Source organism: Triticum urartu, chromosome 5, assembly GCF_003073215.2.
Source record: "Triticum urartu cultivar G1812 chromosome 5, Tu2.1, whole genome shotgun sequence".
NCBI lineage: Eukaryota > Viridiplantae > Streptophyta > Magnoliopsida > Poales > Poaceae > Triticum > Triticum urartu.
Genome location: NC_053026.1, coordinates 575,735,123 through 575,807,211, shown reverse-complemented (window position 1 = coordinate 575,807,211; position 72,089 = coordinate 575,735,123). Strand labels below are relative to the sequence as shown.

Genomic DNA, 72,089 nt, shown 5'->3' with positions numbered 1-72,089 from the left:
CCACAATCATCCTTGTTGTACACACCTTTTGAGAGAGCCATACATGAATTAAAATTTGATAGAATACTCTATATGCTTCACTTATATCTTTTGAGCTAAGTAGTTTTGCTCTATGTGCTTCACTTATATCTTTTGAGCTAAGTAGTTTTGCTCTATGTGCTTCACTTATATCTTTTGAGCTATGTAGTTTTGCTATATGTGCTTCACTTATATCTTTTGAGCATTATAATTCTGCTCTATGAGCTTCACTTAGATCTTTTAGAGCACGGTGGTGGATTTGTTTTAAAGAAACTATTGATCTCTCATGCTTCACTTAAATAATTTTGAGAGTCTTAATAGCATGGTAATTTGCTTAATAATAATATGCTTGGTATTCAAGATTTGTGAAACTTTCTTTTGAGTGTGTTGAATACTAAGAAAAGATTGAAGCATGATAATTGTTTTGAGATATGGAGGTGATAATATTAAAGTCATGCTAGTTGAGTAGTTGTCAATTTAAAGAATACTTGTGTTAAAGTTTGCAATTCCCGTAGCATGCACATATGGTGAACCGTTATGTGATGAAGTCGGAGCATGATTTATTTATTGATTGTCTTCCTTATGAGTGGCGGTCGGGAACGAGCGATGGTCTTTTCATACCAATCTATCCCCCTAGGAGCATGCGCGTAATACTTTGCTTTGATAACTTCTAGATTTTTGCAATAAGTATATGAGTTCTTTATGACTAATGTTGAGTCCATGGATCATACGCACTCTCACCCTTCCACCTTTGCTAGCCTCTCTAATACCGCGCACCTTTCGCCGGTATCATACACCTACCATATACCTTCCTCAAAACAACTACCATACCTACCTATTATGGCATTTTCATAGCCATTCCGAGATATATTGTCATGCAACTTTCCACCATCTAGTTTATCATGACACATTCATCATTGTCATATTGCTTAGCATGATCATGTAGTTGACATAGTATTTGTGGCAAAGCCACCGTTCATAATTTCTTCATACTTGTCACTCTTGATTCATTGCATATCCCGGTATACCGCCGGAGGCATCCATATAGAGTCATACTTTGTTTTAGAATTGAGTTGTAATCATTGAGTTGTAAATAAATAAAAGTGTGATGATCATCATTTAATAGAGCATTGTCCCAATAAAAAAAGAAAGAAAGAAAAAAGAGGAAAGGCCAAAAAAAGAAGGCCCAAAAAAAGAAAATAAATAAAAAGGGGCAATGCTACTATCCTTTTACCACACTTGTCCTTCAAAGTAGCACCATGATCTTCATAGTAGAGAGTCTCTCATGTTATCACTTTCATATACTAGTGGGAATTTTACATTATAGAACTTGGCTTGTATATTCCAATGATGGGCTTCCTCAAATTTCCCTAGGTCTTCGTGAGCAAGCAAGTTGGATGCACACCCACTTAGTTTCTTTTTGAGCTTTCATACATTTATAGCTCTAGTGCATCCGTTGCATGGCAATCCCTACTCACTCACATTGATATCTATTGATGGGCATCTCCATAGCCCGTTGATACGCCTAGTTGATGTGAGACTATCTTCCCCTCCTTTTTGTCTTCTCCACAACCACCATTCTATTCCACCTATAGTGCTATATCCATGGCTCACGCTCATGTATTGTGTGAAGATTGAAAAAGTTTTGAAAAAGTTAGAGTATGAAACAATTGCTTGGCTTTTCATCGGGGTTGTGCATGATTTAAATACTTTGTGTGGTGAAGATGGAGCATAGCCAGACTATATGATTTTGTAGGGATAACTTTCTTTGGCCATGTTATTTTGAGAAGACATAATTGCTTTGTTAGTATGCTTGAAGTATTATTATTTTTATGTCAATATAAACTTTTGTCTTGAATCTTTCTAATCTGAATATTCATACCACAATTAAGAAGATTTGCATTGAAATTATGCCAAGTAGCACTCCGCATCAAAAATTCTCTTTTTATCATTTACCTACTCGAGGACGAGCAGGAATTAAACTTGGGGATGCCTGATACGTCTCCAACGTATCTATAATTTTTTATTGCTCCATGCCATATTATCTACTGTTTTGGACTATATTGGGCTTTATTTTCCACTTTTATATTATTTTTGGGACTAACCTATTAATCGGAGGCCCAGCCCAGAATTGTTGTTTCTTGCCTATTTCAGTGTTTCGGAGAAACAGAATATCAAACGGAGTCCAAACAGAATAAAACCTTCGGGGACGTGATTTTCTCACCGAACGTGATCCAGGAGACTTGTTTCCTACTCCAAGGAGTCAAAGAGGAGGTCACGAGGGTGGGGGGCACCGCCCCTAGGGCGCGCCCCCTGCCTCGTGGGCCCCTCGGTGCTCCACCGACGTACTCCTTCCTCCTATATATACCTACGTACCCCCAAACGATCAGAACAGGAGCCAAAAACCTAATTCCACCGCCGCAACTTTCTGTATCCACGAGATCCCATCTTGGGGCCTGTTCCCGAGCTTCGCCGGAAGAGGGCCGTCATCACGGAGGGCTTCTACATCATCCTAGTCCGTCCGATGAAGTGTGAGTAGTTTACCTCAGACCTTCGGGTCCATAGTTAGTAGCTAGATGGCTTCTTCTCTCTTTTTGGATCTCAATACAAAGTTCTCCCCCTCTCTTGTGGAGATCTATTCGATGTAATCTTCTTTTTGCGGTGTGTTTATTGAGACCGATGAATTGTGGGTTTATGATCAAGTCTATCTATAAATAATATTTGAATCTTCTCTGAATTCTTTTATGTATGATTGGTTATCTTTGCAAGTCTCTTCGAATTATTCGTCTGGTTTAGCCAACTAGATTGGTAGTTCTTGCCATGGGAGAAGTGCTTAGCTTTGGGTTCGATCTTACGGTGTCCTTTCCCAGTGACAGAAGGGGCAGCAAGGCACGTATTGTATCGTTGCCATCGAGGATAACAAGGTGGGGTTTATTTCATATTGCATGAATTTATCTCTCTACATCATGTCATCTTGCTTAAGGTGTTACTCTGTTTTTAACTTAATACTCTAGATGCATGCTGGATAGCGGTCGATGAGTGGAGTAATAGTAGTAGATGCAGAATTGTTTCGATCTACTTGTCACGGAGGTGATGCCTATATACATGATCATGCCTAGATATTCTCATAACTATGCTCAATTCTATCAATTGCTCAATAGTAATTTGTTCACCCACCATAGAATACTTATGCTCTTGAGAGAAGCCACTAGTGAAACCTATGGCCCCCGGGTCTATTCTCATCATATCAATCTCCATCACTTTAATCTTGCGTTGCTTTTTACTTTGCCTTTAATTTTTTACTTTGCATCTTTATACCAAAAATACCAAAAATATTATATCTATCAGATCTCACTCTCGTAAGTCACCATGAAGGGATTGACAACCCCTAATCGCGTTGGTTGCGAGTAGCTATCGTTTTGTGCAGGTACGAGGGACTTGAGCGTGGCCTCCTACTGGATTGATACCTTGGTTCTCAAAAACTGAGGGAAATACTTACGCTACTCTACTGCATCATCCCTTCCTCTTCGGGGAAAACCAATGCAAGCTCAGGACGTAGCAATAGCCAGGCTGCTTACAACGCCAGCGCTGCTCTCCGGGCCAATGTCCAGGTAAGTAAACTTCCGACTGGCCTTGTTCTATTAGGATATGCTACCCGAAATATTTTCTTCCATACAATCTCTTATTGTTTGCGTCAAATCTGTACACCCACTGGGTGTTTTGTTGTCTTTGGTATTTGCGCTCTTCCACTCGGTCTGGGCAAGTAGGATCTGAACCGGTGGGGGCACTCTAAGTGCACCCACTGGGCGTAGTCCCCGAGACGGCAGTCGACTGCGGGCAGTCGACTAGGGTCTGAGTTCTTTTTCCTTTTATTTCTTCCACTCGACCCGGGCAGACCGGTCGAATGAGATCTGAACCAGTGGGGGCATGTCAAGTGCACCCACTGGGTGTAGTCCCCGAGACCGCGGTCGACTGCTGGCAGTTGGCCGGTGTCTGAATAGTTTTTCTCTTCTTCTTTTTTTACTTGACCCGGGCGGACGGGTCGAGTTGGGTCTGAATCAATGGGGGCACGCCAAGTGCACCCGCTAGGTGTAGTCCCCGAGACCGCAGTCGACTGCGGGCAGTCGGCTGGGGTCTAAGTGAACTTTTAAGTTTTATTCACTCGAAAGTAAATAACCTTTGATCTTGCCGATTGACACATCTTTTACCTCCTGCAGAAATCTTGTTCTCTCATTTCTATGTTTGTTCACTCCTTCGGGCTTGATGCTCGAATATTTTTGATTTGTTGCTTGGAACTTTAGGATTTATCCGAACTGCTTTTGAGTATACTTGCGATTGCTTTTGGGATCTGCGCCGTTGTATTTGTGGCGTAGCTCGGAGGAGAAGGTTGCAGTCTACCTGCGCCTCACCGTCCTTGCGGATAAGGATGCAGCGCACGTTGTATTTGTGGCGTAGCTCAGAGGAAAGGGTTGCAGTCGACTTGCGCCTCATCGTCCTTGCGAACAAGGATGGAGCGTGCGTTGTATTTGTGGTGCAGCTCTTAGGGAAAGGATTTTACAAACTTAGGCGAGTACTGGACTGCAGCTAAGCCCCCGAGTGGGAGGGTTGCTCACCACTCGGTAGGATTTTACAAACTTAGGCGAGTACTGGACTACAGCTAAGCCCCCGAGTGGGAGGATTGCTCACCACTCGGTAGGATTTTACAAACTTAGGCGAGTACTGGACTGCAGCTAAGCCCCCGAGTGAGAGGATAGCTCACCACTCGGTAGGATTTTACAAACTTAGGCGAATACTGGACTGCAGCTAAGCCCTCGAGTGGGAGGATTGCTCACCACTCAGTAGGATTTTACAAACTTAGGCGAGTACTGGATTGCAGCTAAGCCACTGAGTGAGAGGATTGCTCACCACTTGGTAGGATTTTACAAACTTAGGCGAGTACTGGATTGCAGCTAAGCCCCCGAGTGGGAGGCTGGCTCACCACTCGGTAGGATTTTACAAACTTAGGTGAGTACCGGACTGCAGCTATGCCCCTGAGTAAGAGGATTGCTCACCACTCGGTAGGATTTTACAAACTTAGGCGAGTACTGGACTGCAACTAAGCCCCCAAGTGGGAGGATTGCTCACCACTCGGTAAGATTTTACAAACTTAGGCGAGTACTGGACTGCAGCTAAGCCCCCAAGTGAGAGGATTGCTTACCACTCGGTAGGATTTTACAAACTTAGGCTAGTACTGGACTGCAGCTAAGCCCCCGAGTGGGAGGCTAGCTCACCACTTGGTAGGATTTTACAAACTTAGGCGAGTACTGGACTGCAGCTAAGCCCCCGTGTGGGAGGCTGGCTCACCACTCGGTAGGATTTTGAAAACTTAGGCAAAACGGGTTCGTAGCAAAGCCCCCGAGTGGGAGGCTGGCTCACCACTCGGTAGGTTCTTTGAAAACTTAGGCGAAACGGATTCACAGCTAAGCCACCCACTGGGAGTTTTCAGACATAAACAAAAGCAACAACAATCGTGCTAGAGGACTGTGAAGATCTTGTCTTTGATAAACAAATTACAAAGGTACTTCTTATTACACTTTATTCGAACGAGTACTTAAGTATAAAAGGGGCGGAGCAGCTCCGCATTCCAAGCTCGTGGCTCGTCTTTCTGATGCTCGACACTGTAAACATGGTATGCTCCATTGTGGAGAACTCTGGTGATGATGAAGGGGCCTTCCCAAGCAGGGCCGAGCTTGTGTGGCTTCTGTTGATCCACTCGAAGAACCAAGTCTCCCTCTTGAAAGGCTCAACCCCTCACATTTCTGGCATGGAATCAACGCAAGTCTTGCTGATAAATGGTCGACCGGATCAAGGCCATCTCTCTTTCCTCCTCTAAGAGATCGACTGAATCTTGTCGGGCCTGTTCTGCTTCTTCTTCAGAGAAAAGCTCGACTCGGGGTGCGTTGTGGAGCAGGTCACTTGGTAGAACAGCTTCGGCTCCATAGACCAAAAAGAAAGGAGTTCGTCCAGTCGACCGATTAGGAGTTGTCCTCAAACCCCAAAGAACTGATGAAAGTTCATCGGCCCAAGCGCCTGCTGCGTGTTTGAGATCACGCATTAGTCGGGGTTTCAGTCCTTTGAGAATTAGGCCATTTGCTCTTTCTGCTTGTCCATTCGACTGCGGGTGAGCGACCGAAGCATAGTCGACTCGTGTGCCTTGAGAAGTGCAGAAAGCTCTAAACTCATCAGAATCAAAGTTCGACCCGTTGTCAGTGATGATGCTGTGTGGAACTCCATATCTGAATGTCAATTCCCTGATAAAACTGACAGCGGTGCTGGCTTCAAGATTCTTGATAGGTTTAGCTTCAATCCATTTGGTAAACTTGTCGACTACTACGAGCACATGAGTGAAGCCGCTCCTACCAGTTCTCAGTGGTCCAACCATATCTAATCCCCAAACAGCAAAGGGCCAGACGAGGGGAATGGTCTTCAGGGCTGACGCTGGCTTGTGAGACATGTCAGAGTAAAACTGGCAGCCTTCACATCTGTCGACTATATCTTTCGCCATTTCATTTGCTCGTGGCCAATAAAATCTGGCTCGGTATGCTTTAGCCACGATGGCCCGAGAGGACGCATGGTGACCACAGGTCTCCGAGTGGATGTCGTTGAGGATCATTCGACCTTCTTCGGGCGTTATGCATTTCTGACTTGCTCCAGTCACGCTTTCCCTGAACAATTGTCATGTTATCACAGTAAAGGCCTTAGATCGACGGACGATCTATCGAGCCTCTTCTTCGTCCTCTGGGAGTTCCTTCCTAAGGATGTACGCAATGTATGGCATTGTCCAGTCGGGAGTAATGACCAGGACCTCCATGATTAGATCGACCACGGCTGGGACCTCGACTTCAGTCGGATCTGTGGCGCTCTTAGGCTGCGGGGGCTCTTCCGTGAAAGGATCTTCCTGAACTGTCGGTGTGTGAATATGTTCCAAAAACACATTGCTGGGAATGGCTTCTCTCTTGGAACCTATCTTTGCCAAATCATCGGCTGCTTGATTTTTTAGACGGGGTATATGATGGAGCTCTAACCCCTCAAACTTCTTTTCCAACTTCCTCACCACATTGCAGTAACCAGTCATAGCTGAGCTTCTAACGTCCCATTCTTTCATCACTTGATTGACCACCAAATCTGAGTCGCCGTAAACCATGAGGCGACGGACGCCGAGTGAAATGGCCATACGTAATCCATACAGGAGTGCTTCATATTCTGCTTCGTTATTGGAGGAATCAAAGTGAATCTGGAGGACGTATCTGAGCTTGTCTCCTCGGGGGGATACCAGTACCACCCCAGCACCGGAACCATTCAGCATCTTGGAACCATCAAAGAACATGGTCCAGTGCTCCGAGTGAACTTGAGTCGGCAGTTGCTATTCAATCCATTCGGCAAGGAAATCTGCTATTGCCTAGGACTTAATAGCTTTCTTTGCCTCAAACTTGATATCTAAGGGAAGAAGTTCAATCGCCCATTTTGCCACTCGACCAGTTGCATCTCTATTGTTCAGAGTCTCTGATAATGGGGTGTCGCTGACGACTGTAATGGAGTTGTCAGAGAAGTAATGTGCAACCTTCTTCGTGGTCATATAAATCCCATAAACAAGCTTCTGATAATGTGGATATCTTTGCTTTGATGGAGTCAAAACTTCAGAGACATAGTATACTGGGCGCTGAACTTTGTAAGCTTTTCCTTCTTCTTCCCGTTCGACCGTAAGTACTGTACTGATGACTTGTCCAGTGGCTGCAATGTAAAGCAGTAAAGGCTCTTTGCTGATTGGAGCAGCAAGCACCGGCTGGGTGGAAAGCAGGGCTTTAAGCTCTCTGCGAATGCTGCATCAGCTTCAGGAGTCCACTCGAACTTATATGACTTCTTCATCAGTCGGTAAAGAGGCAGTGCCTTTTCACCGAGGCGAGAAATGAATCGACTTAGGGCGGCCAAGCAACTAGTAAGCTTCTGGACATCGTGCACACGCACAGGGAGTTTCATCCGGAATATGGCACCCACTTTCTCTGGGTTGGCGTCGATCCCTCATTCAGAAACGAGAAAACCGAGTAATTTTCCGCCTAGAACTCCAAACGTGCACTTTGATGGATTAAGCTTGATATCATACCTTCTGAGGTTGGCAAAGGTTTCAGCAAGGTCAGCCAGTAGGTCGGAACCTTTACGTGACTTAACCACAATGTCATCCATGTATGCTTCCACATTCCGACTGATCTGAGTGAGCAAGCACTTCTGAATCATCCGCATGAATGTGGCTCCAGCGTTCTTCAAACCGAATGGCATAGTGATATAACAGAAGCACCCAAATGGGGTGATGAAAGCTGTTTTTATGTCGTCAGGTCCATACAAACGGATCTGGTGGTACCCGGAATAAGCGTCCAAAAAGGACAAACGCTCGCACCCCGCAGTCGAACTGACTATTTGGTCGATGTGAGGGAGAGGAAAGTGATCCTTCGGGCAGGCCCGATTGATATGTTTGAAGTCGATGCACATGCGAAGTGAGTCGTCCTTCTTTGGGACCATGACAACATTAGCTAACCACTCGGAGTGGTAAATCTCACGGATAAACTCAGCTGCCAGAAGCCGAGCCACCTCTTCACCGATTGCCTTCTTCTTCTGTACGGCGGACTATCGAAGATGTTCTTTGACTGGTTTCACTTTTGGGTCGACTCGCAAACGATGCTCAGCCAGTCCCTTGGGAACACCTGGCATGTCCGAAGGTTTCCATGCAAAGATGTCCCAGTTCTCACGGAGGAACTGGATGAGCGCTTCTTCCTATTTGGAGTCGAGTGTTGTTGAAATGTGAGTCGAAGCAGCATTGGGATCCGTCGGGTGAATGTGGATCAACTTTGTTTCGCCAGACGACTGGAATGCTGAATCCATGGCAGGCTTCTTGGCTCGCAACAAATCACTCGGATCTGCATTTTTTTGATATTCTTGCAATTCCACTACGGCCATCTGTGCATCGGCGATCTTTGAGTCCTTCTGGAAGCACTCTTCCGCCTTCTTCCGACTACCAGTGATAGTGATCACCCCTTTGGGACCAAGCATCTTCAATTTGAGGTACACGTAACATGGTCAAGCCATAAAACGTGCATAAGCTGGCCTGCCCAGAATAGCATGATAGGCACTCTGGAAATCCACAACTTCAAATGTCAACTTTTCTTTGTGGTAATTCTTGGAGTCACCGAACACCACATTGAGAGTGATCTGACCGAGTGATGCAGCCTTCTTGCCGGGAATGACTCCATGGAAACTCATATTTCTTTCACTAAGTCTGGACATCGGAATGCCCATTCCTTTCAACGTCTCTGCATAGAGTATATTCAGGCCACTGCCACCATACATCAGAACCTTAGTCAGTCGGGTGCCTTCTACTACTGGGTCGACCACCAACTCTTGCCTCCCAGGGGTGGCTATGTGCGCTGGGTGATCGGACTGGTCGAATGTAATGGCAGTCTGAGACCACTTCAAATAACTGGGTGTCACCGGAGCGACCATGTTCACTTCTCTGTTGATGACTTTCAATCGACTTTTACTCTCAACGTCAGCGAAAATCATCAGAGTGGAATTCACGTGGGGATAACCATCATCGTCCTCTTCCTCGTCCTCAACCTTGGCTGCTTCTTTCTCCTTTTCCTTGGTTTGTTTCTCTCGGAATTGCTGGATTAGGAGTCGACACTGTCGAGTGGTATGCTTCGGGTAAATGAAAGTACCCTCTTCATCTTTTTTGGTGTGAATGTGGCATGGTAAATCCAGCACATCATTTCCATCTTGATCTTTTACTTTCTTGGGGTTCCACGGCTCTTTGGGCTTCCCCTTGAACTTTCCTTGAGTCACGGCTAAGGCTTCACCAGGAGCGGCTGGCTCGGCTTTGCGCTTCTGCTTCCGACTGGAGTTTCCTCCTCCAGTTTCGTGGGCGACTGTTTTGTGCTTGCCACTCCGGAGTCGGTCTTCTTCTTCACCATTGGCATACTTGGCGGCAATTTCCATCATCCGAGTCAGAGTCATATCTCCTGTCCGACCGAATTTCAGATTCAACTCCCGATATTTGATGCCTTCTTTAAAGGAACAAATTGCCTGATGATCAGACACATTCTCCACCGTGTGGTGCAATGTGATCCATCTCTGGATATAATCTCTCAAAGTTTCATTCGGTTTCTGAACGCAACATTGTAATTCTGTCAGCCCTGCCGGCCGTTTGCAAGTACCTTCAAATGTTCCGACAAATACTCGGGTAAGATCTTTCCAAGTATAAATGCTACCAGGTGCTAACTGATCCAGCCACGCTCTGGCTGAGCCCTCCAACATCAAAGGAAGGTGTTTCATGGCCACCTCATCATTGCCACCACCGATCTGAACAGCCATTCGGTAATCTTCAAGCCAAGTATCAGGCTTGGACTCTCCAGTGAACTTACTGACTCCAGTCGCCAACCTGAAGTTGGGAGGAATCACCGCAGCCCTGATGGCTCTGCTGAAGCACTCTGGACCTGAGACATGCACCCTGTTGCTGGTTGGAAAATCTCTGTCGGGAACTTCTCTGTGAGCTCTGTTTCTGTCGACTAGACCCTGAACGAGAATAGATCTCGCGTCAAAGCCCGGTTCCCTGGGGTCGACTGGAATCCTTCGCCCACCACTGTGAGGGCGTCTGTCATCCTGTCGCCGAGGCACGTACGATCCACTCCTTGGGGGAGGCGTGGGCACTCGACGACGATCGTCGTGATCGAGTCGGTGATCATACTGCTCGCGGCTTCTGTACTGATCTCGTCGATCTCCATGTCCCTCATGCCTCGGGGGTGATCTTGGGCTGTGAGCCGACTGGACTGTGTCTGCAACCACGGATCTGCTATGAATCCTATTCCGCGACTGAGATACTACTGTGTTCTTCTCACCCGCGGCTCAAAGCAAGGCCCGGATCTGCACCAAACCTCGACCAGCTTCTGACTGCGAAGGTTGAATTGACTCCGCTATTCGGGCCGCAGCTGCGAGATTCTGGATTGGAGTTCGGTATACCTGAGTCGGAGGTGGAAAAAGTTGACGTCGACTGGATTTGGGAGCCCGCTGCCGAGCACGCTCGTCGAGTGCGCGCTGGAGATTCTCCAGTCGAGTGCGCTCAGCCAAGTTGGCCAGGCGCGCCTCCTCCAAGGCCTGGGCCTCAGGGGTTTCTCCAACGATGGGAGTATGAAGTGCATCCATGTTCCGGCAGCGAAGTTCTTCTCTCCGTTGCGAAGAGAGGGTTCGGGGCGGTACTCTTCATGAACACGCGACGGATCGCCGCCCCCATCGCCTCCGTCTTCACGGGTGAAGCCAGGAGGACTGCGTGGTCCATTGACCATCAAAACTTCCGCCGCAGGGTCACTACTGTCGCACTCGGATGTAGTCTCTACGGAGCCAGCCGACAGATCGAACAGACCATAGAGAGTTTCGTCGGGCTCGATTACCGCGACCTGGGGGGTGGCCGACTGGCGAGCCACCGCATGCCTCACCCACCGCTGAAGCCTCGATCGACCGGAATGTTTGCTCCGGCAGGCTGTAGGGAGGGGGAGGCTACAGGAGCCGATCGATATTGGGTCGACGGCTGCCGCAGGAGGACGCCACGGACGCACGCGCGAAAGTGCGTTGCCCCGTGGACAGGGAGTGCATCGACGTCGAGTGGAGCCTCCTAAAGCCAAGCGGAGTCGTCGGCGACAAACACGAGCGCGCCGAGACGGATCTCGCAGCCCTCAGCCAAACCTCCGCCTGAAACCATGATGAAGGGGATCGGAAAAATTGCAACTTCTCCAAAAATTCGCTAAGACACCTGCCCCACGGTGGGCGCCAACTGTCGTGGTTCTAAGTCTGACAGTAGAATGGGGAGTAGGAATGTAGAGGCAAGATCCTAGCTATGGAGGAGTTGTTCACACGAGTTTTACGAGTTCAGGCCCTTCTCAGAGGAAGTAACAGCCCTACGTCTCGGAGCCCGGAGGCGGTCGACTGGATTATATGCGTGTGTGTTACAGGGGGTGCGAACCCTTGTCCCTGAGGAGGAGGGTGGCTTATATAGAGTTCGCCAGACCCCTCCCGCCCTCGGTTACAAAGGGTTTAAGGTACATAAAGATGGAGATGTTGCTGGTAACACCTGTAATAAAAGTACATAATGACCATTAAGGCTATGACTTAAATCCTGACCGTTGCAGAGTGGAGTGGCTCTAGATCCTCTGGTAGTCAAGTGGTTGTCCGTACGGTCGAGTGTCTTCAAGACCGTCGAGTGGAACATGGCTTCATGGCCGAGTGGATGATGATTTTTCTTCGACTGCTTCTGGTTCTGCTGCAGGGAGGGGGAGGGTATCTTGGACAGATCCATGACCCTACCCTAGGTACATGGCTTCATCATTCCGCATGTGCAAAACTGGCTTGCACCCGTTGTATGTGAACGTAGAGCTTATCACACCCGATCATGACGTGGTGTCTCGGCACGACGAACTGTAGCAACGGTGCATACTCAGAAAGAACACTTATACCTTGAAATTTAGTGAGAGATCATCTTATAATGCTACCACCTAACTAAGCAAAATAAGATGCATAAAGGATAAACAACACATGCAATCAATATAAGTGATATGATATGGCCATCATCATCTTGTGCCTTTAATCTCCATCTTCAAAGCACCGTCATGATCACCATCGTCACCGGCTTGACACCTTGATCTCCACCGTAGCATCATTGTCGTCTCGCCAACTATTGCTTCTACGACTATCCCTACCGCTTAGTGATAAAGTAAAGCAATTACATGGCGATTGCATTTCATACAATAAAGCGACAACCATATGGCTTCTGCCAGTTGCCGATAACTGTGTTACAAAACATGATCATCTCATACAACAATGTATATAATCATGTCTTGACCATATCACATCACAACATGCCCTGCAAAAACAAGTTAGACGTCCTCTACTTTGTTGTTGCAAGTTTTACATGGCTACTACGAGCTTAGCAAGAACCGTTCTTACCTACGCATCAAAAACCACAACGCGGTATAGTGCTTGCGTTTTGATCTTTAGAAAGAACCATGTTCATTGAATCTGATTCAACTAAAGTTGGAGAAACAGACACCCACTAGCCACCTGTGTGCGAAGCACGTCGATAGAACCAGTCTCGCGTAAGCGTACGCGTAATGTCGGTCTGAGCCACTTCATCCAACAATACCGCTGAATCAAGAATCAACTAGTCACGACAAGCAATATGTATATACCCACGCCCACAACTCCTTTGTGCTCTACTCATGCATATAACATCTACGCATAGACCTGGCTCGGATGCCACTGTTGGGGAACGCAGTAATTTCAAAAAAAAATCCTACGCACACGCAAGATCCATCTAGGTGATGCATAGCAACGAGAGGGGAAGAGTGTTGTCCACGTACCCTCGTACACCGTAAGCGGAAGCATTATGACAACGCGATTGATGTAGTCGCACGTCTTCACGATCCGACCAATCCTAGCACCGAAGGTATGGCACCTCCGCGATCTGCACACGTTCAGCTCGGTGACGTCCCGCGAACTCTAGATCCAGCTAAGTGTCTAGGGAGAGTTTCGTCAGCACGATGGCGTGATGATGGTGATGATGAAGCTACCGGCGTAGGGCTTCGCCTAAGCACTGCAACGATATGACGGAGGTGGAAATCTGTGGAGGGGGGCACCGCACACGGCTAAACAATCAACTTGTATGTCTATGGGGTGACCCCCTCCCCCGTAAATAAAGGAGTGGAGGAGGAGAGGGCCGGCCCTCTCTATGGCGCTCCCTAGGGGGAGTCCTACTCCCACCGGGAGTAGGATTCACTTCTTTCCCTAGTAGGAGTACAAGAGAATGAAGGGGGGAGAGAAGGAAGGAAGGGGGGCCGGCCCCCCACCCAATTCGGATTGGGATACGGGGGCGCACCCTCCTCCTTGGCCTTCCTCTCTTCTATTCCACTAAGGCCCAATAAGGCCCATATACTCCCCGGGGGATTTCGGTAACACCCCGGTACTCCGGTAAATGCCCGAACAAACCTGGAACCATTCCGATGTCCAAACATAGGCTTCCAATATATCGATCTTTATGTCTCGACCATTCCGAGACTCCTTGTCATGTCCGTGATCATATCCAGGACTCCGAACTACCTTCAGTACATCAAAACACATAAACTCATAATACCGATCATCGTCGAACGTTAAGCGTGCGAACCCTACCGGTTCGAGAACTATGTAGACATGACCGAGACTCATCTCCGATCAATAACCAATAGTGGAACCTGGATGCTCATATTGGTTCCTACATATTCTACGATGATCTTTATCGGTCAAACCGCATAACAACATACGTTGTTCCCTTTGTCATCGGTATGTTACTTGACCGAGATTCGATCGTCGGTATCTCAATACCTAGTTCAATCTCGTTATCGGCAAGTCTCTTTACTCGTTCCGTAATGCAACATCTCATAACTAACTCATTAGTCACATTGCTTGCAAGGCTTATAGTGATGTGCATTACCGAGAGGGCCCGGTGATACCTCTCCGATACACGGAGTGACAAATCCTAATCTCGATCTATGCCAACTTAACAAACACCATCGGAGATACCTATAGAGCATCTTTATAGTCACCCAGTTACATTGTGACGTTTTATAGCACACTAAGTGTTCCTCCGGTATTCGGGAGTTGCATAATCTCATAGTCATAGGAACATGTATAAGTTATGGAGAAAGCAATAGCAGTAAACTAAACGATCAAAGTGCTAAACTAACGGATGGGTCAAGTCAATCACATCATTCTCTAATGATGTGATCCCATTTATCAAATGGCAACTCTTTGTCCATGGCTAGGAAACTTAACCATCTTTGATTAACGAGCTAGTCAAGTAGAGGCATACTAGTGACACTCTGTTTGTCTATATATTCACACATGTACTAAGTTTCCGGTTAATATAATTCTAGCATGAATATAAACATTTATCATGATATAAAGAAATATAAATAACAACTTTATTATTGCCTCTAGGGCATATTTCCTTCATTAAGTGCTAATTGTTGCCTAAATTGACCGGACAGAGGTGGTCGATTTCTTTACCATACTCTACTCCATCTCTCTACATGTCCTATTCAAGCTAGCTCGCCAGCTAGAAACGCCAAAACTAATGGCGTTTGGGCCTGGGCAGCAACGCCAGGCATCTTGGCGTTTCTATGTGGAACAAAAACGCGAGCTATCTTGGCATTTGAATGTGGAACTGAAACGCGAGCTATCTTGGCGTTTCTATATGGAGAAGAAATGCCACTGACTGTAGCGTTACTAAAAGAGTCAGATCGTGAAATACTTTCATGTCGAACTCACTTTGTGACAAAGAGAAAAGGTCAGAACAGTGATTTTGGCCACATGACCATGTTTCGCCTGGGTTCGCCCATGTGTTCATCGTTGTGTCGCTCGTTCCGAACCAAAGCAGGCCGCAGACTGAAAGAAGTTTGCCAAACAGTTACCTAGGCAGGAGAACGTGCGTGGAGGGGCGTACCAGCCTTGTGCGGCCTATGCAGGGGTTTTGAGGCATTTTTTCTTTTTCTTTTCTTGTTTTCTTTTTTTCGTTTCTTTTCGGGGTTTTCCTTTATATTTGTCTTTTTCGCTATCTTTTCCTTGATGTATTTTATTTGAAATGATGTAATTTTCTACTACCAAGAAACAGACCGGTCAGAAACAGGAACATGTGCCGATATTGTTTGTCAATGAAGATGGAGCCCTTTGCTAAATCCATCAAACTCGAATGTATTACCGTTCACACACGGACAGGCACAAAATCCATGTATAAGCAGAATGGAGAGAACAAATTAATTAGAATGGATAGAACCAATTAATACTTTGATAGACAACAAAAGAAGTTGTGATAGAAGTACCGTTCACACACATATATAGTACTCCTTCTGTCTCAAAATAAGTGTCTCAACTTTGTACAGGAGACGGAGGGAGTACGAAATTGTGTGCTTCTCACTTATTATATGCACCTAGCTTGTGGTGTATTCGATGCTACTCTATGAGGTGGAGTTGCTCCTAATTAAATAAGCTTTCCAATTAATGTGTGATGCGCAAAACCCGTATCACAGCCAGAAAGTGCATATCGTCCTTCTGTGATAATTGTATTACCGCTTTCTGGCTGTGTACATGAACAGGCACAAAATCCATATCACAGACGGACGGTATGCACTTTCTCTGATGCATTGTTCACTAACATGTCATGTATTCCACACCATTATCCTGCGTGAAATGAATATGAAACAATTACAGTAAGTGTGCGTTCGTAACACAATGGTTTTATTTTACTGATGAATTTGAAGCTTTCACATTAGGCGATTGGTTGAATGATGAGATTGCTGTAGTCATGTTCCTCGGCATGCTGGTGGACCAACTTTCAGGTTCATGTTGATCATTACTGCATAAATAGTAATCATCCATTACTCAGGATTAAAATACAGCGGTGCACAAATTATCATGCTTAATTTTTTGAGAGAATTCTTTATTTAATACCATGTCTAAATTTTATGCACTATTTGACATCGACAAATAATTTTTTTTCCCTATCTAACAAGGAGTCTAAATTTTACGTCTTTTATAACACTTATTATGTCCATTTTAAGTCTAAATGACACATAAAAAGACCCTTTTGCCCTCATGTGGTATGTTTGTATGCGTGCCTGTGTGATGTTGCGTGTGTGTGTGCACGCGCGCGTGCGTGTGCTACTGTTATGTGTGTACGCGCGTGTGTGTGCTGCTGAGTGTGTGTGTGCTACTGCGTATGTACGTGTGTGTGTGCGCACTGCAGTGTGCCCGTGTGCAGCATGCGTGCGTGCTGTTGTGTGTGTGTGCTGCTACTGCGTGCGTGTGTGCTGCTGTTGCATGTGTGTGTGCTGCTGTGTGTGCGCGTGCGTGTGTATGTGCTGTTCTGCCCTTGCACTGATGTTGTGTTTGTGTTCTACTACACCACACACACATATATCACATAAGGGGCAAAACGGTCTTTTCAGGTATCATTTAGGCTTAAAATGAATGAAAATGTCATAAAAGGCACAAAAATTGACTCGTTGTTAGATAGGGAAGAAATAATTTTTCAGTGTCAAATAAGAAAACAAAATTTAAGATAATGTTAAATAAGGAATGTTTCTAAACTTTTTTTGCTTTTGATACCTTTGTACTGTATCGTTTCTCTAAGAAATTATGTTTTCAGGTTGGAAAGATGGAAGTTCAACTGAAGATTGTCCATTTTTTGATAGTCTTGATGGCTCTGCCAACTCAGTGTCTATTTACGTTGATATATTTTGTTGTGGAGAAACATGGTTGTTTCTTCACTTTACATCCGTTTATTTTGTTAAATATAGAGAAGGCACTTCTACAGTATCAGCTCACCGAATACTACAGTTTCAGTTTTCAAACCTGTGATATTCTGTTATTTCTCCTCTTGCTTATGTTTCAGTGTTGCAATCCAATTATATAGATCAGTCCTGCCCATTCTTACACGCCTACACTATCAGCTTTGCTAGCAGCCAACAATGCCAATTTTTAAATATATTTCAGTTTACCTTGTGCTCCGTGGTTAAGAAACGAAATGACTTGTAATTAGCCTAATAATGGCGTAGTTACAAACAGAAATAGAAAAGCACATATATAAAATATGGACCATCGAAGGGATTGCAGCCATTTTTTTTTATGTTTCCTAACTATTCTTATTCCTGGCTTCTTTTGTTTTCTGGTGCAAAATATGATACCCTCCCAGCATGCATCGGTGCAAAATATGAAAACATCTTTCGAATAAGTCACAGGCGCGGTATGCGCCGCGCGTCTTCGGCGCTAGTGTTTACTACGTGTGCAGGGGTCTGCGTGCCTTGGCCGACCTATGTGAGAGTTTGAGGCTTTCCTTATTCTTTATGCCTTTATTGTTCTTTTTCCATTTTATTTTTTGTTCACTTTTCTTTTATGGTTTTTGAACATATCTTTTTATTTTTCACTTTTTCTCGATGTATAGTTTTGGAAATATTCTATTTTTCTTAATACCTAGAAACTCACCGGTGACCAAAGTTTTAAATAGTTGGATATAGCCCGCTGTAGCAGTTTGAGCATGCTACCGCTAACTGGATTTATGTAAAATTGTTTAATAAAATTATGAAATAGCCGCTATGGCTGATTTGAAGAGCCGGACACTATTTTGCATGGTTCAGTATTTAAAACTACTAGTAGAATGCCCGTGCGTTGCTACAGGCTAGAATGCATATAAATAAATCGAATAATTGCTTAGGTCATCTCTAAGGTCAAAACCCATTTCTTCCTCATACGTCTGGCATGTTCGGACATCAAATGGTCCTCAAGTGAGGTCCGTCTGGGCAGTTTGGGGGATAAACATGGTTTGTCCAGACTATTCGACATGTTATCTCCAACATGCGGTTCCCTAAAAACCTAAGCCCACAATGCACCCTTCCCTTTTCCTAGTGGACCCTTCCCTTCCCACTAGCGGGACGTTTCTTGCTGGAGCCATTTCCTTTTAAATCAACACCTTCACCATGGTGCCCTCTCCCTTTCACATCAGACTTTCCCACGGACCGCCAAAGAGGAGTCCCCCGTCAACCTACCCGCTCTCTGCCTTGATCCCCTTACCCAATGTTCGTGTCGATCCACCACCGCCATAAGGAAGACGAGACATGCGCTGCCCGTGACGCTCCCAAGCCAAGAAGGCAGATCTGATGTCGCCTGAGCCATTATCATGGTGCAACATCAATAGTTGAATGTCGTGCATTATCACGAAACAAAATATGTTGTCCTTTAATGGGTATGCAACTGATATGCCACTGTGTCCAATATTCAATCTTGAACGAACCGGTCAATGCATTTACCGTTCTATCCTAACTAAAAAATTGTACGACTTGATGCAAAAATAGAAGAGCTCGCTCATGCAATTTGCTGCAAAGCCATCTCTATTGAAATTCAATTTACCACATTTTTTAAAGTAGGGAAATTGTTCTGCCAGACAGCGTAACTGAACATACCAATCCCAACCCCATCCCGCTCACTATCAACCCTCATTCTTTGGAGCAATTTTGCTAACTCATGTTTTAAGTGAGCCAGTGATCGACCCCACCGTGGCAGGCAGCAGCAAGGGACAAGGGCGGCAACCACATTCTTATCTTAGTGCTAACGAACGAAACGAACTACGGACTCCCCTTTAATGGTAGAGATAATATCATGAAGTACCAAATACATCATATTGCTATTTAAATTATAATGCATGACGTTTTACCTAAAAAATTACTTGTCTTTGTGCAGAAACATATTGGACTACAAACTGGACAAAATTATTTTCAATCATATCAGAGATATCTGTCGGGAAATGAATTAATTAAGAGTCAATAAATAAAATGTGTGCTAGCATCATCCAGCATGGCATGCACCTTACTACCCCGATCCTTTTGATCACCATTAGCCTTTTATGCATAGTAGACACATCCAAACCCCATCGTCAGGCTTCCCAATCAACTGGTCGCGCGACGGGCTACAGATGTCTTGGGCTGCATCAGGGCATGTGCGCATGCAGTGGGAAGCAGACGAGGAAGTCGGTGGCCGTGCTGCTGCTTCCACTCATCACGACTCTTTGTAAATATAAATATCCTTTGTCAGCAATGCCAAAACATGGTCAGGTTTCCCCATATCGTGATAGATAGCAGGGCAGGTTGCACAGTTCATACACTTATGAAATCATGACACTAAATAAATATTTATTTCGTTTAATTCTTTTGTTTTCTTGATGCAATAAAAAATATAGTAGGGTCATGCCTTACTGTTTTTAGGGTAAAAAGAACATAAAGTCAATCTATTAATCAGCGTAATCAGTCTTGGAACTAATACTACATAGGTTCTCACTCCGGCTTATTTAGTATTTGCGCTTTCTCATTTTCTAACCCGACAATAAGTCTCCGATTTATGGATGGTGTAAAACATGGGAAATAATAATTTAATAACACCATGTCGGCCCTTTTTATTTAGCATTAAAACATTGCACTGTAGAATGAACACTACAAACATCCCTTGAATACAAGAAGTTCCTTACCTTTTTTACCTAGTTCCACTCTCAGCTCAATCCAATTCTCATAGGCCTGTTGACATATTCCATTAGCGGCATACGATTCATCATTTCATTTTACCTGAAATGCTTTCTCATCCTCACAAGACTTTTAAATCATTCATCTGTTCTCATCAAGGGATTCTAGATTTTTGAAAAGTAAATCGGCTTCCATCTTGAAAATCTAGAAAATAGAAGATGGATCAGTATGAAACTTGATGAAATTCAAACAGAAAATAACAAGATGTCACTTTAAAATAACACTGTGATCGTCAATGTGACCCTTTTCATGGAATGCTTCGCTGGTTTCAGCCATTGTGCCCATATTGGAACACACTTGCTTCCTTTGGGCTTTCATTCTCTTCAATGAAAAAGGCTCCATTTCATTCAAAAACATGGTCTCATGTTCCATGTTCCATAGTATTATCTTCCCCCGCGAGTCATGATCTAAAACATCGGGATAGTTTTAAGATAAGATGGCAGATAAAAAACCATAATAATAATGTAACACGAGAAAGGGAATACAGTCACCTGCGCAAAATTATTACAAACTTCTCAATTTCTTCAACTGAATTTGCTTGATTCAACTACAAAATCATTGAGCATCCACTGTCTAGACCATTCCTCTTATGAGCCTACAATAATTAATCAAAAAGTAAGAAACATGCTAATGAAGGAAAGGGAGATATGAACATTTGGAAGTTTGTTTCTTTTTTCTTGCAGTAATTGCTTCTCTTTATTGAGTCAAATGATTCAGATGAATTAGCATCTTGTGACCTTGCCCGGACGTCATCACCCACAAGTTCTGGAACCTCTATTATGAAGTACTTATGTGGACTAATGAACCTATATATGAACCATGAAGAACCTATATATACTAATGAACTACCAGCCATGCTCTAGAATATACTCCCTCCGTCCCATAATATAAGAGCATTTTTAACATTGGTGTAGTGTCAAAAACGCTCTTATATTATGGGACGGAGGGAGTATGAATCACCGATGCCGATGTGGCGCGCCACCTCAAATACCAGCATCTTGATGTTCCCTGTTTTACAAAGATGAAAATCATATGGAGACAAAGAAAAAATTCAAAACATGCTAGAGAAAGAAGTAGTTTCACGTGTAGCAATACTAAAAAAGCCTTTTGCGGTTCCTCTAACAAAACAAAGAACTGAGCTTTGATTGTAGCTTCATTTAAGATACATGATAGTCCACAATCTACATTTTACCTTTGATTGTAGCAATACTAAAGAAGCCTTTTGAGGTCTTTTGCTCCTTTTTCTCTCCAACAGTATGGATTATTTGTTACCACTACTCATAGCTAGTTACACCTCATGATCTTGCATTCCATCCCGGCCAGGATCACTTTACCTTTATATTGGATTTTCTGGTGCTAGTACACCATACCAACACACATAATATATACATCTTCGTATGTGGCCCAAAATTGGCACATGGAAATAAAATATGAATATTTTGAGAGACAAATAACTCAATTTGATAACAAAGAAAGTGCCAGATTTATTATGAACTAACAACACAAGCACTTTAGCATACCATGGCGACTTTCTGCCTCCTCAAGCTCAAAGGTAAGTTAATTTTGTCATGTGGAAACGTAGCAAACACGACTATTTCATTCAAGTTTCAACAGAAGTTTAGTGGATACTGGAAAGAGCTAACTTTGGCAGCAAAAGGAAATTCCGCATTAGGTTAGTAGGTGCTAAGAAATCTGTTGGCCCAGTCCACGCCGTCGAGTACTTTCCGACGACTGGAGACGACTGACGACGAATAAAGCTCGCTGACGAACTCGATGATTTACTTTACGCCGAGATGCACCGTAGTACAAAGCTAATCTCTTAGCAATCAATCTATCTGGACGTGTATGTAGTACTAATACGTACGAGAACCTCTAGCCGGACTCTTAACTTAATCTAGCTAGCTCACGTAGATAGCACAACACACAAGAATCGATTGTTTGATGGCCGCAGGCTCCTGTCGAGCCTGTTGACTTTGTATTGATTTTCTCACGGTGTTGTTTACAGGGGGTTACATGGGTATAAATATCAGCTAGGCTGCCGTAGTTCCTAGACCGAATCAGCCAAGAATACTAATCCTACAAGGATACTAATTGGTGCACTAGTTGAACACGTACACACACATGTAGTCGGACTGGACGTTGGGTTTACTTCCAACAATCACCCCCTAAACATGACGTCGTCACGTTACAGCTCCGACGCCAATCCTTTCTTACATCTCTAAGAATTTCTCTCGGTCCAAAGACTTGGTTAGCATATCCGCCAGCTGATCTTCGGTGCAAACGTAGTTGACCTTCATTTTAACTTCTTCCACGCAGTCCTTTATGTAGTGATACACCGTATCAGTGTGCTTGCTTCTATCTGCAAGCACTGGATCTTCGCGTAGAAAACTTTCAGACTTGCTATCAACATTAAGCACCACTTGTTCCAGATCTCGATCCATGAGATCACCGTGTAGCCGCCCTAGCCACACACCTTCACACGCCGCAGTGGCAGCTGCAATATACTCTATTACATTAACTGCAGGTGCTTTACTCTTCTTGTTCAGCTCAAGATGAGGTTTCGTTGGAGCGTCAATTGGATTGCAATCTTTCATGCCACGGCTTTCAAGTACCTTCCTTCTGTATGCCTCCTGGCATAGTGTGATCCTCTCCGTCTTTTGATGTACCTTTATCCCTGGGTAGTGGCTCAAAAGACATAGATCATCCATCTTGAAAAGCTCTTTCATTTGTAGCTTGAATTCTGCAATCACCTCTTCATCTGCTCCAGTAATCAATAGGTCGTCGACGTAAATGCCAACTAGTAGACGATCCCTTCCTTCACCTCTCTTGTACATCGTATGCTCTAGTGGGGCTTCCTCAAATCCAAGAGAAATCAATGTCTGATCAAGTTTGACGTTCCACTCCTGAGGTCCTTGCCATAGCCCATACAAGATTTTTCGAAACTTCAGTACCTTGTGCTCTTCTCCCTCTTTGATGAAACCCGGTGGTTGATTCACATACACATCTCCTTCTATCTCGCCGTTCAAAAACGCGGAGTTTATATCCATGTGATGTATCTTCCATGATTCCTGAGCCGCTAGAGCGATAAGTAATCTCACCGACTCCATCTTTGCAATGGGAACGAACACTTCTTCGAAGTCCACACCTTCCTCTTGCACATACTCTTTGACTACAAACCGCGCTTTGTGCTTCATGCACCCTTCAACATCCTTCTTGACCTTGAATTCCCACTTAAGCTCCATAGCCTTTTCATTGTTGGAAAGATCCACAAGCTCCCATGAATTATTGTCGTGGATCGACCCCAACTCTTCTTTCATAGCATGACGCCAACACTCATCTGTATTTGCGTCCTCAAATTTCGCCAGTTCCTCGGCGCTTGCTAGACACCGTCGCCCACTCTTTTTCACCTTTACCGGGTCAATCGTCCGAAGAGTATTCCTCGGATATGGGTGTAACACCGGCTGTGGATTTATCGATGTAGGTGACGTTGTCCTTTCCTCCAGTGCTTTCGGAGGTGATGCAGGTGCCAACAGGGCATCCTCCCATGCGTACAAGCATGCAGCCGGCTGGGCTCCTGATGCATACGCATCACCAGCACATGGGCAGCGTCCAGCCGTTGCTGTTGCCTCTTTCCATGACTCACACACTACTTGTGAGCCGGCCTGGCCACTAGGCCGTGTGTCCACTTCTGAGTTGCTCGGTTGGCTGGGTAGGCCGTCTCCTTTCGGCCCGTCTGCTGCGACGGTGTAGCAGCTGCATCCAGAACGTCCTGGTCGAGCGCTCGCAGCACTCACTTCACCAGAACAAGCTGCGCCACCACCTAGCTTGCCTGTTCTGCTCAGCGACACAACTCCAGTACGCCTTCCTTCGTGAACTTTCGATGCCACGTACGCCTGAGTTGCATCCGTGTCCGTCTTTGCATCAGCATCAACATCAGTTGCACTTACGTATGTTGTTTCATCATGGACTTCGGGCGCCACGTACGCCTTTGTTTTCTCTGGATGCAATGCACGAAGACTGCTTCTCCATGGCCGAACACACGCAGCTATCGCTTCTTTCGCTCCAGCAAAGATAGGACTTATGTCTATAGCACTGACATAAGTTTCGAAATCACTCCCCGCATCTATAGCTTCGACACAGGTTTCCGACCCACGATCATGATGGCAAACTTTTTCTTCCACAAGCTCGACAATTTTTTTAGTCAATGCTTGAGAGTCTGGATCCTCCTCGTCCACCAGTTTACACATCAACATCATGTCACCATCATCTCCTTGCTGGGCAATGAGCGCCTTTTGCTTCGGTGCTTCCTCGCAGTCAGCCTTGAAGTGACCAAGGAGGCCACAGTTATAACACCTCACTTTCCTGATGTCAAACTTTCTCCTTGGCGGTGGTGCAGCCTCATCCTCTGAGTCATCATCCGAGTTGGCGAATTTCTTTCTCGACGAACGCTGCTTCCCCTTCTTTTTGCTGCTGCTCGTGGATCCGCCTTGCTTTTCTAGGGCAATCCACTGTGCCTTCGTGAGCATCACAAGCTCGTCGTTCCTCCCATCCCCAAGACTGTACCGCATCCGCTCATCGTGAGCCTTGTACCGTCCGACAAGATCATTGATGGAGAGAGTCGCGAGATCAACGCACTGCTCGATTGCCGTGACAATTTGCAGGTACCGGGGAGGGGCCGCGCGTAAGAACCGCCGGACAACCGAGGCCTCCTGAGATTCTCTCCAAGCGCGCGAATCCGATTGACGAGAGTAGACACCCGTGAAGCGAACGCATCCACGGTCTCATCATCGCCCATGACCAAAGTCTCGTAGTTTCTTAGGAGAGTTTGGAGATTGGCTTGCTTGACACGGGTGTGTCCCTCGAACATGAGCTTCAGCGAATCCCACACCTCCTTCGCCGTTGCTTTGGCGATTAGGTGCTGGAGGACATCCATCGGCATCACCGAGTAAATCACCGACGCCGCCTGCCGATCCTTCCGGTGCTCGGCTCCCTCCTTCTTGAACGCGTCGCCTATGGGATCCACCGCGTCCCATAGCTCGTTGGCGCGGAGACCACACTCCATGAGGGCCTTCCAGACCCCGAAGTTGTCGCGATCAAACCGTGGATACGATGAACTCGCCGGAGCAGCAATTACTTTAGCCGCACCGGAATACTCCGCCAGCTGCTTGGTCTTCTCGTCGTCCGCCATGATCCTCCGTTACTAGAAGATCAACCTTGCTCTAGATACCAATTGTTTGCCCAGTCCACGCCGTCGAGTACTTTCCGACGGCCGGAGACGACTGACGACGAACAAAGCTCGCTTACGAACTCGATGATTTACTTTACGCCGAGATGCACCGTAGTACAAAGCTAATCTCTTAGCAATCAATCTATCTGGACGTGTATGTAGTACTAGTACGTACGAGCACCTCTAGCCGGACTCTTAACTTAATCTAGCTAGCTCACATAGATAGCACAACACACAAGAATCGATTGTTTGATGGCCGCAGGCTCCTGTCGAGCCTGTTGACTTTGTATTGATTTTCTCACGGTGTTGTTTACAGGGGGTCTACATGGGTATAAATATCAGCTAGGCTGCCGTAGTTCCTAGACCGAATCAGCCAAGAATACTAATCCTACAAGGATACTAATTGGTGCACTAGTTGAACACGTACACACACATGTAGTCGGACTGGACGTTGGGTTTACTTCCAACAAAATCAGGGATCAGTTTATGTACACCAATAAAGCTAGCAATTAGCAGTATTAAAGTTTGCAGTACGCAATTGTATCATGAATGGGGAGAAGGAACATGTTTCAGTACATAAATCGTCCTTCTAACTCAACGTAGAAGTTTATGATGGTGTAGAGTTAATCACCTCATGAATAGACAATTCAAGAAAATTTCTGTGGTAACATAAGTAATCAATTCCAGAACTGCAATGTTAGAGGGCAGATTTTCACATTGGGTAGGCTTTGCCGGCCTAGGCTCGGACTGGTGCAGCGTCTACAACTGGCAGGCGCTTGTCGCGCCAAGAACAATGGAGAATCAAACCTGCTGAGGTCCCCAACATCTTCGATGCGAGTAGAAGTTGGGAGGTCGACCCTGCGGATGCCTACTTAGCTTCAGCTTTCACCGCCTTGCGGGGCTTCCTCCAGGCCCACCAGGTCATGGTGACACGGCCACGGGGAGCACCAGGAACACGACCATGAAGAGGGTCCAACCGACCTGCCGCTGCCGCCGATGCCGGTGAGTTCAGAGGTTGGGAGGTAGAGCGTGATGGCCACTGCGAGTGTAGCCGCGAACCCCTTAGCATGGCCTCGTCCTCGGCCGCGTCAGTGCCAGTAACTCGCTCCTCAGGGTCGAACACCATGGCGACGATGCAGACGGCGGCGCACACAATGGCAAGCATGAGTGCATGACGATGAACGAGGCCATCTCATGAAGGAGTAGCGCGGATAGGGAGGGCCGGTGCGGGTGGCGGGGGGGCCGCAATCGCTGACTGCGAGGGGGGAAAACATTTTCTTTGCCCTAGATCGTGGGTGTGTGGAGGACTGGAGGGCCGCACAAGGAGAGAAACCGAGAACAGCAATGCTATACGGACGATGAAGACAGACGATTCATGCACGACGGTGAAATCCAGCCGCGCATGCATGTGTACAGGAGAGCTAACGGCCGCCCGATTTTTAATCGTCTTCACATCGTCTACACTTTTGTCGTCCGTACAGCATTTCCGAACCGAGAAAAGAACAAGTGCGTGCTGGTCTAGCGACAATTGTGGATCGTGAGGTGTGCATGCCGTGGTAGAGTTGTCTCGTTTTATGTTTTTTTCTTCTGTATAAACCGGAGGTGTGGAAGGGACGTACATACGGTGAAAGAAAATCGGTGGCACGGTGAGACAATCGATCGAAGAGGGAGACAAACGAATGAGACAACGTACGGTCCAAACAGAGATTATTTGTTTCTGAAAATCTGTTATTTGTGTCCTAAAATATTTTTTGCGGAAATTTCAAAAACAAATTGCATTAATGAAAGGATCGGTTGATTTGAATAAATTAGGGAAGTTAGATCCGTGATTTTTGTATGTTAGGAAAGTACTTATTTGTAATAAAACAGTGGAGAGAAAAATAATCGATAGAGAAGAAAACCAGAGAGGGATGGTGGGAGGTGGGAGTAAATAAAACCGAACGAAAATAAAACCAAAGTACCATACTACTGCTTCATTAAAAATAGAGATGCTCTAAAAACACAGAACTATCATTACTATAATGTATGTCAATGAAGACCAAGCCCTCTACTAACTTTTAGCCACTTAGGGTGTGAAACCTGTCAATGGTGGTGGAGGGTTTAAGGGCCAATTAACGAGTATAAGATGTTCTATTTTTTTTTAAATCGGATGTATGTAGATACATTTTAGTGTGTTTATTCACTCATTTTAATCTATATGTATTCTATATTGAATGAAATATCTTTTTTTTTGCGGTTGATACTGAATGAAATATCTGAAAACAGCTTATATTTGTGAATGGAGGGAGCAACATATATCACCCAAAGAAGGCAAATACATAAACTTGGGAAAATAGCAAATACATGTGAGCAGTGACTTATTTAAATAGCAGCAACTCCGCGCCACCAACAGTAGCACTGCGCGCGCGCACACACACCCCCACGGCAGCTGAGGACTGAGGAGCGAACTATCCCGTACATATGTGTGCTCACACATCAGACCAAGTGACCTTGAACTCTCCAATGTTCCCGTTGAGGCCCAGCGCCTTCCAAACGGCCGGCGACGCGTCCACGTCGTTGTTTGGGCACGGCGGCTCAAAGTTGTGCTCCTTGTCGCAGCCGTACACTGAGTCGCATTCATCGACGACCTTGGCCGTCACGGACTGCCCGTTCCCGTTGATACGGATCATCTTGTTGCATCTGTTCGTGCCGTCCAGACGCAACCATCCTGTGGACAGCGCCACCACCAGCTCGCTATCCTTATGGTAGCGGTTGTCGCAGAATGATTTGCCGCCGCCGTCTCCACCTTCCGCGAAGCTGTTTATAGTCAGGATCGCTGGCGTCTCGGCCGACACGGGGGGCGAGCACTTGTACTGCGGGTACCGGTGGCCGTTGACGCAGCAGGTGGAGCCGTGCTCCGGGTTGCAGTTGCCGGATTGGCCCGGCAGGTATCCGCTGACGTGGCAGCTGCCGCCGCTGGTCGCCGTCGGCATGTCCGCGGACGCGGAGACGGCATGGACGTGGAGGTGTGACAGGACCTGCACGAGAACAAGCACAGCTAGTAGCTTCATGTTGGCCATGTCTGTCAGGCTGCTTGCAAATCAGCTGCAATTATATTTGTGGCTGTGAGAATATTGGTTGATCCATCGTCTTTATATAGAGCCCGACGAACAGCAATTGCTATGCAATGTTTGTTTAACTGGGGATGTTAACTTGGCCTCGTTTCCTCGGTATTGTAACCGAGAGATGGTTAGTTGGGCGGTTAAACCGTAGTGCATCCATCACAGTTTCTGTTTGCGTGTGCGGTAAATACTTTTAAACAGCCGCTTCTTCCTTGTTTTAGTGAATGAAATTTTGTCACAGAGCTTCCACCGATAATTTGATAGTCGAGGTGCAGACATTTCTGAACATCCGAGCGAATGAGACTCCAAGGTAAGTTGCCTACTTTCTTGGGCACGGCGGCTAACTAGTTCACTGTCCGTATCAGGTGGGCCGTTTCCTACTTTCTTACCGTATATATCTGTGGATGGAACCGACAAAGCGGCGAGATTAAGGCCTCGCTTGGCAGGTTCGAGAAAAATATACAGACGGATTAAAACTGTGCACGACAGTTACCCTTTATCTAATTTCCGTCGTCATTTGTTCCGAGGTACCCGACGTGCAAGCGCTTTATAATTTCATAATCTTTGTGATGTGAAACATGTCCGCCGCCATGTCCAGCGCCACCGGCACAATACCGACACCCTCACCGCCAGATCCACAAACAATGGTCATCTCCGGATGCAACACTAGTCTGCCGTCACCAATGCGCCAGCTAGGCTTTCATGGCAAAACGGACAAAAATAATCCAAAGACACAACAAATTTTAAAAATAAACTCTGGACAAAAGTATTTCACAAATCTAACCCCTTTCGAGTAGCGCCCAACGCGTTAGGAACTACATTGTGTAGCATAGCGCATACGCGTTGGGCGCTATCTGAAAGAGTTATTTCTGTGAAATAATTTCGTTGAGAGTTTATTTTTTAATTTACTTTCGGCTTTGGGTTATTTTTGTCCATTTTGCCAGCTTTCATGACGGCAACGCCTCACAAGGTTGCGGGTGAGGTGGAATATATATGGGGCTGGAGCCAACGAGAAAGTCTGATAGACGGTGGTAGACTAGCATAATGGTGAAGTCGCTGCGGCAGCGGACACGCAAAGGAGTGAGGCCATCGCAGGCTTTATGGTGTCTCTCTAACAAAAACATCACTATTAAACAGTATTTTCTAGTGGCTTTATGATTTTAAATTGTAGACGTGATCTATTTTTTTAAGTAACCTTTGCTAGGCTTTATTGATCAATGTTCAATATTACAAGTAAAATGTTTTGATCGTGGGAAAGACCCAGTCAAATGTGTCTACCCTGATCTAGTAAAAGAGCGTGTCTAGCTAGAGTATGCGGTTCAAAGTTTGAGTTCCTTGACCCGTGAACAAATTTACATGAAATAAAAGAACTTTCCCACTACCTGATGTCCTTGATCACCCCACTGTAGCTTCCTCATGTAGCTTCATGAATATGATTTACTAATATCTTGCAATCTGAAGCAATATGTAGGTGTTGTAGTCCAAGGTCTTCCACAAGAGATAGGGCTTCTCCCATGCTATTCATCATGATTATGGAGCTATTACAGCGGATGTTTGAGCTTGCAGCAGAGTGGGGGCTTCTTGCACCGCTGGCAAGCATGGGCATGAACCATCGCCTATCGATGTTTGCCGGCGATGTAATGATCTTTGTCAAGCCAAATGAAGATGACCAACACACTTGCGTTGTTTTGCTTCACATATTTGGGGAGACTTTGGGCTTATGAGTCAACATCAACAAGAGCGCCGCTTTTCCAATCCGCTGCTCGGCTGAGGACATGGAGAGAGTGGGGCAGGTCCTTGGTTGTCCCCAAGGCAATTTTCCGTGCAAATACCTCGGATTACCACTCACTCTACGCAAACAATCGGCGACACAACTTGTGGGCCAGGTGCGGATCAACTAGCGAGGGCATTACCAAGATGGAACGCCGCGAAGATGCCCCAGAGTGGGCATATACTATTGGTTCAGTCAGTGCTTTACGTCTCCCGTTGCATGGCATGCTAGCACTCAATATCATGCAGAAGACTATTGCGGCCATGAACAAGATCTGGCGTGGGTTTCTTTGGTGTACCAGACCACAGACCTCCGGCGGGCAATGCACTATACCGTGGGATTCAGTTTGTACCCCCAAAGTGGGCAGGTGGCCTAGGCACTCTGAACTTGAAATGGCTCAATATAGAGATGCCGGCCAGATGGCCGTGGTTGCAGCACACCGATCCTACAAGACCATGAGCGGAGTTCCAGATCAATGTGTATGAGGATTAAAGGAAACTTGTGAGGGTGGTGGCTCGATGCACAGTTGAGGATGGAAACAATGCCCTATTTTGGGACGACATATGCCTCCATGGCCGAAGGATAAAATAGGTGGCACCAAGCATATATGCTCGTATCAACTCCCGGGTGCTCTCTAGTTGCACTGTGAGCCAGGCATTGACGGACGGTGGTTGGGCTACCGGTGTTGGGCCGGAATTAACAACCCCCATGTTACAGGAGTACCTCAACTTGTGGACTGAGACAACGCGGGTGCAGCTGAACCCCGACGCTCATGACTCCATAGCATGGTCCTCGGAAAAGCACGGGTGTTTCTCAAAGAGGACAGCATACGCGGCAAGGTTCTAGGGCAGTGAGGTGGCCCCGACGGCTGAGTTCACTTGGAGATCCAGGGCTCCACTTTGATGTCGTCTTTTTGCATGGCCTGCCCTATAGAACAGGTGTTGGATGTCTGACCGTTGGCTAGGTGCGGGCTGGACCACCAAGAGCAATGCCAGTTCTACAACCAAGAGGAAGAAACCATAAACCATATACTCCTCAATTGCGTGTTTGCGGGGGAAGTTTGGACAGTAGTATGTGGTACGGTGGGCAAGCCTGAGTGGGCACCGAGGAGGGCTGAGATCATTTCGCAATGGTGCACCGAGATAAGGGTGGAACGGGAGGAGCCAAGAAGAATGCTAGGACAATCTTAACCCTCGTGGTCTGGGAGGTGTGGAAGCACTACAACGCCATTGTGTTTGATGGCGCGACCCCATCCAGCCATGTTATTCTCAAAATTGAGGCCGAGGGAAAAGCGTGGAAGCAAGAGGGGATGCTCAAGGGGGACGTTAGCACCTTCCTCGGAGAGTTAGTAGAGTGGGCTACGACGAGTAGTTAGCTTCGTTGTTGTGTGTGGTCTGGAGTTGGTGTTCATGTTGTAATATGTAACATCAACGTGGAGGGGCTCTTTACCCCCACTCCCTTCTTTAATATATAGTACGCACACTCGTGCGTATTCGAGAAAAAGGTAGGCCTTCACGACATGCCACCGCTTCAAGAAATGTAGGATTTGTCATCCCTAAGGATGGCAATGGGTAGGGTTTGGATTGGGTTGAACAATATCAAATCCATATTCATATCCATGAAGACAATTTTTGCCCGCCCATGAAAAAATTCATGGGTAAAAAATTGTGTCCATGTCCAAATCTGATGGATATCCATACCCACGGGATATCCATTGGGTCCTCTCGAGACATATAAATAAGACATAACACAATGTTAACATAAACTCTTCCATTCTTACCTCATGGCAGGCTAGGCTTCACTTATGGTAAATCAACATCCATTAGCAACCTAAGATCATTTAGTATTTTTCTAATAGATGAGAATGACGAGTCATTTAAGAAGGTGATAAAAATAAGAGAAGGGGTGTTGGAGTATGTTACGGAGGGGATTGAATGTCAACTAATAAAAGTTATGATGGGGATTGTGTAATTTCTTATGCATGTTTTAGATAAAAAAAAGTGTAAAATTGGCGTGGGACATGTGACCGTGGGGTAGGGATAGCAGATTTTCCCCATTAAGGCATACTATCGGGTCGGATTTGGGTATATCCATGGGTACAAGATTATATCCATGCCCTACCCACGAACAATCGGGTCGGGTTTGGGTGCCGCCCATAGACACAAAAGCATATCCAAACCCTATCCATTCGGGTCGGATATCCATGGATATCCATGTCCATGGATAAAATTGCCATCCTTAGTCATCCCCTTATAACATAAACAGAAGAGCCCATATACACCCACTGTTCGCCTCGACATACAATAGCTGCTATACCTAGACAACCTTGGCTCGATATAGCCGCGTCCACATTGATCTTGTACTTCACAGGTGGCGGAGGTTTCCATTTCTTCACACTTTGATGCCCAAAATATTGCTCAGCTCTGCAATAAAATTTGTCACCATTAGATGAGTCTTCACTCTCATTGATCCCTTGGTGGATGAGCTTCCTCTTCGCCTTCCAAATGACCCAAAGTGTCACTGTCATTTTTATAAACACATCATGTGCTAATGACTCTATCATAGTGAATAGCCAGGACTTTGCATTTGGTTCTTCGTTCGCTATCAGCTGGTCCAGATGGTCGTGATCCACCATCGCCCAAACACATCGTGCCAGAGTGCAATCGACCAAGCTATGCCTCTATGAATCTTCCACTCTGCAGACAGTGCACTCACTAGTAGTCGACATATTCCGATGCATCTGCACGTCCTCCGTAGGTAGGGATCTCCTATTTGGTGTGTTGGGCGCTGGCAGAACGAGCCAGCGCAGACCCTCATTCCCTTGCGCCCCCTTCTAGGCCGGCCCATGTGCGGGGCGTCGTGTTTTCCATCGAAATAGTTCCAAACTAAAACAAATTTGTGGATTTTGAAAAAATTGTTTGAGAAAACATAAAATGAACGCGGATTCAAAAAACTCTTTGTGATTATAAAAAATGCTCGCATATTCAAAAAATGTTCACGATTTTGAAAAATATGTTTAGAAAATGAAAAAAATATTCATGTATTCAAAAATGTTTATGAATATGAAGAAATATTTATGAATTAAAAATGTTCCTCAAGTTTTGTAAAATGTTCACACACAAAAATGCATGAAAGAAAGAATTTCATCGAGTCAAAAATGTTTGGTGGTTCAAAACAAAATCATGAATTCGGAAAAATGTTCATGAATTCCAAAATTTGTTCCCTAATTTGAAAAAATGTTTGTCAATTCAAAAACATTTGCCGATTCAAAAATCGTTGGAGTTCTAGAAAACTTCAAAATTTCATAAAAATGTTTGTGATTTCATAAAAAAGTGTCCACGAATTTATAAAACAAATGTTTACAAATTTGAAGAAAAGGATCGTGATTTCAAAAATGTCCCCAGTTTCAAAAAAATAAGTAATATAAAGAAAAGTGAAAATAAAAGAGAATAAACGAACATTGAAAAAAGAACGAAAATGAAAAAGAAAGAACGGATATGAAAAAGCAGCAAAAAAAGGGAAGAAAAAACACACCAAAATAGCAGTGTGGGGAGGCCCAATGTGTACATAGCAGCAGCGGAGGGTACGTGCTTCTAACTAGCGACATATGCACCAAATAGGATTCTCCCTCCGATGGTTGTTAGGAGACACTGGTGGCGGTGCTGCCCCCCGGCCCTAGGTTCTAGACCCAGGACGTACCTTTTTCTGCTAACTACTATCTATTTTATTTTATTTTTGAGCGAAGACTACTATCTAGTACTCCCTGCGTCTCATAATATAAAAACGTTTTTAACACTACGTTAGTATTAAAAACACTCTTATATTATGAGACAGAGGGAGCGTTTTTAACACTACATTAGTGCTAAAAACACTCTTATATTATGGAACGGAGGGAGTAGGATTCTGAAGAAAAAATATAGTTTGTATGCATGCGCAATGCGGTCCTTAACATTATGGAGTGATGTTGCCCCAGGGAAATGAGTCATAGAGTACCTTAAGAAATGATTCAAGACAAATGAACATTAGGCATGAAACAGAAACAAAATACTTGGGATTAGCATAAGGAAGATTCTCATGTTCATATGTCGGTAAATATCACATGCAAGGAATATGCAGTTTAAACAAATTTGGGGCACCTATTGCTATGTTTCATGTAACATTTACTATAGCTTTCCAAAAGGAAAATGCTTAGTCAGTGATGCCATGTATGTGTGTAATGCATTGTTTAGATTTATTTACTTTTTATTATTTGTATTCTAATTTTTCCTTTTGTCAGACTTAATAGTAGGGAAGTAGTTCACTTTGTCCAGCCACAAGGCATGTACATGTGCCAATGTGAACTTTGGTGAAATGATTCGTCTGGCTCCAAGGGATGTGAGTATGTGAAATTATTGATTCGGTTGGCTCCAACCAGCTGAAATAGACATGCACTAGGGTGGGTCGATGACTCAGTGTTCTGGAATAATCCAGTCATCCAGATAACATTGACCCTGTACTGATTCATGTATGTTTCAAGGGGAAATAGATCCCCATCTTCCGTTGCCAACCCTAGCCACAACCCCCAAGGGTCTCCTCCATGCCGCCACATTGGTCCCCCTCCTCTCCTCTACCTAACAGCCTTGTCGGCGGCAAGAGGGGTGGGGACCCATCTATTTCTCTTGTCTTTTTTTAGGTTTTTTTTCTCTGGTGGCATTGATGAAGTGATGGCGACATTAATGTGTTTGAATAAGGCATCTCCAACCTCTCCCTACCTCAACGACGACTGGTTCGACATCGATGAAGAGTTTGTGAGAATTTGTCTCACTAGATATGTTGGGTTTGTTTGGATATTGGTAGTTAGTGTGCCAATCAAGGAGAGCAATGGTTGGCTATTGATGCAACGAATTTGACATCTTCTTCCAAGTTGTTCTACAGCATGGTCTGGTTTCTCCAACGCTCATGACCGGTAGGATGGACTGCAAACATGTACTACGTGGCTTGATGCTCCAATTGATGTTTATTCACCGGCTTCTAGATCTCGTTTCAAGCGGTCAGTGGTTATTGCGATCTTTAAATGCCTAGTGTCGCGAGGGCATTTGCAGGTGCCTTTTCTCTTTATTATTGGTTTGGTATGGTTTCCAATCTTCGACGGGTGGCAATCAATCAGAGGAAGAACAAGTCTAGTATGACTTCCATTGTAATTTCATTTTTAACAACTCGTTCTGCTACCAGGTGTCTTATCATTGTACTAGTCATTTTTCTTGATAATTTCATATGTAAGATGTCTTTGGGTGTCTTTCTAATAGAAACACAAATGTTTCTAGTCGTTTGTGTTCTATTTCGCTAAGCACGCTGGTTCTCGCTCGGCATAATACGTGTTCTTTTCTTTTACGTTCTATTTTTAGTTCTTCTTTCTTTCTTTTTCCTTTGTTTCTTCATGGTTTCTTCTTGCTTTTCTATTTTATTTGCTTTTTCATCGATTTTGTTTGTTTCTTTCAGCGGTTGTCGCCGGTTTGTCATTTCCCCCCTCTATTTTTCTTTGTTTCTTTCTCGGTTTTCTTTGTTTCCATTCTTTTAAATTGGTTTCTTCATGTTTGTCTTTTTTTTTCTTTTCAGCTTTTATTGGGATATCTTCATTTTATTTGTTTTCAGTCATTCATAGGTTTCTTTTTGGTTCAACACATGTTAAGTTTTTTTCCAGTACACATTTAACATTTTTCATATACACTTGAAACTTTATTTATATACATGGTTATCATTTTCAAATAAATGATTAACATTTTTGAGAATTTTATGTCTACATTTTCCTGTACACATTGTAAATTTTTGGTATATATCTAATAGATTTTCCTAAACAAGTTTAGCATTATTGAAATACAAGTTTAACATTTTTAAATACACGATAAACTTTTTCTATACAAATTTTCAATATTTTTAAATGCTCAAATAACATTTTCTAAATACAAGAATAACAATTTTAATACATGGTTCACATTTTTTTCTATACACATTAAAGTTTTCCAAATGCTTGATTAACATTTTTTTTATATGTAGGATTGACATTTCTAATACATGTTCAACATTTTTTCTATAGACATTTAACATTTGTTAAATGTTTGATGAACATTTTTCAACTAATTGTTTAACATTTTTTAAATTCTTTACTAAATTATTTTAAATACATGATAAAACTTCCACACATTTTATATTTTCGTATACATAGAAACATTTTCTTTATACCCTAGAGGCAATAATACATAAAAACATTTTCTTTGGTTAACATTTTTTCAGAAATGTCTTTAAAGTATTTTTTAATATAATTTATTTAGAATATTTGGAAGTATAAAAATGAGAAAAAAAACAATGTTGTGGCCTACAACACACTGGGCCGGCCCATCTCGCACTGCCCTTGTAGGAAATATGCCTTAGAGGCAATAATAAAGCTGTTATTATATTTCCTTATATCATAATAAATGTTTATTATTTATGCTAGAATTGTATTAACTGGAAACTTGATACATGTGTGAATACATAGACAAAACAAAGTGTCCCTAGTATGCCTCTACTTGACTAGCTCGTTAATCAAAGATGGTTAAGTTTCTTGACCATAGTCATGTGTTGTCATTTGATGAACGGGATCACATCATTGACCCATCCGTTAGCTTAGCATAATGATCGTTAAGTTCTATTGCTATTGCTTTCTTCATAACTTATATGTGTTCCTTTGACTATGAGCTTATGCAACTCCCGAATATCGGAGGAACACCTTGTGTGCTATCAAACGTCACAACGTAACTGGGTGATGATAAAGATGCTCTATGGGTGTCTCCGAAGGTGTTTGTTGGGTTGGCATACATCGAGATTAGGATTTGTCACTCCGAGTATCGGAGAGGTATCTCTGGGCCCTCTCGGTAATGCACATCATGATAAGCCCTGCAAGCAATGTGACTAATGACTTGGTTGTGGGATGATGTAATACGGAACGAGTAAAGAGACTTGCTGGTAACGAGATTGAACTAGGTATGAAGATACCGACGATCGAATCTCGGGCAAGTAACATACCGATGACAAAGGGAATAACGTATGTTGTCATTGCGATTTGATCGATAAAGATATTCGTAGAATATGTAGGAACCGATATGAGCATCCAGGTTCCGCTGTTGGTTATTGATCGGAGATGAGTCTCAGTCATGTCTACATAGTTCTCGAACTCGTAGGGTCCGCATGCTTTTATGAGTTATGTGTTTTGGTGACCGAAGATTGTTCGGAGTCCCGGATGAGATCACGGACATGACGAGAAGTCTCGAAATGGTCGAGAGGTAAAGATTGATATATTGGACGATAGTATTCGGACACCGGAATGGTTTCGGAGCGTTTCAGATATTTTTCGGAGTACCGAGGGGTTAATGGAACCCCTCGGAAAAGTAATGGGCCAACATGGGCCATAGGGAAGAGAGAGGGGAGCCCGCAAGGGATGCCCCCCCTGCCATGGGAGTCCGAATTGGACAAGGGGAGGGGGCGCGGCCCCCCTTTCCTTCTCCCTCTCCCTCTCCTTCCCCCTTTCCCCCTCCAAAAGAAGGAAGGGGGTGACTAGGACTAGGAATCCAAGTCGGTTTCGCCCCCCCATGGCGCACCCCTAGGGCCGGCCTCCTCCCTCTCCTCCTTTATATACGAGGGCAGGGGGCACCCCAAAGAACATCAATTGTTTTCTTAGCCGTGTGTGGTGCCCCCTCCATAGTTTACTCCTCCAGTCATATTGTCATAGTGCTTAGGCAAAGCCCTGCGCAGATCACATCATTATCACTGTCACCATGTCGTCGTGCTGACGAAATTCTCCCTCGACACTTTGCTGGATCAGGAGTTCAAGGGACGTCATCGAGCTGAACGTGTGCAGAATTCGGAGGTGCCGTACGTTCGGTGCTTGATCGGTTGAATCGCGAAGACGTTCGACTACATCAACCGCGTTAAGCTAACGCTTGTGCTTTCGGTCTACAATGATATGTGGACACACTCTCCCCCTCTCATTGCTATGCATCTCCTAGATAGATTTTGCGTGATCGTAGGAATTTTTTTGACATTACATGCCACGTTCCCCAACAACCCTTGACGCGAGGGTTCCCTTCGTCTCGCTATAAGCGAGACATAGGGGCGCCTCCTATACAACCCTGGTATCGCCGGCTCCCCGATCTGGCGCTCACGCGCCCCCGCTCTAGTGCGGCCAGTCTACTATGTCCTCGCTTAGGTTTTTCTTCTGGGTTTTGTTTCATTTGACCTGATGGCTGACGACGAGTACACGCTGAATATGAAAAGTAAAAAATGATAAATTTGAACAAAGTTCAAAATATTGAAAAAATTAAAAAATATACAAATAAGAAATAACTTCACCATATTTGAAAGAAGAAATTAAAAATTGGGAAAAGTTTGCATAAATTGAAAATAATTCACAAAATTTGAAGAAAAAGGTCACAAATTGTAAGAATGCTCATAATTTCTTTAAAAAATCAACATTATTTAAAAAAACTTACGGAATTGAAAAAAGTTCACGAATTTGGAAAATGGTTTTTGAATTTTTTAAAAGTTCACAAATTTGTGAAAATTTAAATTTAAAATAAGTTCACACGGTTAAGGAAATTAAAGTGAAAAATAATAATATAACTAAAATTGTAATGAATAAAAAACAGGAAAAAGACAACAAGCACAGATGACCCAGTCCAGAAAAACCAAAGTGAAAAAGAAAAATCGGGTTGGTAAGCTCCCAAAATCGGTTGAGCTTCCAAAAGCCGAGACGAAGTGCCGCTCGGTGGCTAAGGCCAACTCCACCGCGCGACCCTATCCTATCTGCCCCCGTTCATTTGGAGTAAAACGGACGAATAGCGCGGCCCAGCGCACGGCCTTAAACGGATAAATGTCCGGATTCCGTCTGTTTTCGACCCATTCCCGGTTCAAACTTGTGCTTGGTTTGGGGTGAAACGGACGCACGCCCTTGTGCCTCCCTTGGCCCGCGTGTCGGGGACACTAACAGTCCCTTCGCTCCCAACGCTTCCACCCTCTCTCTCTCGCTCCGCCCCGCCGCCGGCGCTGCTGCTATTCTCCGGCCGTCTCCTCACCGCGCAGCCTCCGGCCGTCCCTACCAAACGAGTTCTCGACATGGCCGCCACCACGCCCGTGCTGTGGCCGTAGTTTTGGCCGTCGATCGCAGGTTTGACCGTCGCCGTCTTTGCCGGCCGCAGAGGGGACAGGACCGCCGACGACGCACCACAACATCCTCGGCAGCTTCCGACGAGAGCTCCACAGTGGTCAGTAGCCGGCCGGCAACCACCCCTGCTGCGTCGAGATGATCATCGCGGCCTCTTCGCCACCACACCCGCAAGGTGTTCGGCATTTTGCCCACAAAGGTATGGACAGTGGAGACGAGTTTTTCTTCCATCACTTCCTTTGTTCATCGGACGATTCGTCATCGGATGATGAAGATATTGTGGTCGCTGCACTGGTCGTTCACGACCACATTCAACGGCAGCTTCCTCGGTACAGGGGGTCACTCCCTGGCCGTGCTCCCAACCTGAACCGCAACAGGGAGAGAGGTCACACCCTACTCTATGCTGATTACTTTGCCAACACCCCTCTCTTCAAGCCGGATAAATTCCGTCGCCGTTTTCGAATGGCTAGGCATGTGTTCAATCGTATCCGAGAGGGAGTGGTTGCTCATGACCCATACTTCGAGTGCAAGACGGATGCCCTTGGCAAGCTTGGATTCTCCTCTTACCAGAAATGCACCGTGGCCATCCGCATGCTTGCATATGGAATTCCAGGCGATCTGGTGGATGAGTATGTGCGTATGAGTGAGACAACATGTCTGATGTCAATGTACAAGTTTTGTCAGGCTGTGATCGAGGTGTTTGGCCTAGAGTACTTGAGGCAGCCAACTGCCGCTGATACATAGAGATTGTTGGCGACCAACGCAGCTAGAGGCTTTCCAGGCATGCTTGGCAGCATAGATTGTATGCACTGGGAGTGGAAGAATTGTCCATTTGCTTGGCAGGGCCAGTACAAAGGGCATGTCAAGGCGTGCACTGTCATATTAGAAGCGGTGGCATCACAGGATCTTTGGATATGGCATTCTTTCTTTGGCATGGCAGGTTCTCACAATGATATCAACGTGCTGCAGCGTTCTCCAGTCTTTGCGAGGCTTGCAGAAGGCCACTCCCCACCTGTCAACTTTGAGATCAACGGCCACCATTACAACAAGGGATACTATCTAGCAGATGGTATATATCCTCAATGGTCAACTTTTGTGAAGACAATCTCGAAACCCTAAGGTGAGAAAAGAAAGAGATTTGCCCAAATGCAAGAGAGTGTTAGAAAGGATGTGGAACGTTCTTTTAGTGTGCTTCAATCCCGGTGGGGTATCGTTCGAAACCCTGCACTGTCATGGGATGAAAGGAAGCTTTGGGAGGTGATGACTGCTTGTGTGATCATGCACAACATGATCGTCGAGGATGAGCGTGATGAGAGTATCTTCGACCAATGATTTGACTATCAAGGTGAAAATATTGAGCCCCTGCACCAAGACCCGGCCACATTTGAACAGTTTGCCCAATTCCACCGTGAGATGCGTGATTGACACACTCATTTGAATCTTCAAAATGACTTGATTGAGCACGTGTGGGATCACATTGGCAACCAATAGATGTATTGATCCATTTTATGTTTAGTTAAGACAATTTCGATTTGGTTGTAAAACTATTTTATTAAAGACAATTTCAATTGGGTTGTAAAACTATTTTAATTTTCAGACAAATATTTGGGTTGGAAACTAGTTTTGATGAAAATTTGGGCATTTTTGGCCCTGACGGACAGGATGTGGTAACAGGATGCGTCTGCGCGCTGGGCGCACGACCACCGCATCCCAGGACACGCCCGACACGACCCCAAATTCCTACCCAAACGGACAGAATCCAGACAAAATGGACGTTCATTTGGGATCGCGCGGTGGAGTTGGCCTAATATGGGCCAGCCCGTTCTGCGAGCGACCGATTGCGGTGGGCATCAGTTTACAGAAAAACATGTTGGAATGGCCCACCTAACCTTAGCACGTAAACACGCATACATCCCCTTACCCAGACGCCACCACGATCTAAATGCATGTACATTGGTTCATATGACAGCCTTTATCTTAAGTCTTTCCTATAATTTAGATATGACAATAAATACGAAAATGCCAAACGGAGACCGAGCATCATGGAACCCTTTATTTGAAAACTTTAAAATCCAAACTTTTCAGTTTCAAAAAATTCTGAAAATAAATACACATATACTTAGATACATAATGTACATGTGTGCAAATTTTGAGGTCGAAATACATCAAAATGTGAGCTGCACAAAAAAGGCAAATCTGAGGCCTTTTAGCATATGTACTGTTCATCTATAAAGTCCATGATTTTGGTTTTTTTGTATAGCTCACAATTCAAGGTATTTCATCCTGAAATTTTTCACACATACACTTTACATCCTTGCATACATGTGTATTTTTTTCAGAATTTTTTAAAACTGAAATTTATGAATTTTGAATTATTCAAAATAAAGTGCTCCATGGAGCTCGGTCTCCAAAATGCCCTACTCCAATAAAACATGTATACAATGTGTTATCCCTTAGCCATATCTTCGATAATTAGCTATTTTTAAAAATATAATGAGGCATATTATGCTAAGATACCATCTCTTAATTAAGAAAAGGTAACATTTTTTTTCCTAACTTCTCCTTCTACCATCTCAGCACTTATTCTCCATGGCACACCTAAGATAACAACATTATATAGGGCCTAACCTGGTGAGTTCTTGCAGTTCATCCTCCGTGTCCCCGACCATCGTGTTGTTGCTTCTTGTGTGCCTACTGGCGGCCTGCGGCGCCGTCTTAGGGCCAGTTCTTTTGCTGGCTTCTAGAATAAGCTGGAATAAGATGCCCTCTACCAAGCTTATTCTAGAATCCCAACCAAATTTATTTTTTGAGAAGCCTACCTCTGCCAATGAAACAACAAACCCAACCTCTGCTGGTGCGGCGCTGCGCCTGACCGCCGAGATGTTGCTTTCTGCTATCTGTGGTCGCCACCATCATGTCCGCCCCGGGCCGAGGCCGTCGTGCTTCTGCCTCCAGGCACCTTCCCCGCCTTCTCTGGCCTTACTTTGTGTCGCCGCACCTACTTCCCGCTTCAGCCTTCGTGTTACTTCGGGTAACTTAATCGCCTTTTTGATGTATGTGTTGTCGGAGTGTAACTTGCTACGTGTTTGATGATTTGAAGTGTTGAAAAAAATGGTTTTTAATAGATTTTTCCCATCCTTTTTCGTATTGCAAAAAGAAAAATAATCCAAAAAATATTCCATGTTGCCAAAAAAATCGACCCATGGTTTGCTTCAACCGTGAATCCTCCAAGTGACTCCTCCACAGCTCTTCAACTGTGACTCCTCCACGTGACTCCACCACGGCTGGGACAGACAAACATACGAATGGCAATGAGACTAGCCACAATGGATAGTAACATAGACTAATAACATGCCCATGTTACTAGTCTATGTTACTACCTCTATAGTGGGGAGTAACATATGTGTGATAACATGTAATACTTCATTTATTAGACTATAGACACATCTTACTTTGATATGTGTGATGTTACTCATACTAGTAGTAACTAGCTATGTTACCACTTTCATCTCTTTCTTCATTTATTACATGCCAAATCATCTATTTAACCTAGATATGTGTGATGTTACTACCTATGTTACTCCCATTGTGAATAGTCTGAGGCAGGACATAGAGCCCTAGGCCGCGCCTCAGTCGATGCCAAACACCTCGAACATGCGACCAAAACTATAGGCTAGACTGGCTGACCCTCCACCCTTGTGCCTAGAAGATTGGTAGGTGGACAACAAGACACAACCAGACTTAGAGCATCTTTAGCAGAGCCCTCAAACCCCCAAACCGTTATAAATAACTGCTTTTTTACAGTTTGCGAGCAAAAAATCGCGTAGACTAGAACCCCTTAACCCTCAAACCCTCAAATTTTTTTAAGGGTCCAACCCTCAAACCCTCTCCCAACCCTGAAAAGTAAGTGTTGGGGAGCAAAACCTACCCCAACCCTCATTTGGCGGTTATCCTCGCGCGGGAGGAAAAAATCCCATGCCCACGCCCGCGTCCGCCGCTGCTAGTCGCCCCCGCCGGCCGCCCTGTCGACCTCCCGCGCGCCCGCCCCGCCCCCAGCCGCTGGCCTCTCCTCCACCTCCTCCCAGCCGCGGCCGCGCTAGCCCCGCCCCCGGCCGTCGCCATCCGTACCGCCGCCCGCCGCCCCGTCGGCTTCTACTCCCGCGCGCCCGCCCGCCACCTCCGGCTCCCGCCCGCCGCCTTGATACGTCTCCGTCGTATCTACTTTTCCAAACACTTTTGTCCTTGTTTTGGACTCTATCTTGTATGATTTGAATGGAACTAACCCGGACTGACGCTGTTTTCAACAGAATTACCATGGTGTTGTTTTATGTACAGAAAACAAATATTCTGGGAATGACCTGAAACTCCACGGGAGGTCTTAGAAAAATAATAAAAAATCCTCGCCAAATATGAAGACCAGGGGGCCCACACCCTTCTCACGAGGGTGGGGGGCGCCCCCCCTAGGGCGCGCCCCCTACCTCGTGGGCCCCCTGGAGACCCTCCGACGCCAACTCCAACTCTATATATTTGCTTTCGGAGAGAGAAAAATTAGAGAGAAGAAATCATCGCGTTTTACGATACGGAGCCTCCGCCAAGCCCTAAAACTTCTCGGGAGGGCTGATCTGGAGTCCGTTCGGGGCTCCGGAGAGGGGGATTCGTCGCCGTCGTCATCATCAACCATCCTCCATCACCAATTTCATGATGCTCACCGCCGTGCGTGAGTAATTCCATAGTAGGCTTGCTGGACGGTGATGGGTTGGATGAGATTTATCATGTAATCGAGTTAGTTTTGTTAGGGTTTGATCCCTAGTATCCACTATGTTCTGAGATTGATGTTAGTATGACTTTGCTATGCTTAATGCTTGTCACTAGGGCCCGAGTACCATGATTTCAGATCTAAACCTATTATGTTTTCATGAATATATGAGAGCTCTAGATCCTATCTTGCAAGTCTATAGTCACCTACTATGTGTTATGATCCGGCAACCCCGAAGTGACAATAATTGGGACCACTCCCTATGATGATCATAGTTTGAGGAGTTCATGTATTCACTATGTGCTAATGCTTTGTTCCGGTTCTCTATTAAAAGGAGGCCTTAATATCCCTTAGTTTCCAATAGGACCCCGCTGCCACGGGAGGGTAGGACAAAAGATGGCATGCAAGTTCTTTTCCATAAGCACGTATGACTATATACGGAATACATGCCTACATTACATTGACGAATTGGAGCTAGTTCTGTGTCACCCTATGTTATGACTGTTACATGATGAACCGCATCCGGCATAATTATCCATCACTGATCCGGTGCCTACGAGTTTTCCATATACTGGTTTACGCTTATTTACTTTTCCATTGCTACTGTTACAATCACTACAAAATAGCAAAAATATTACTTTTTGATGTCTTTACTTTTGTTGCCGCTACCACCACTATCCTATTACTTTGCTACTAAACACTTTGCTGCAGATACTAAGTTTCCAGGTGTGGTTGAATTGACAACTCAGCTGCTAATACTTGAGAATATTCTTTGGCTCCCCTTGTGTCGAATCAATAAATTTGGGTTGAATACTCTACCCTCGAAAACTGTTGCGATCCCCTATACTTGTGGGTTATCAAGACCTTTTTATGGCGCCGTTGCCGGGGAGCATAGCTCTATTCTTTGAGTCACTTGGGATTTATATCTGCTGGACACTATGAAGAACTTGAGAGATCCAAAAACCAAGATCTATCCCTCAACTACGAGGGGAGGTAAGGAACTGCCATCTAGCTCTGCACTTGATTCACCTTCTGTTATGAGTAAGTTTGCGACACCTACACCTGCTTCTGCTATTCGTTCCGATATGTCGCATGTTATTGATGATGCCACTTCTGCTATGCATGATACTTATGATGAAACTGCTTCTATACCTGATACTACTGTGCCCCTTAGTGAATTTCTTGATGAAAAAATTCCTAGGGCTAGAGAAAGAGAAATTATTGAATCTGAATACGATGATGATAGTGATGATGAAAATATGCCTGTTATTCCTGAGGGTTATTTATTTGATCAAGATGCTTCTTTAGCTATTTTAGCTTGCAGAGATAGATATGAGCTTAAGAGGTTATTAATTAAATGAAACAAAGAATCACTAAGAGATAGAATGAGACCCGACCCTGCTTTTGCTACTTCACCTATATGTGTTCCTGATAAAGATTATGAATTCTCTGTTGATCCTGATATAATTACTTTGGTTGAATCTGATCCGTTTTATGGCTATGAATCTGAAACTGTTGTGGCACATCTTACTAAGTTAAATGATATAGCTGCCCTGTTCACTAATAATGAGAGATCACGTTACCTCTATTTACTCAAAATATTTCCGTTCTCATTAAAGGGCGATGCTAAGATATGGTTTAATTCTCTTGATCCTAGTTGTGTGCGTAGTCCCCAGGATATGATTTATTACTTCCCTGCTGAATATTTCCCTGCTCATAAGAAACAAGCTGCTTTGAGGGAAATATACAACTTTGTGCAAACTAAAGAAGAGAGTCTCCCACAAGCTTGGGGGAGGCTTCTCAAGTTACTTAATGCTTTGTCTGATCATCCTCCTAAGAAACCTGAAATACTTGATATCTTTTATAATGGACTAACCGATGCTTCCAGAGATTACCTGGATAGTGGATGAAGCTGAAATTCTATTGAATAATATGTTGACAAATGAAAATAATTGGGCACCTCCTGAGCCAGCTCCTGCTCCAATTACTGAGCCTATTCCTAAACCAACTCCGAAGAAGAGAGGTGTTCTATTTCTCAGTCCCGAAGATATGCAAGAGGCAAAGAAATCTATGAAATAAAAAGGTATTAAAGCTGAAGACGTTAAGAATTTACCTCCTATTGAAGAAATACATGGTCTTAATTCACCGCCTGTTGAAGAAACATATGATCTTAATTCTTTATTTACTGAAGAACCTCCTGATCCCGATATCCCGACACAGGTAGTAAAGGTAAATTCTCTATATAGATATGATAAAGCTGAAGTCCCTCCTACTAAAATTGCTAGTCAGTGCTTGGATGAGTTTGATAACTTTATGTTTAAGCAAGACGACTTCAATGCTTATTTTGGTAGACAATTAAAAGAAAATGCTTATATGATTAGACGCTTGGGTGATTATATGGCTGATATTAAAGGTGAACTTAAACTTGTTAGCAAACATGCTTCTATGGTTACCACTCAAGTAGAACAAGTACTTAAGGCTCAAAAAGAAGTGCTTGATGAAATGAATAGTAAGAAAAATGATTATGCTGTTAGAGTGGCTACTAGAACTGGTAGAATGACTCAGGAACCTTTGTATCCTAAAGGCCACCCTAAGAGAATCGAGCAAGATTCTCAGAGAAATAATAGTGATGTTCCTAGTTCTTCTAAAAAGAAGAAAAAGAAAAATGATAGAATTGTGCAAACTTCTAGTGAACCTATTGCTGAACCACCTGATAATCCAAATGATATTTCTATGTCTGATGCTGAAACACAATTTGGTAATGAACATGAACCTAGTAAAAATATTAATGATGATGTTCATGATGATGCTCAACCTAGTAATGACAATGATGTAGAAGTTGAACCTGTTGTTGATCTTGATAACCCACAATCAAAGAATCAACGTTATGATAAAAGAGACTTTGTTGCTAGGAAACATGGTAAAGAAAGAGAACCTTGGGTTCAGAAACTCATGCCTTTTCCTCCGAAAGCATCCAAGAAAAAGGATGATGAGGATTTTGAGCGCTTTGCTGAAATGATTAGGCCTATCTTTTTGCGTATGAGATTAACTGATGTGCTCAAAACAAATCCTTATGCTAAATATATGAAAGATATCATTACTAATAAAAGAAAGATACCGGAAGCTGAGATTTCCATCATGCTTGCTAATTATACTTTTAAGGGTGGAATACCAAAGAAACTTGGAGACCCCGGAGTACCTACTATACCTTGCTCCATCAAAAGAAATTATATTAAAACTGCTTTATGTGATCTTGGAGCCGGTGTTAGTGTTATGCCTCTCTCTTTATATCGTAGACTTGACTTGAATAAGCTGACACCTACTGAAATATCTTTGCAAATGGCTGATAAATCAACTGCTATACCTGTCGATATTTGTGAGGATGTGCCCGTTGTGGTTGCAAACGTTACTATTTTAACGGACTTTGTTATACTTGATATTCCCGAGGATAATAGTATGTCTATTATTCTTGGAAGACCTTTTCTTAATACTGCAGGGGCTGTTATTGATTGCAACAAAGGCAATGTCACTTTTCATGTTAATGGTAATGAGCATACGGTACACTTTCCGAGGAAACAACCTCAAGTTCATAGTATCAATTCTATTGGGAAAATTCCATCGATTATATTTGGAGGTTTTGAATTTCCTCTCCATACTATCAAGAAGAAATATGATATTCTTATTATAGGGGATGTGCATATCCCGTTGAGGTAACTTAGTGTTATTCGAAATTTCTCCGGTTTCATGATTATCGGAATGGGTTTGTTAACAAGACTTGATCAACCTTATTAGTGGATTCTTTTTGATGAGCATGAGATGGATGAAACTAGAGGCACAACCCTCTGTACCCCACTTTTACTTTCTGTTATTTATATTAAATAAAGTAAAAATAGTATTTTCTGTCTGTTTCCTGACTTATCCATGCAATATAAAAATATCCCAAAAATAAAAGTCCTCAGAATGTCATGCCAATTTAATATGATTTTTTTGGGAATATTTGAGGATTTACTGTGCAAAAATTACCGCGGGAGGAGCTGCCACCTGGCCACGAGGGTGGTGGGCGCGCCCCCCCCCTCTAGGGCGCGCTCCCCTGCCTCGTGGGCCCATGGTGGCCCTCCTCCACTTATCCCAGCACCCATCTTCTTCCTCTATCTCATACAAACCCGAAAAACCAACTCAAGCATGAGTTCCAGCCACTTTGCTGTGATTTTCGATCTCCTTGCTCAAAGCACCTCTCGCAAAACTGCTTGGGGAGATTGTTCCTTGGTATGTGACTCCTCCATTGGTCCAATTAGTTTTTGTTCTAGTGCTTTATTCATTGCAAATTTGTGCTGCATAGGTGACCATGTTCTTGAGCTTTCATGTCAAATTTATATGGTTCCAAGTAGTTCTAATGCTTGATATAGGCTCTAGGCACTTGTAGGAGTAGTTGCTATCAGTTTTATTGAATTTGGTTTACTTTTATTTTGAAGTTACTAAAAATTTCAGATTGTTTCAGAAAAATGATGACGAGATTATTGAGGGGCTCATCAAGCCAAAGCTCAAAGGAAAAGGCACCTAAGCCTAAGTATAATTTGCCACGCACCGCGGAGATTCGGGCGTGTGAATGGCCTTCTGAGAATTTCTTGAGAGCAGCCGGTATCTATGAAGATTTTCATGAATTGGCTCACAATGCAGGCCTCACCGCTTTCCTCCACGACCAATGCAATCAGTATCTCTTACTCAAAAATACCTTTGTGCAAAACTTTTATTTTCATCCTAGGAACTCACCACCTACGGTGGAATTTCATTTATATGATGAGCCTAAGGAGATGTCACTTTATGATTTCTGTCGGATTTGTTTAGTCCCTTTTGAGGGCAAGACAGAAGAACCACATCATGGTGATGTGGCTGGGTTTATTGATAATATCACTGTAGGAGAAACCAGGAAGGTTTCCGACGCACGAATCACTAGCATACATTTCCCTGTTTTGCGTTACTTTGCATTATTTGCTAGTCGTTGTTTAATTGGACGCGGAAATTCTGGAGACCTTAGTATCCCTGATTTAATTATTCTGCTCCAAGGTTTATACAGTGATACCACTTTTAGTTTGGGCGGTATTATTGCTAGACGGTTAAATATGAACCGTATTAAGGGCCCCATCTTTGGAGGCATTTATGCCACACGCCTAGCAGCACATTTTAACATACCTATTAGGCATGGTGAGAAGGAAGAGAAAGTGCTACCCCGTGTTTATCTAGATCATAAAAGTATGGTGGCACATGATTTTATTGTTAAAAATAGGGCAAAGGAGCTTAGATATCAATTGTTCTTTAATAAACATCATCCTGAGACTATTACCTTGTCTGCTCCTTCTTTGTTTGATTTGACTGTAGGCACGTACCTTGTTCCGTTGACGGCTATTCACGCCTACCGGAACCCTGCACCAGTCGAGGAGTCAGAACAGGAACCACAAGATGAGCCTCCGCGACAATCTGTTTATTCTTGGGATCCAGAGATGACTGTCAGCCAGTGGCAGTCAGAGTCTTCTTCTTCATCACAGTATGATCCCAAATATTCCTCTTCATCACAGTACGGCCCCAACAACGATTATTATGGATATCCGCCAGGCTAGCCGTGGCCATAGACCAACTTAGGCCAAAAGCCTAAGCTAGGGGGAGTACGTATTTCTCACCGACATTACATTTATGTTCACACACACTCATTACTAGATGTCGGTGCTCATACTTTTTCATTGTAATATCCATGCTAGTTTATTTTCTTTTTCCTGCTTTCTTCTTGTGTGCTTGTTAAACCTTAAGAAAAACAAAAAAAATTAGTAGTAGTTTATTTTTCTGCTGTAGTAGTAATAATTAAAAAGAAAACCCAAAAATATTTCCCGTTCTTCTTTTGCTTGTTGGGAGCTTTCCCGTGTAAATAGTTTTATTTCTTTTCTTTCTTTGGGGGTCAGTAGGAGAAGACCATAACTAAATTGTTGAAGTGGCTCTTATATGCATTATTGTTGAATTAACCAAAGAGCCCATATTGCCTTGTCTTCTCCTGTTTATTGAATGCTCGCAGATTCCAGCTTAGTCCAATGCACGTGCACTCTTATTATTATTCACACAGTTCGGTCGTGCAAGTGAAAGGCAATTATGATGATATATGATGGACTGACTGAGATGAGAAAAGCTGGTATGAACTCGACCTCTTTTGATTCTGTAAATATGATGAGCCCGTCGTTCTTGATTCCGCTTATTATGAATAAACATGTTTGCAATGACAATTAGAGATCATAGTTGCTTGTGCCATGCTTGATTAGCTATGAGTTATAATGATTTACCTTGTGTGTCAACATGCTATTAAGATGGTTATGATGTGGTATGATTGGGTGGTATCCTCCTTTGAATGATTTAAGTGACTTGACTTGGCACATGTTAACGCATGTAGTTGAAACAAAATCAACATAGCCTTCACGATATTTATGTTCATGGTGGATTATATCCTACTCATGCTTGCATCCAATGTTTATTAATTTTAATGCATGTACATGGCTGTTGTCGCTCTCTAGTTGGTCGCTTTCCAGTTTTTTGCTAGCCTTCACTTGTACTAAGCGGGAATACTGCTTGTGCATCCAATCCCTTAAACCCCAAAGTTATTCCAGATGAGTCCACCATACCTTCCTATATGCGGTATCTACCTGCCGTTCCAAGTAAATTTGTATGTGCCAAACTCTAAACCTTCAAATAAACATTCTGTTTTGTATGCTCGAATAGCTCATGTATCAACAAAGGTTGTCCTTATCTTCCGTGTTAGGCGGGTTATTCTTAAGAGAAGTGGACTGCGCTCCTCACTCACGAGAAAATGGCTGGTCACCGGGATGCCCAGTCCCATGTTTTATGCAAACTAAATCAAAATTAATTGCAAACAAAACTCCCCCTGGGACCTGATGTATGTTGGAGGCACTCGTTGTTTCGAGCAAGCCATGGATTGATGCTTGTTGGTGGAGGGGGAGTATAAACTTTACCATTCTGTTTGGAAACCGTCTATAATGTGTTTAGCATGGAAAATATTGTCATCTCTTAGTTGTTACGTTGACAATGAAAGTATACCGCTCAAAATACAATTTATCTCTATTTCAAAACCGAGCTCTGGCACCTCTACAAATCACTGCTTCCCTCTGTGAAGGTCCTATCCATTTACTTTTATGTTGAGTCATCACCCTCTTATTAAAAAGCACTAGCTGGAGAGCGCAGCCGTCATTTGCATTCATCACTGTTAATTTATATTGGGTATGACTATGATTGGATATCTTTTATCATGAATTACAATGTCTAATCAGTCCTTAATCTTTAAAAGTGCTCTGCATTTATGTTTTGCGGTCTCAGGAAGGGCTAGCGAGATACCATCTTGTTATATCATATTATGATTGTTTTGAGAAAATGTTGTCATTCGAGATTTATTATTATGACTTGCTAGTTGATTATGCTATTGATATGAGTAATTGTGAGACCTGAGAATTATTGCAAATGTGGTTAGTTATGATCTATGCTGAAAACTTGAATGCTGGCTTGACATAGTTACAACAATAAGAGCAAACAGAGTTTGTAAAAGTTTTTCTTTCTTTCTTTCAGTTTGTCAACTGAATTTCTTGAGGACAAGTAAGGATTTAAGCTTGGGGGAGTTGATACGTCTCCGTCGTATCTACTTTTTCAAACACTTTTGCCCTTATTTTGGACTCTATCTTGTATGATTTGAATGGAACTAACCTGGACTGACGCTGTTTTCAGCAGAATTACCATGGTGTTGTTTTATGTGCAGAAAACAAATATTCTCGGAATGACCTGAAACTCCACGGGAGGTCTTAGAAAAAATAATAAAAAATCCTCGCCAAATATGAAAACCAGGGGGCCCACACCCTTCTCACGAGGGTGGGGGGCGCCCCTCCCCCTAGGGCGCGCCTCCTACCTCGTGGGCCCCCTGGAGACCCTCTGACGCCAACTCCAACTCTATATATTTGCTTTCGGAGAGAAAAAATCAGAGAGAAGAAATCATCGTGTTTTACGATACGGAGCCGCCGCCAAGCCCTAAAACTTCTCGGGAGGGCTGATCTGGAGTCCGTTCGGGGCTCCGGAGAGGGGGATTCGTCGTCGTCATCATCAACCATCCTCCATCACCAATTTCATGATGCTCGCCGCCGTGCGTGAGTAATTCCATCATAGGCTTGCTGGACGGTGATGGGTTGGATGAGATTTATCATGTAATCGAGTTAGTTTTGTTAGGGTTTGATCCCTAGTATCCACTATGTTCTGAGATTGATTTTGCTGTGACTTTGATATGCTTAATGCTTGTCACTAGGGCCCGAGTGCCATGATTTCAGATCTGAACCTATTATGTTTTCATGAATATACGAGAGTTCTAGATCCTATCTTGCAAGTCTATACTCACCTACTATGTGTTATGATCCGGCAACCCCGAAGTGACAATAATCGGGACCACTCCCGGTGATGACCATAGTTTGAGGAGTTCATGTATTCACTATGTGCTAATGCTTTGTTCCGGTTCTCTATTAAAAGGAGGCCTTAATATCCCTTAGTTTCCAATAGGACCCCGCTGCCACGGGAGGGTCGGACAAAAGATGGCATGCAAGTTCTTTTCCATAAGCACGTATGACTATATACGGAATACATGCCCACATTATATTGACGAATTGGAGCTAGTTCTGTGTCACCCTATATTATGACTGTTACATGATTAACCGTATCTGGCATAATTATCCATCACTGATCCGGTGCCTACGAGTTTTCCATATACTGGTTTACGCTTATTTACTTTTCCGTTGCTACTGTTACAATCACTACAAAATACCAAAAATATTATTTTTTGCTGTCTTTACTTTTGTTGCCGCTACCACCACTATCCTATTACTTTGCTACTAAACACTTTGCTGCAGATACTAAGTTTTCATGTGTGGCTGAATTGACAACTCAGCTGCTAATACTTGAGAATATTCTTTGGCTCCCCTTGTGTCGAATCAATAAATTTGGGTTGAATACTCTACCCTCGAAAGCTGTTGCGATCCTCTATACTTGGGTTATCACGCCTCCGCCTCCCGCCCCCGGCCTCTCCTCCTCCCGCGCCCCTCCGCCTCGACCCGCCGCCACCGCCCTCCGGCCCGTGCCCGCTCCCGCGCCCTCCGCCTCCCGCCCCCGCGCCCTCCGCCTCCGCCTCCCACCCCCCGGCTACTGCCCTCCGCCCGCGCCCGCCCCGCCCTCCACCCTCCGCCCGTCGTGCACGAGGTGCTCGACATATGCCCGCAACGGCAACGTCGTTCATGGGGAATATTCCGTTATAAGGGTTGGATTTGAGGGTTCTAATCTTTGCCCCTATTTTTCAACCCGTAAAAGTGCACAAAAAGACCATTTTTGGACCCTTAAAATGCTAGTGAGGATTTGAGGATTTGAGGGTTCTACTAGACATGCTCTTAAGGATGATGCCGGCCAAGAGGTATCGGCAATGATGTACATACTCCCTCCTTCCATATATATAGGGTCTAATACATTTTTTGAGGTTGCCCTTGACTATTGATATAAGATTAATAATATATGAAATATATTAAGTGAAAATTATATCATTGGAAACTCCTTCCACGTACGAATTTGATGGTGTGTGCTTTGTGTAACTTGCATATCATATATTATTGCTCTAACATGTGAATAAAGTTAGTCCCTAAAAATGCATTAGAGCCTATATACATGAAAGGAGGCAGTAGCTAAAGCCCCAAAGGCGGCCATGCACCCCCGGAGGCAACCAAGCCCAAAGCTTTGCCAGACCACCGAAGCAAAGCAACCAACACCAGTTTCCACTGTTAGGCTGGTCGTAATGGTAGTATCATAGCTAGTATCATGCATGCCAACTAAGCAATTTTGATGAGGTGTCATAGCATTAAATGAAGAAAAAAATGATGAAGTATCATATTATGATACCGTATCATAATAAATGCTATGCTACTTTGTGTCATGCATGACAATAAATAGAATATTACATGATACTGATATATGATACTATGCACTAGGAGGTAGTATCATACACTAGTATCATATGCATGATACTATTATATGATACCCCCCATTACAACCAACCTTATAGACCGCACGAGCACCCAGACAGTGCTTCCAATGTAGAGACCACGCCACGCCGCACCGCCGTCACCGGCGGGGCCGACAAACCGGAGCTAGTGTTGGTGCCCAAGGGGGCGGTCAAGCCAAAACAATGCGTCCAGAGAGGGTTTGATAAACCTGGCGGAGATAGCCGGTAAGAGTAGGAGAAAGAACATGTATATGAGACCCACTTAAATTTTCAAATTACAAACAAGTTTGTATATAAATTTTGAAAAAAATATACTACTACTTTAATTATTCGAGTTTACAATAGGCGTTCCCTGACTGGATTTTATTTCTATCACCGCCTTCGGCCTTAGTATACGCCTGGCGTACTCCCTGGCCCCATCCTTGTCCACGACCATGATCACGAAGCTAGCCAGCCCGACCCGCCGGACCTCCTTGATGCACCTGTCGACGAGCGCCACCGCCTCCTTCACCGTCATGCCGGGGCGGTAGTGGTTCTCCATCACCGTCGTGCAGAGGCCCGCCCCGCACCCAGCGGCGCGGTACTGCTCCACCCGCTCCGGCGGCGCAGTGCCGCCAACGGCGTACATCGTCGGGCCCTCGACCTTGTCGTAGCCGGCGATCACCGCGTTCGCGGACTGAGCGCAGCCGATCACCGCCTCCCGGGCGACGTCAGCAGCCGCGGCGGCGCTGTGGATCTTGCTCGCGCTGGCCCTCACCTCATCCCTTAACCGCAGGCTGCGAAACACAAAAGCATGGAGGACTCAGGCGAGGATCGCAAAGACTGATCGAGGACTCCGGCGAAGGAGCGCGAGAATTGATTGATCTCGATCGTGGTGAATTACGTACCAGTCTCCGGGGACGCCGGACACGCCGAGAAGCAGTTTGGAGCCGAGGCTCGTGACCCTGTCGTTGTCGGGGTTGATGAACACGACGCTTCTTCCCGCGGCGGAGGTGCCGGCGGCCACCACCGCGAAGCCGCCGCCCACCATGCCGAACACGCTGTCCATGATCGTCTCCCTCGTGTTGCTGTTGTGCAGCACGTTCGGTCGGTACTTCCCCGTGCGTATCACGTAGCTACAGCTGTGCTCGCACGGTGTTCCTAGGTTACGAGAGAGGACTAGGGGGATCTACTATAAGTAGATCGGATCGAAGCCGACGACGAGTTGGGGCCAGAGCCGCAAACTAGACCGGAATTCGGAAAGGAAAAGGTTTTTTTAAAAACCGGATGCAGGTGTTATCCATGAAGGCAGCGTATCGGTGCGTGTTATCATCCGGTTTTTAAAATTGCCATATAAGTGGTTAGCTCGGCCATGTTATTTGGTTAGCAAAATGTTTTTCTCCAATGATATAAGTGGTTGGCTCGTCATGTTAATGACAATTGTGATACATTGTCAAAAGCAAGAGTGGCAAAAGTGAAATGTCAAATTTTAATGTGACATAAGCAAAATTTAGAGTGGCAAAAACAAAAATTTCCCAAAAAACATGTTCAAAGAGGATATAGAAAAGGGAGCAATTACTTAAAATTGTTCTGCCACCTACATAATGTCTTATCTTGCAAAAGAACCTAAAATATTGTCCATCCTTTCCTATGCAACTCTCAAAAAAAAAAGTCTAAGCCATAGGAAGTTTGCCCACTTTACTTGTGAAAATAGGGCTGGCGTATAGGCCGGGTAAAAGGGCGACAGCCTACTATACATTATACTACTCCCTCGGTTTCTATACACAATTATGTTAGCAATTTCAATACAAACTACATACGAATATATATATAGACATATTTTAGAGTGTAGATTCACTCATTTTGCTCCGTATATAATCCATATTGGAATCTCTAAACAGACTTATATTTAGGAATAGAGGAAGTAGTATATAAACACTAAAAAATTACTCAAATGATAAGTGTCACACGTGTGGTATGAAGCACTCGGGCCCTGGCTTTTTTACAACTAAAGCTACCATCCAAAATAATACAAACCCAAAAAATAAAGTTGCCATCCTTTGAAGTATGAAAGTTGTCATACTTTGACAACTAAAATTGTCATCCTCACGTCACTAAGCTTGTGATTAAAAAAACGTTCGGAATTGCCATCCGTTCGTGCCACACATATGGCATTTACCAGGATTCAAAAATTATACATTACATATAAAAAAATTAAATATAGAAATAAGCCTCGGTTTGCAGGAGCGCAAGTTCACACCATATAATACCAATTCATACCATGTGAAGGCAAATCAATCTGACTAACCTTGAGTTTAGATACGCTAATCTCTCTTTACGGTGGATGTCTTAGTTTCATAGTGAATTTTTTTGATAACTAGATTTCAATGTTTAAACCAATGCATATTTTTTTTCATTTGAGAAATGGATAAGCACCAAATCAAACCAAGTGAATCTAGACGATCATGTCATATAATCAAATCATACACAAAAGTACAATCAACAACATTTTTAATTCTTTCATGACTCTATTACTGAACCCAACTTTGAAATCACATTTGATATGCGCTAGAAATTTCTACGAATATGGTGCCTAATATATATTAGAAACCACTATTGAAATTTGTCAGTGTGTATATGATTTAGAAATCTCTACCATGCCATTCAATAATATTAAACGATATGGAAACAAACGCATAGATATGCAAATATATGTATACACATTATACAAACTATGCAATAGTAAAAAAAAATCAATACCATTTTAAACAAGAAACAGATTTTTTGGTACATCATACAATTCAAATTTTGCAGAAAAAAATCAATGATATAAATTACAACTGTATAACAATGAATAATATAACTAATATTTGGAAACATTGTTATGTGGCTAAGCAATAGAACACTATATTAATTAATATTTTAATATGGTTCATTTAGTTTAAAATAAGTATAGAAGTTCAGTATAAAAAAATGGTTTGCATCTTGTGCGCCTTGTCCCACTAAGCCACCACGCGCGCACACCCTATGATACACTAAGTCTAGTAACGGGCAGGCCCATTGTCATTTCTGTTTAGTTTTTTTTCTTCTGTGTTTTCACTTGGGTTCTCTACGTTTCCTTTTGTTTCATTTTCCTATTTTTTTTCTTTTCTTAAATGCGTGAACCTTTTCAACTCGATGAATTTTTTGCAAAATTGATGATTTTCTTTTTCAAACTTGATCTACCTTTCGTTAAAATCAGTGGAACTTTTTTCAAATTGGTTCTCTATCTTTTTCTAAATTCGATGAACATTTTACAAATATTGATTTACTTTTTTCAAAATCGATATTAAAAAATTCAACTTTTGTGAACTTTTCTTCAGATTCAATGAACTTTTTTTCCAATTCGTGAAATACTTTTTAAGTTTGAAATTATTTTCAAAATCCATGAAAATTTTGAAGTCATGGACTTATTCTTTTTTACGAAAAATTTCATATTTTTTTCAAAGTCAAAGGTTGTCCGGTCATCTGGTCAACCCCAATCGAGCGACTGGGTGGAAATTAGTCATGTAATCGAGCGCTGACCTTCTAATGGGCCGGCCCATGAGTAGGGGCGCGTTAGCGCCTGTTCCTCCAAGTGGCGCCTGGCGCCACTTAGGAGCTCCCAAGTAGAAGCACACGAGAGGCCGGACCACTGACAAACACATGAAAAGCCAACGGCGACCCAACCTGAGAATGGTTTATAAACTGCACCATGACTGAACTGAACCTGCACGAATATTTGTATCAGCCCAACCGAAACTAAACCCATACAATATTTTCATCGGCCCAACCAAAACCAAACCACTCAATCTTTACACCCAAGCGGAACTAAACCTAGTGCCCATCAGTGGGTTAAAACCATTTACTAAAATAGGTAGAAACCCATTCGCTCCAATGGGTCAACGCTGCGGGCAAGTATCACCTCGGGTTGAGGTGATGACGTTGGGAGGGGTTGCAGGAGATGCCGGGAGGCGGGCATCGTTGGGGCTGGCGCTGAGCGAGAGGCGAGTCGCTCGGATCCAACCGATGTAGTGATTGTAGAAGTCGGGGGAGGGAGGGCCGACCGGCGGTGGCATGAGCCCATCCGTCGTGGGGGACGATGCAAGAGGCCCATCCAAGAGCAACAGACCTGGGGAGAGGATAGAGCAATCGACGCCAGGTCTGGGCTCGTTAGCCGCTGAGGTAGCCGAAGCACGGAGACCAGGGCGTCGCCCGCCGCCTACACAACGACATGGCGCGGTTGTGAGAGTTGGCTTCCCCATACGCTTACCACAGGGAAGAGTCGGAGGAGACCGGATCCGAGCGCGGCGATCGCATGTGAGGCCGGATTTGGGCGCGGTGGTCACGGATGTTGCCGGAGCAGGCTGATCCGAGCAGCATCCACCGCGTGCTCACACGCCGTCAGCCGCGGTCGTGAGAGCCATGGCCTATCGCCTTGTGGTTGCTTTAAGGGCTATCTAGGGAGAGTACCTACGAATCAGTTTCCCAATCGGGTGAGAACCGTAGGTTTAACTAAGATGGAATCAGACCTGTTTGTGCCCGTAACTGACCATACCCAACTGTTTCGTATAAGAAACCAACTTAATCCAACATGTTGTCGAACTGGACCAATTACACCCGAACCAAAAAAAACTATGAGGCAAAACTGATCCAACACACCCGATTTAGATAAAAAAATTATCATTTTTATCAGCGACCCACGAACCTACACCACCTGGTTGTCACCACCGGACTTCGCTGCAACAACTCCACCATGACGTCACAGGAGAGCACCCTTTGTCCTCTCGCTTTGGACTGAGGAGCGCCGATCCTGTTCCATTCTCTTTCTCCAACTTTATAATGATGTGTTTATTGTTTCTCCTCCATCCTAATCTATAATACCTAAATAGTTGATCCCCACTATCCTATTTCTCTTGACATGCAGCCTATCCACCTCACCATTGTGCCACATCAGCTTTTTCAAATTATGTTCCTTTTCCTATTTTTTTAAGACCCTCGGACTGGATTTCCTGCGGCTGGGTTGTACGAAGCCTCTTCTCTGCAAAAGGCAGATTAATTGGGATGTAGTATCCACACGCAGTCACATCCATTCATTGTCTTTCCCACGGCTGTTCTGTTCCACTTCCTCAACGCCATGTCCACTATTGCTCAGCCATAAGCCCATAACTGCACAAGAAACTGAAGATGGAATTTGTAGCAGTCCACGATCGTGACTCCTATTCATATAAAGACATGCCTCCACTTTGCTTTCCCACACTTGCGCCCTCCTGGCGAAATCCCTATCTCAGATTCATCTTGGCCTCTAGCCTTGCCGCTGCTCCAAGTTCTGTTGCTTGGTCTCCCATCAAAAGGCTCCTTTGGTCTCGCGTCCACAGACCATGCTGAAGGCAGCGGGAAACCACCAGTTAGGCGCCTGCTGCCATCTATTACCCTTATTTTTTTCTGCTAACAAAGTTCGTCTTAGTCTTTTTGGGTGTATCTAAATGTGTGTAGTATATAAGCTTTTGTAGGCGAGCAGTTCAGTACATTTACACATCAGCTCTGAAAACTGGGAATGAAATTTTTTTGGGGTGCTTCTGCACATGCTGCTACTGAGCCTCTCATACGGGTAATCGGTTTGTCTAACAATTTTGCATTTTTGTTTCATGCAGCGTATCAAGTCTATTGCCCTTAAATGAATTAGCGAACTTACTACTTCTGTTAACAAGTATTTATAATATGTAAAAGACATGTTTTTATCCTGATTATGTGATTATACAGAACCGTTTTGCAGGCTTTGATAGTCATATGTCATCCTACCTTTTTGTGGACAAGTTTTTATCGTGATTATGTAGATTATACAGTACCATTTTGCCGGCTTTCATAGTCGTTTGTCCTGCTACCTTTTTTTTGTATGAAGTTCCATATACTAAAGAAGAGGCTGACATCATTTTGTGTATGTCAACAACCTACATCAAACGATGTGCCATACCTACAGTGACATGGCCTTTCCCTCCCACCTACAGTCAGTGAAAATGAACAGATTTAATGATTGTTGGTACTTGGTAAATTGGAAATATTTGTACCCAGAAACCCCAACAACACATAATTGGCCATAAGTTTGCATTTACATTGTTTGGGTTTTATACTTAGAAGTTGAAGTAAATACCAAATCTTTCAGTACATTTTAGGGTCTAATCTTTTTAATTAGTGAGAGATTTTCGGATCTATTTGAGCATTCTACCCCAACCATATTATTGATCCAAGTATCATGTCTCCTTCATTTTAGATACAAGTATCATGTCTCCTTGATACATATTGAATTAATGTCGCTCATGTATAGCTAACCATGTCCCGCAGCAACGCGCGGGGTATTGTCTAGTATTGTCAATGCTCCACCACCACCATCGGCCATCACCCCTCGTATAGGAAACAATGGCCCTTTTGCTATGATGACTACCACACCACCCATAAATCTTAACCCCAATATTTTCACCCATAATCCCAATCACTCCAGCCAGATCTCCTCAATATTTACTCCTCTGTCTGCATTGCGTATAGACATGGGCACCATTGTGTTAGCCTCTACTACACCATTACACAATAGCACGTCCATGATTGCTCTCGACCTCGATTCCCATCATCAGGTCCACCGAGTGTAAGATTGTACATAAATGATGATGACCCCAAAACAATCGCCACATGAGAAATAGCAACAAGTGAATAACTACAATACAGATACATTTTCTGTTATTCGACTTATTATTTGCAATCAGGGTTGAATTTTGAGAGAACCAAACAAGATAAGTGGTTTACTAACATAAGTTTTACTTTAGATAAAAGTTGTTCGCCAGTTACCATCAATGGAAACCTGAATGAGCTATAGGTTTTTCCTCACCACACAATAGAACAACATTCAAGGTTTCAACCATACACCAAATACACGATGAAGGTGTGACTTAAAATATAACAACGATGACTGAATAAGCACTGCCAAGAACATCATCACCTCCACTATTGTTCAAGGAAATTACATGATCCTACTTGGGATCGACGACACCCCCCCCCCCCCCCCTAGTTTTGAAGATGCCATCTGCGATGCGTTCAATTAGCTTTGCACAATAGCTAAGCTGATCTACTGGATCCTCCTTCCCTGCAGAGAGATCCATCAATCAATACTACCATCGTGTAAAAAACATCTCTACTCAATATGATCTTTTAAGCATCAACCATGGGTAAGTTTGATACACATAGGATTTTTGTACTCTCCACAAAAAATTGTAAGGCATCACCCAATGTTTTCCCATACCATAATAGAAATATGTCACACTAAAGTTTCTTGAACCTGACAACACCGAAGAGCATCCAAACTAATATTCCAGACTCTCCATCTAGAGAAACATTTTCATACACAGTCCTTAAGCCTAACCATTGTACTCTTTTAATACCCTACCAGCACACTTTGAAATCTATTGAAGTTAGAACCATAAGATTTTTTTTCAATAGTGATATGAAGTCAAGGGAGATTATATGTAGTCTAGGAAATATAGTGGAAAAACTATGACCAAAGAATCATTAACTACTGATCTTCCCAGAATCTAGTCTTGCCACAATCCCAACTTTGACCATTCAACAATCCTAATCTAGGCTTTAACCTCCATACACTTGTGCCAAAAGTGTGAATTTTCGATTTTGACTTTCACTTGTCCCAGGGTATGATGTGTGAGGTATTTCTTAGTAAGGAAATGTTGGCACATGCCATCTAAATTAGAAAGTTTCTACAACTACTTAGAAAGTAAAGGAATGTCCAGATGTAAAATGCCCAACCCTCCTTGGTCCTCGGGCAAAAAAAACATAGGATAATTAACCAAGTGATATTTCCTTTTCAACTTGTCACGATCCCATAGAAATCCAGCATTGTGTATATCCGTATTTCATCTTGAGACCCTTAGATATCTTGTAAACAGATATCACATTCACAATGACACTAGGAAGGGAGGAATTAATTGAAGTTTTTGTACCACCAATGGACATTGGCTTTCCTTGCCAAGAACCTAATCTACTTACCACATTTTCCACACAGCTCTCCAATAGTTAAGTATAACCATTTTCTCATAGGAAGTTTGCCCATTCTGAATATTCTCAAATTCAATAAATCTACAGTTGGTCAGATCACACGGTAAATTCCCCTTAATGGACATTATGTTCAATGATGAGATTGTTAAAATAGGCATAATAGGAAGTTGAGAGTTTTGTCTTGCCCAATATCACGTCAATCAACGGAAGAATTAACCTAGTTAGCAATCCTTTCCTAAGTTCTCTTCCAATCGAGATTCAAAGAGCAGCTAATGATATCCATATGTGTGTTGTGTGTGGGTGGGGGGAGGAAAATGGCAGGTGGTTATTGGTTCATTACAAGATGCATTTCCTCTCAGATTTACCACCTCCTACAACAAAACACTAAAGTTTCATGAACTTAGCAATCAGACTAATTTGTGTGGATGTCAATTTAGAGAAGCATTTTTTACACACAGTCCATAAGTATAACCATTATTCTGTTTTAACTTCTACTGGTGCTCTCCAAAATATTGAGAGATTTAAAATCACATGTAATAACTTTTAAAACAATAACATAATAGAAGCTAGTGTAAGAGTTATCCTTAGAGAACCATTGATCTTCCTAGAATCAAGTTTGCCAGTATTCCCAACTCTGACCCAACACCATAGCCCCTAACAAAATTGTGTGTTTCCCACTCCCATCTTCACTATCCTAGAGTCTAATGTATGAGGTATTTTGTAGTAAGGAATTGTTTTCACATACACCTCTGTTGAACAATTTCTAAAGCTACTTAGAAAATAAAGCCATGTTCATTATGTCCAAATCTAAAATGCCAACCCTCCTTAGTCCTTGGGAAGATAGACCATGGGCCGATTTAATATTTCATTTTCAACATGTCAGCTCTCCACATAAATGCAGCCTTGTATGTAATGATTTTTTTCCCGGCACCATGAGGTATCTTGTAAAAAGGGAGCACCTTCAAAGGGACATTATAAAGGGAGGAATTAATTCAACTGTTCCGCCACCAATGGATAGTGTCTTCCCTTGCCTAACACCTAATATTTTTTTGCATGGGGGCTAATACCTAATCTACTTTCCACCTTTTCCTTGCAGCCCTCCATTACGTAAGTATAATAACTTTCTCATCTTAAGGTATACATAAGTATTTTGTAGGAAGTCTGTGACTTTTGAAATCCTCAAATTCAAAAAATCTATAGTTAAGTTGCTCACACAACAAATCCCACTTTATCAAAAATTAATTTCACTGTTGGCATTCTCTAAAAATAGGGATAATAGGAAGCTAATTTTGCACAATATCACCTCAATAAGTTGAGGAGTTATCCTAGTTAAAATACTTGCCTCAGTGCTCCTCCAATCAACATTGAAAGATCGACTAATGTTATTGCTTCATTACTCCCATAGAAGAGACACACTCTCTCAGATTTAGCACCTTTGTGCAACAAAACACAAAAGTTTCACGAATCTGACAATAGCCAAACTAATCGTGGGGATTTTTATTTAGAGACATTTTTTCCATGATCCTTAAGCAGAACCATTAATCTCTTTTAATTCTTACTTCCACCCTCTAAAACCTAAGAGATAAAAAATAACATGCAGACACTTTTTTAACAGTGATATAGGGATCTAAGAAGATTGTGTATAGTATGGGAAGATAGTGTAAAAATGGTCATCAAAGAACCATCAATCTTCCCAAAATTTAGTTTGCCACTATTCTCAACTTTGACCCTACAAACAAAACCAAATCAAGACTTTAACCTGGATCAACCTTTATAAAAAGTGTGGGTTGCCCACTCCAGTTTTTAGCTATTCTAGAGTATGATGTGTTGGGTTATCATCTAAGGAATGTCGCCACATACCATCTACATGGAACATTTTCTACCAACACTTAGAAAGTAAAATGGTTTTCATGATGTCTAGATCTCTAATGCCCGACCCTCCTAGGTTGTTGGGCACACACACCATGGATTGATTAACCAAGTGATAATCTATATTCAACTTGCAAAAATCGAGTCATGTACATATGAATCTATTTAGAGAGAGAACATACCAAAAAAAATCTAACGCCCTAAGGTATCATGCAAAAAAACATGTTCAAAGAGGACATGGAAAAGGTAGCAATTACTTAAAATTATTCTGCCACCTACATAATGTCTTCTCTTGCAAACGAATCTAATATATTGTCCACCCTTTCCTATGCAACTCTCAAAAAATTAGGTCTAATCCAATCTTCTATAGGAAGTTCGCACCCAATTTACTTGTGAAAATCGAAAGTAAATTCCACTTTTCTAAAAAATTATTTTAAGTGGGACTGACAAAAAATCAACTAATTCTCAATCCATTTGCAAATTTGCTCATACACATAAACAAATGTTCAGTGTGTTACTAAAAAATGTTCATCTAGTCTCCACTACTATTAAACAAGCAGGCTGTGGTAGAAACATTGAATATCATCCCTTCCTTATCTTAGATCTGATGGCCTACATTGCTTGAAAATGTTGTAATTAGCAATTAAAGCATTGTAATTAGCATTCCATCAAATAAACATTGTATCAGTCAATCAGATCATCATAATTAGCATTCCAAAAACAAACATTGTATTAATTAAGTAAAGCACTGTAAATACGAAATCCAAAAAACAAACATCGTAATTCTGAATGTTTCCAAACAGTTGACCTAATCCCTAGATCTTTGCCCATGTCTCCGCCAACACCTCCCCCCATCCTGTGGGGCCCACACAAATCGCGCTCGCACCTGACACTGCCCATGCCATTGACGACCAGAACACCTGTCGTCAACCACTGCTGACCACAATGCCACCCCCACCCTCACTGCCGCCACCAACTGATGCTGGCCAACGCACCGCCTCGCCCACCCGCGAAGCACCATTGACATTGACCGCAATTGCCATTGTTGCCATTGCCTCATCTGCCGATCCACTGCTAGAGAGAGGAAGAGTGGCGACAGGCATGTGGGGGGAGGGGGGTGGGAGGGGAGAGATCCCATGATAAGTGAGGCACATATGTCAAGTTGGGTATTGGGATGCGGGATGGGGTTATTGGGGTCTGCGAAAACTACCATCTCCAAATAACCTGAAAGCAGGTATTTGGGTAGCCCTAATAACCATTACAAAAAACAGCGCTACAACAAACGTTGTAAAATAGAGCATGCACAAAAAACTTTAGCGCATGTGCTAAAAGCGATATCACAGGCTGCAAATTTTGGGCTGCGAGCACGCACAAAAGCTTTAGCGCACGCGCTAAAAGCGATATCCCTGGGTGCAAATTTTGGGCCGCGGCTTGTGCACGCTACAAAAATCTGGACTGCTGCAAGTGGGTCGCCGGATTGGGCGTCGTGTTTTTGTGCATCTGGAAAGCCTCTTTGTCGCTACCGCGCGCAAAAAGACTATTTTGGCTCTGTAAAAGAATTATACTGCACCGAGGCGAAGCGCGTCTGTTGGAGATGCTCTTAGCCGAGTCAGTTATCCTTTGCCTATAAGTACGGGTGTGATTAGGTCTCAGTCGATTAAGACTTAACTAAGTCTAAGTCAAGTGACATATGTAAGAAACAAAAAATAAAACTAAAATGAAAATTTTGCACGGATCTACACGTAAGATCTCGCAGATATAGCATCGAATGAGACTTGGTTAAGTCTCAATCGACTGAGATTTAGCAATCCCGTATAAGTACTTAGAGGGCGTTGCCAAAAAAAGAAGATTTAGAGGGCGTCAATTGCCCTGAATCAAAAGGGAGCGGGACGACAATCTCGATCAAACACACAAGCGATGTGATCTTCATGGAGAATGGGGTTGAGGGCTAACCCATGTGATTTTAACACTTCGAGTGCCATCTTGATAAGAAAATAGGCAGTTTTCCGATTAAATTAATCCATGAATAAATCATGAGCATGACATTGACAGTATTGATAACACACTGGTTACGATCTAACAGAGCATGTACTACGCATATAGTAGAAATATCTACGCATATCGCTAGTACTGCTACAACAGAAAGAAACATGAGAGGGATAAATGATGTATACCCTCCAATCGGCCATGCGGCGGCGGTAGCAGTGGCAGTAGCCGCGGCATCCTCGGCGGCCTTCTTGTCGGCCTCGGCCTTCTCAGCGGCGGCACGGTCGGCGTCGGTCGACATGATGATGACGAAGGTGATGTGGGCGTAGATGAACAGAAGCGAGCAGTCGCGTAGTCGCTACCCAAAAATCTAATCGCCCCTCTCCCGTACAGGATCCGGAGAGGCGGGGTTTCGGAGGCCTGCTCTCCCGTCAACCGTGTACGCGGTGAACGGGACGGAGTCGCCGGCGGCAGCAGCAGCAGAGGAACGACGCGGGCGTGGAGGCGGAGATGCGTTCTGTTTCTGTGGCGGCTAGGGTTGGCAGCGCCCCACATATATATATGTGCGGCTGCGCGTGGAGAGACGTGGGCTGAACCCACGTCCAAGTCGGTAGCCCACGATCCGACTTCTCAGATCATGGCAACACCTGTCAAAGACTCTCCGTTCCTGACCGGCAAAAAGAAGCGCATAGGAGTGAGCTCGGCTCAGCTCAATACCGCAACCCGCGGCGCGTCGTGACGAAGCGTGGCGTGGCGTGGCGTGGCGTGGCGTGGCGTGGCGTGGCGTGGCGAGGCGAGCGGAGGAGGAGGAGTGCGCGAGGGCCTCATCTCTTCTCAAGCTCCAATAGCATGAGGAAGAGAATCCCTTATAAACCACTCCAACTCTCCTTCCACTTCCGGGGTGGGACTAAACTTCCCACCACCTTATCATGCCACCTACATGGGCCCTTAGAGATCAAATCTGAAATTGTCATATGGGCTCTAGGCCCATCTCATATTTCAACAATCCCCCACCAGATCTCAGGGGTCCAGTTTGTCCTTTGTTCCAAACGTTGTTTTGATATACCAGCATCTCAGTGGAGACCGATTAAGGTTGAGCTCCACCTAGACCAAGTAGTTACACTCCTTCACAACTGAACAATGGACTATGCCTTGAATTGTCAGTTTGGCGTCAAGAAGTTTCGCCACAAGTCTCACTGATACGAGGCTGCCGAAGGACGATCCCTCGGGTGGAGCATATTAGTCACACTCCTGGCCTGTTCATGAGCTTGCTAGAGATCACCCCAATCTCATAGACTGTGACCAGCAGTCGGGCTCATATAGGTGTGTTCCTCCAAAAATCGCTCTGTAGGATAGCATCTTGCTTATGCATATAAGCCTTGGAACACATTAAGACAGTAGTCATCCTTCCATACAGTTTCCGAGAGTATTGCATCTCCAACGGAGTGGGTTAGTAAAGTTACTCTCCTCAGTTCACCACTGGCTTGTTTTCCCAGGTCCTACTTCACGGGATCTCCGATCACATAGGTTGGGTTACTACCATGGCAACTCATGTGGGTCTCATAACCATCTCCCTTGATGTGTTATCTATCACAACACGTGATAGCCCTTTAGTAAAGGGATCTGCCAGATTCTTAGCCGTTTGAATATAATCCAACGCTATCACTCTGGAGTTCCTCGATTTTCTGACAGCTTTTAATCTCATTCTTATGTGTTTGTTGGACTTCATGTTGCCCTTTGAACTCTTCACCTTGACAATAACTGTTTGATTGTCACAGTTCATAAGGATGGCCGGAACCGGCTTCTCAACCACTGGCAAGTCCATCAACAGATCTCGAAGCCATTCTGCTTCGCCACCCGATGTGTCTAATGTTGTTAATTCTGCTTCCATTGTCGATCTTGTTAAGATCGTTTGCTTGCAAGACTTCCAAGAAACAGCACCACCTCCAAGAGTAAATATATACCCAGTTGTGGCCTTCATATCATCAGCATCAGAGATCCAATTCGCATCACTATACCCTTCAAGTACCGACGGGTATCCGGTATAGTGAAGTCCATAGTTCATAGTACCTTTCAGATAGCGCATAACTCTCTCAAGAGCACGCCAATGTACATCACCCGGTTTGGAAACAAATCGGCTCAGTTTGCTAATAGCAAATGCGATGTCAGGCCTCGTTGCGCTCGCTAGATACTATAGTGAACCAACAATCTGAGAGTATCTCAATTGATCTATAGTTGTGCCTTTAGACTTTCGAATCAGCACACTAGAATCATATGGTGTTTGAGATGGTTTGCAGTCCGAATATCCAAAACGACTCAACACCTTCTCAACATAATGGGATTGAAAAAGTGTAATCCCACCCTCATCATCTCTCAATAGCTTGATGTTCAAGATAACATCAGCCACTCCAAGGTCCTTCATCTCAAAGTACTGAGATAGGAAAGACTTAACCTCCTCGATCAACTTGAGATTAGTCCCAAATATCAGTATGTCATCAACATACAAACACAGTATAACTCCTTCGCCCCCACCATAGCGATAGTATACACATTTGTCAGCCTCATTAACAACAAAGACAACAGATGTCAATGTTTCATTAAACTTTTCATGCCATTGCTTAGGCGCTTGTCTCAGGCCATACAAAGATTTCACCAACTTACACACCTTTCCTTCCTGACCATCCATCACAAAGCCATCAGGCTGTTGTAGGGTTTCGTAGTAATTTCAAAAAATTTCCTACGCACACGCAAGATCATGTGATGCATAGAAATGAGAGGGGAGAGTGTTGTCTACGTACCAACGCAGACCGACTGCGGAAGCGATGACACGACGTAGAGGAAGTAGTCGTACGTCTTCATGATCCAACCGATCAAGCACCGAATCTACGGCACCTCCGAGTTCGAGCACACGTTCAGCTCGATGACGATCCCCGGACTCTGATCCAGCAAAGTGTCGGGAAAGAGTTCCGTCAGCAGGATGGCGTGGTGACGATCTTGATGTTCTACAGCAGCAGGGCTTCGCCTAAACTCCGCTACAGTCTTATCGAGGTATATGGTGGCAGGGGGCACCGCACACGGCTAAGGAATATATCACGTGGATCAACTTGTGTGTCTAGATGTGTCCCCTGCCTCCGTATATAAAGGAGTAGAGGGGGGAGGCTGGCCGGCCAAGGAGGGAGGCGCAGGAGGAGTCCTACTCCTTCCGGGAGTAGGACTCCCCTCCAATCCTATTCCAATTAGGATTCCCCAAGGGGGAAAGAGGGAGAAGGGTGGCCGGCCACCTCTCCTAGTCCTAATAGGACTAGGGGAGGGGGAGGTGCGCAGCCCCCTTGGGCTGCCCTTTTCTCCTTTCCACTAAGGCCCATGTAGGCCCATATGGCTCCCGGGGGGCTCCGGTAACCTCCCGGTAACCCGGTAAAATCTCGATTTCACCCGGAACACTTCCGATGTCCAAACATAGGCTTCCAATATATCAATCTTTACGTCTCGACCATTTCGAGACTCCTCGTCATGTCCGTGATCACATCCGGGACTCCGAACAACCTTCGGTACATCAAAATGCATAAACTCATAATGTAACTGTCATCGTAACCTTAAGCGTGCGGACCCTACGGGTTCGAGAACAATGTAGACATGACCGAGACACGTCTCCGGTCAATAACCAATAGCGGGACCTGGATGCCCATATTGGCTCCTACATATTCTACGAAGATCTTTATCGGTCAGACCGCATAACAACATACGTTGTTCCCTTTGTCATCGGTATGTTACTTGTCCGAGATTCGATCGTCGGTATCCAATACCTAGTTCAATCTCGTTATCGGCAAGTCTCTTTACTCGTTCCGTAATACATCATCTCACAACTAACATATTAGTTGTAATGCTTGCAAGGCTTATGTGATGTGTATTACCGAGAGGGCCCAGAGATACCTCTCCGACAATCGGAGTGACAAATCCTAATCTCGAAATACGCCAACCCAACATCTACCTTTGGAGACACCTGTAATGCTCCTTTATAATCACCCAGTTACGTTGTGACGTTTGGTAGCACTCAAAGTGTTCCTCCGGTAAACGGGAGTTGCATAATCTCATAGTCATAGGAACATGTATAAGTCATGAAGAAAGCAATAGCAACATACTAAACGATCGTGTGCTAATCTAATGGAATGGGTCATGTCAATCAGATCATTCAACTAATGATGTGACCTCGTTAATCAAATAACAACTCATTGTTCATGGTTAGGAAACATAACCATCTTTGATTAACGAGCTAGTCAAGTAGAGGCATACTAGTGACACTTTGTTTGTCTATGTATTCACACATGTATTATGTTTCCAGTTAATACAATTCTAGCATGAATAATAAACATTTATCATGATTATAAGGAAATAAATAATAACTTTATTATTGCCTCTAGGGCATATTTCCTTCAGCTGTTGCATATAGATTTCCTCCTTTAGCTCTCCGTTCAGGAAAGCCGTCTTAACATCCATCTGATGAATGAGAAGACCATGCGAGGCCGCCAACGAGAGTAATACTCGAATGGTGGTCAGTCTGGCCACAGATGAATAAGTGTCGAAGAAATCTTCTTCTTCTTTCTGGGTGTAGCCCGTGGCCACAAGCCTAGCCTTGTACTTTTCTATCGTACCATCGGGCCTAAGCTTCTTCTTAAACACCCACTTGCATCCCAATGGTTTGCAACCATAAGGACGTTCAGTAAGCTCCCAAGTCCCGTTAGCCATGATGGAATCCATCTCGCTACGGACCGCATCCTTCCAGTAGTCAGCTTCTGGTGATGCGCACGCTTCTGAAATAAAAGTGGGATTATCCTCCACGAGGTATATGAAGAAATCATCACCAAAGGTCTTTACAGTCCTTTGTCTCTTGCCCCTACCAAGGAATTCCTCATTATCCTCCTCAGGATTTTCATCATGTGTTTGATTATAATATTCCATCGGAATGGCAGGTTCAGGAGTCTCCTCAGATTCCTGTCTAGAAGTGCTTTGTACATCTCTCATGGGAAAAATGTCCTCAAAGAATGTAGCATCTTTAGACTCCATAATTGTACCGACTTTCATGTCAGGTACCTCTGATTTCACTACTAGAAATCTATAGACAATACTATTCATAGCGTAGCCCAAATTAACACAGTCCACAGTCTTTGGTCCAAGCTTATGCTTTTTGGGGATCGGCACATTAACTTTCGCCAAGCAGCCCCAGGTCCGTAAGTACGAGCCCTGTTCAAGAATTCATCCGATTAACCAGTTAACTTGCCGATTAATCCCTACTCATAGGGTCCCCGAGTAGCCGATTACCCGATAAATCGTCCGATCAATTGATTAAATGGCCGATTAACTTGCCAATTAGCCTATTAATCCCCTACTCACCGGCCGACCGAGCAGCTACCAGTTAATGATTTCCTCAACAATGAGTACGAGAGTGTTGTCCTTCTCTTGGTCCACTTCTCATAAGGAGTGATCTAGTTATCCTTTGTCGGAACTTTATTCAGGACATGACAGGATGTCATTATAGCCTCCCCCCACCATGCCTTCGATAAACCCGATGTATCAAACTGTTGGGGAACGTAGTAATTTCAAAAAAAATCCTACGCACACGCAAGATCATGGTGATGCATAGCAACGAGAGGGGAGAGTGTTGTCTACGTACCCTCGTTGACTGAAGCGGAAGCGTTGACGCAACGTAGAGGAAGTAGTCGTACGTCTTCCCGTTCCAACCGATCCAAGCACCGTTACTCCGGCACCTCCGAGTTCTTGGCACATGTTCAGCTCGATGACGCACCCCGGGCTCTGATCCAGCAAAGCTTTGGGGAGGAGTTCCGTCAGCACGACGGCGTGGTGACGATCTTGATGTTCAACCGTCGCAGGGCTTC

The 72,089-nt window shown here is 44.0% G+C and overlaps 2 protein-coding genes across 2 annotated transcripts; both read right to left on the bottom strand.

Moving 5' to 3' along the window:
• Window positions 1-27,884: 27,884 nt before the first annotated feature.
• LOC125506085 (putative ripening-related protein 4) lies at window positions 27,885-28,475 on the bottom strand. The gene has a single exon (XM_048670960.1). The coding sequence runs from the start codon at window positions 28,473-28,475 to the stop codon at window positions 27,885-27,887; it is 591 nt and encodes a 196-aa protein (XP_048526917.1).
• A 26,135-nt stretch (window positions 28,476-54,610) lies between these two features.
• Window positions 54,611-55,399, bottom strand: LOC125507422 (proteasome subunit beta type-2-B-like). Its single transcript, XM_048672001.1, has 2 exons — window positions 55,176-55,399; window positions 54,611-55,064 (listed from the first exon to the last, which is right to left on the bottom strand). The coding sequence occupies exons 1-2, from the start codon at window positions 55,334-55,336 to the stop codon at window positions 54,611-54,613; spliced, it is 615 nt and encodes a 204-aa protein (XP_048527958.1). The 5' UTR covers window positions 55,337-55,399.
• Window positions 55,400-72,089: the final 16,690 nt, after the last annotated feature.

Bases quoted from the DNA above. Each gene is read 5' to 3' on its own strand.
- LOC125506085 (XM_048670960.1), bottom strand. From the start codon at position 28,475: ATGGCCAACATGAAGCTACTAGCTGTGCTTGTTCTCGTGCAGGTCCTG.
- LOC125507422 (XM_048672001.1), bottom strand. From the start codon at position 55,336: ATGGACAGCGTGTTCGGCATGGTGGGCGGCGGCTTCGCGGTGGTGGCC. The intron at 55,065-55,175 runs GTACGTAATTCA...TGTGTTTCGCAG, and splicing joins TCCGGCGTCCCCGGAGACTG to CCTGCGGTTAAGGGATGAGG.